Raw genomic sequence first — 72,089 nt, 5'->3', positions numbered from 1 at the left:
ACTCCTCGGATCCATCCTCGAAAGCATGCACGTCCTCGGGGAGTTGGAGAGCTTCAGCCAAAGTTTGGGCAATACGGCCGCCCTCGCCCTTGTCCCACATCCGAACACTGGCGGTTGAGGGCAAAGGCTTGCCGTCCAAGATGAACTTTGGCTTCCACGCTGGAGCCACTTGGGAGGAGGACGCGCCCCCTGTGCCAGCTTCGGTTTGGGGCTCGCGGATAACGATTGAACCTGCTGGCCGGGGAGGAGTGTGAACAGCGGCATCCCCCGGGACCGTGGAAGGTTGGTCGGTAACTTTCTGCTTCTTTTTGGCACGACCGGCCTGCGAGGGGGATGGGGGCTGAGGCAATTGACCCCGGCCCTGAGAAGGCGGGGGCTGATTGGATTGCCGAGCATCGGGCACGAACCGTTCTATTGACATCACCTTCCTCGATACCATCTCTCCGCTAGACCGGACAGCTTCAGCTAGCAGGGCAGCCGCTTCTATCGCTTGTTGTTGAGGCACAGCGGCTGGGTTCTCGGGAATGGGCTACTCTTGCGCTTGTTCTTCCTGCTGTATGGGTTCGTGGGCTAACTCCCTGAGGCGCCGGGATGCTTGCTCTGCGGATTCGTCTCACAAAAGGGCTAGCTCGTCCGCGCAAGTAAACCGCGGACCAAATTCTCTCGCTTCCCCGGTTGTAAGCTTCGGCGGCAAAAAGTTCACGTACCGGACGTCTATATACGATAGCAGGGGGCTGTCAACTATCAGTGCCTGCTTGAAAGGCTACCAGGTAGAATAAACAGGCTCCACTCCGAGGATCAAGTGAGAAGCCCGTAGTTGCCTGTCCCAATGCACGTATATCTCGGAACGGAGGACGAAGTTTAAATCCTTGGCGTGGACGGGTCTGAGATCCTGCACAAACACTTTGCTGTCTGCAAAAGAACAGGTGACATATTAGTCTCTTATAATGAAGATTGTACGGGGGGAAGAAAGCAATTGTACGAAGGGGATGGTACGAACCCACTTCACGCTTTGTAAGGGGGATATCCCCGGCAAACCAATTGCCGCGCACCCTAACGAATTCCCCGGCGGAGTTCCTGTTCGAATCAGGTAGGCATGATATCAGCCGTACCCGAGCATCTCTTGTCTTTAGGTAATAATTGGTGGCCTTGCTCCCACAGAGCCTATACATTTGGTTAATATCGTGGTGGTCTAACTGTAAGTTAAAGGTGTGGTTCAGCTTACTGACACAACTAACTACCCGGTAAAAATTGGGGGGAAGCTGGTCGGGGCACAGCCCATAGTAAGTGAGTGCGTTTATCAGGAGGGGATTTACGGGGAACCTGACCCCACCTTCTAAAATGGACATCAAAGGAAAGAAGGCTGTACCCCGTCCTCGGTGGAGTTCAATATCACTCTCATGGCAGTAGGCCACATCCACGTCGTTGGGAATGTTAAATTTACTCCTAAAGGTGGCTAAGGCAGCAGGGGATTCTAGGAGGTAAGAGTAACCCATATCTAACGCCTAAAAACTATGAAAGTGAACTCAAAGAAATAAAGCTGAAGGAACAGGAAAGGGAAGAAAAACTTACTTTGGGTTCTAAGGAGGAAAAGAATACTGAGCAGGCAAGCGCACAGAAATGTGGTCGGCAGAGAGTAAGCACTAGAGATCAGAGGCAAAGGAAAAATAGAATAGTGTTCAGAGGGGGACTATTTATAGAACCAGAAAGAGATGGGGAAAGAAGAAACGCCTAATCGAGCAATAAATGGGCACAGTGTACGAGCGACCCAGCGAATGCCAAGCGTAACTGATTCGCACGCCGCTTCGGTTCACGAACCGTCAGGTAATGATGACGACTGCACCTGGCGCCGCGAAACGGCGCGTCTTTTGAGATGAATATTAATGAGAAGAGACAGTCAGAAGTCCCAGGCTAGAAGATCCCCGAGGTCAAAAGGCCCAGGTAGCTCCTTGATTCTTCTCGGCGACCGAGTATGAATCAAGGGGGGGCTATTGTACGGCACCGAGATCCCAGGCCCACACAGACCCCGGGCCCAGCCTCATGCCGTCCTTGGGCACAAGCCCATACAGGCCCTGGGCCCAGTCCTATGCCGGCCTTAGGCACAGGCCCATCAAAAAGGTCCAGTTCTCCTGCTCCCTTCTTGAAGCTTCCTTGATGAACAAACAAGTGTAAAATATTGGGGTCCAAGTGGTGGTCGGTCAAAAGTTCCCGGTCATGTATATAAACCTTTCCCGGGAAGGTGCGATTTGCACAGGAAACTGAATTGCCGAACATAATCAGGCAAGATGGAACCAAGTTCCAAGATCATAAATGCCGCACCGCCCTCCCACCTGAACATCCACTTTAATCAGAAAACATTGGACCTTCAGTAGCACTAACGGTGGCTGTAATCATAACCTCCCCACTAACCTTGGCTATAAATAGAAGAAAGTTGGGAGAAGATGGGGGTTCAGAAAAATTTGGGAAAAAGAGTGAAGGAGTGAATATCAACTGGGCGTTGTTTTGAGTCTCTCTGCCGAGAACGACCCATAGTAGGAAATCTTCAAACCCACTACAAATAGATTGTGAGCCCAAAGTAATCCAAGGCCCATAGGTCTTATACTTGGTTCTTACAACTGTCATTTGCAAGTGGACTACCACGAAGCCCATTGTTCATAATTGAGTCTAAAGGGTCAACTCCTATGATATGATTGTGAATTATGCAACAAGCTAAGACTACATCCACTTGTGTTGGGAATGACCAAAAAGGTTCTGCATCTAACACACAGAAACGTTTCTTCAAAACCCCAAAACAACGCTCAATGCTAGTGCGTAAAGAAGAATGGCGAAGATTGAATAATTCTTTGTCATTTCTTGGTGGGTTATCACTAAACTCTTTCAAATGGTAACGAACACCACGATAAGGGGATATAATTCCTTTCCGAACTCCATAACCAGCATCACCAAGATAATATTTACCTACACGTTCAAAATCAGAAGGAAAAAAAATCACTCCAAAAGCTATTATCCATAATAAAATCACTTTCTATTCCTATAATACCTTCAGGAATTTTTAATCCTCTTGGCCTAGAGAGTGCATCATTTAAGACACGTGAATCATGGGCACTTCCTTCCCAACCAGCTAATACATAAGTGAATTTTAAGCCAAAGGTAGCAGCAGCGAGGATATTTTGTGTTGTTCCATCCTTTCTGCCGCGAAACCTTCCTTGTATTTGAATTGGAACAGATGCACGAACATGAGTTCCATCAATAGCTCCCACACAATTCTAATTACGACCAATATAAGTTACATTTATCTTATATCTTTATATGTATATAAAAAAAAAAAAGAGGAAAATAAAAGCCTATGGAATTTACCTTAAAATAGGAGTTAAACCTGCTGTTATTTCTTATCTCCAAGGGTGTATCTTTGTCAGGCTCTCTAATCATGTGTTTGTATAATTGCAAAATAGCTCTAAGGACATGCCTAAAGTATCGGTGCACTATCTCAACTGATCTATAAAACCTCCCACCAACAACTTGAAACCTCACATCATGTCCAATAGTGTGTAAAAAAATTAACACTTGTTCTTTAATGGACATATGAATGGTCTCTTGAAGTAGATTATTCTCACTCAAAATTTTGCATAGCGCATAAAAAGCAATAGGTCTCATCCTTATATGATGGAGACAACGCATATCACCTCTACAAAGAATATCATTCTTCTAGATCTCTTTCATATCAACGCATATCTCTTTCTAGACAACGCATATCCTTATATGATGGAGCAATAGGTCTCTTTCATACTCTCGATTAACATGAGGTTCTCTAGGCATAATTCTTCTAGATCTTAGTCCTTTCAAAAGAATAACACCCAAAGCAATAACAGATGTAGCTGCCCCCATTATGGCAGCAGGAAGTGATGGGTTATCCATCTATATTTCCCAAAAAAAAAAAAAAATGATGAGTATGAATTAAATGTGTACTTAAAGAAAGCATTCATATATATAGGTACATCGAGAAATCACTTCATAAAAAAAATGAACACTTTAAGTTTGATGAGACAAAACTATAAGGTAACAACATCATCACTCCATAAATACTAGAAACCAATGGCGGCTCTAGGAATTTTTTCTAGGGAGGTCATTGAGAAACTTAAATTAAACAGTCGTTTAATTTAGAAAAAAAAAAATTGAATATATTGAATTATTGAAAACAAAAACACACAAATACATAAAATTTTACAATTTTTTTCTATGAGTTTTTATATTTTAAAATCATCTCATTATAGTTCTATTATCAGTTCTCATTATCTATTGTCAATATAAGTATGACCATGTTATTTTGTTAAATTTGTATAATATTTTTGTTTTTATGCAATTGTGGTTATATATTTGTCATTTTTTTATAAAAATATTTTAAACTAAATAAAAAAAAAAAAAACTCAATTCCACTTACACTATATAACTATTAACTCACACAACCACACTCATCCTTTCATAAATAATACAATAAGTTGTTGTTTGATTGTGAGATAAACTGATATGGGATCAGAATGTGTAAGATTTAAAACAAAGTGTGCAAAAATAATTTTAAAAGTATTAATTTAGTAAAGCAATATTATATATATATATATACATTTTTTTTTTCAGGTCTGCCGCCCCTGCTAGTAGAAACAATAACTATTGAGTTTGTTATTAAAGGCTAAAAATTGGCAAGGTAATAGATGGTGAAGGAGGGACGTTTGCCCTTAAAAACAATCTATTTCTGGACCACGTTTTGACTAGCTTACAACAAAATCTTTAATAATTTTAATTCCCTACACATTGAGAGAGGATTCTAATATGACGTTAACATGAAAATATATATGGACAAAACCTCCTCTTCTATATCTCTATCATGGCTAGACACATAGGCCTGAATATATAGAAAAGATACGTGCCAAGAGCCAAATAGTCATTAAATCACAGGTTTATTTCTAACGTGATTTTTGATGTTTTTGTATACAAAACGTTTGACAATAATCACAGTGACATATAATTGAATAATGGCTACCATTGAAGATCTGGATAGTAAACCGTGTGAGCATAATTGAAATCAAGAACCTTACCGTGGGAATACTGCAAGGAACAATTGTTGACCGTGAGAGACAGATAGAGAGAGATCTGTGAAAACTGAAAAGAGGAGAGACCAGAGGGGGAGAGATAGTGAGAATATGAGAGGAGAGAAAAAGCAAAGAGAAGGGAGAAAACTGAGAGCTTACCGTGAGACTGTGAGACAGAGGCGCCAAAATTGTTGTTTCCCGCGGCTACAGAGGGTAAAGAAAAAAATAATATTTATAGGAGAGGTGATGCGTGAGAGAGAGATTGTTTTCCAAAAAAAAAAATTGGAAAACATCCCATAGAAAATAAGCCTTGTTTTTATTAGGGTTTTCCATTGATTAAAGATAGTTTTCTGTTGACTATTTTTTTTTTATGCTACCAAACACTGGAAAATGTGGAAAACTATCTATATAGATAGTTTTCCGGTGAAACAAACAGAGCGTACAATTATATTGACTAGTCAATAAAAAGATTAATTAAATTGTGAATTTTTTTTTTTTTTTAATCTTATTCATTGTTCATTTTAATTATGGTAGACAAGCATGTGCATGATAATTTCATGTAGATAATGTTGTCTTTATAATTAGGTTTAAATTATTGGATTTATCTAGTTGGATAATGCATTTATTGTAATTACTTATAATTTGAATCATAGAAGAACACATTTAAAGATAAATTCCAAGCATGCTTAAAAGGTTTAAGTATCTTTTAAAATGGTAAAGTTTGATGATGCCGAAAATACCACCAGTAAGTCACACGGTCCTCGCGCGCTCCAAATAACACCTGCACAGCAAAAAGAAAGGACCTAACAGAGAGCACCGATGTGGTACCGGCCAAATACCCTCCGAAGGTCAAGTCAGAACTATTCTCACTGCTCTAGAATGCTAGAGAGGGTAAATTATGCGTACCTTGGTTCGTGAGGGTGCTTGGTTTTAATAGTAGTAGGGCTTGACCCCTTTTCCTTGGAGTAGAAGTATTTTCCTTATAGGAGTCTCCTTGGGCGTATTTTGCAGGATCCTTTCCGTATAAGAATCCCTCTTAGGTTTAACAAAACGTGGAGGGCAAGTCATTTACTTATACACGCAAACGTGGTTAGCAAGCATTCTTTGACTAGTGTCGTCATCTTATATTATGCCTTCGGTCTTCATACCGTCAGCTTCAGGATGACCTTCAGCTTTATTATCCCGTCGGCCTGTGGTGCCTCTCCTTACAACTTTATCCGCTCAGTCATTGAACAGGGACTGACAACCCAGTAGATATCATTACTAATACACCATCGGTTTATCTTTCTTGACCAATTTCTTTTATCCTTATCAAAGTTAATAGATACTCTTAAGACATTGGTTTATGTGATAATTTTAGAAACTCTTTATAATAAAATAAAAAAAGTACCAACTAATTTTGTTGACAACTTATTATATTTCTCATAAAAATTGTATAAATTTTTTCCTAAAATAGTATATGTAGTGGGGTAAACATTGGGCCTTATTATAATAGGATAAATATTGGGCCAATTTCAAGTTGTGACCTAATCACAAGAAATAAATCCAACATGGACCGGCCCATTCTAACAATAGATACAGAAGCTTAGACTATTGATTAGGCCCAGTCTCCTTCCTAGCCTACTTCTAAAGTAATGTCTGAACTTCCAAGGTAAGTCCTAACCTAATTCCGAGGTAATGTCTGAACTACCGAGGTAAGTCCTAGCCTAGCTTCAAGGTAGTGTCCGAACTACCGAGGTAAGTACTAGAGAAGATCAACTTCACCAAGGAAGCTGTTTGAGATTTCCAGATACTTCCACAACAACCCCCGTATTAAATGAAGGTCACCTACCTGGCATCACTGCGTTTAATGCAGAGGGCCAAGCCTAAATAGTAAGAACGACCCCAAAAGTCTCCATTCATGATGAATAACAAAAAAAAAAAAAAAACCCAATAAGATCATAAGTTATCTAGGTGGATGCCTGAACAGTAAGAAGAAGCCCTAGAAAGCTCAATACATGATGAAAAACCAAGAAAGAAGAGTCCAATAAGATCAGAAGTTATCCGGGTGGATAAGGACAAAAACATAAAAAAGAAGGAGATGACTCATATAAAGGCAAACAAGAATATAAATTGTAATGAAAGATTCTTGTAATGAGAGTAGATTGAGAGTAGAATATAAATAAGAATATAAATTGTAATAAGAATACTAAGTCTGAAAGATTGAGAGTAGAAAATTGTAACGAAAGGAGGAAGATATAAATAAGAATTTTCTTTTTGAACATACTTGTGTGAAAATGAGATAAATTCTAGATTCTTGTTCAAACTTCCCATTGCGGATTGTTATAAGCTCATAATCTAAATTAATTGTGTTCTTAGCCAAGTCATTAAGCTTGGTTTAATTTCTTACTTTCACAGTATATTAACAAATATCCCAATAACAATTAATAACCAGGCCGACAGGCCCTTCTTAAAAAGGGAAAATATCAAAGTCAAATATATATATATATATATAATTAAAGTTAAAGTTGAGAGAAATTATAATTAGATTTTAAATTGGATTTCAATTGTTTTTTTAATTTTGCACCACATGTCCTATCTAAGTTTTTTGTTTTTTGTTTTTTTTTTTTTTTTTTTGTTAAAAAAATTGTTCTGATGAGTTAATGTGGTGCAAAAAATGAATAGTCTAATATAAATAACCCATTAAAAACCTAATAAACAAAAAAAAAAAAAGAGTAAACTTATGCGTGCATCCAAAATATAAATATATATAAAAGAAAGAGTAAATATCATGTATATATCTACGACTTATAAAATGTGTAATTCTTATACAAGGTATAATTTGATCTCATATATATGTAATTATAATTATGTTTAATTGGACTTGTACATATGCATGATATTATACTTTAAAAATATGAAAAGTTTGACCATAAGCACTTTAGTAAAAAATCAAAACTCATGTTTATATTTGACCTAAAAACAAAGTGTCAATCAGTATTTGTATCAGAAACAAGTGTCTTTATTTAGTATAACCCCCCCCCCCCCCCCAATTTTTAGAGTTTCATGGGAGATAAACTTCTTATTTCAGTACAACTTTCAGTACCTGAAAACAAGGGAACCCCCCATTTCTATAAAGAGGCAAGGTATGTGATATTGAAAAGATATTATTTTTCACATACTTAGGGAGCTGCATCTGTTACCTAGTTTCCACTTCCTTCCTCACACTACAAATTTTGATTATGCACATTTTCTATATATTTTAGCATACATACATCACACCGCACACACACCTAAATCACTTTAGTTCTTTAAAATCATCTTTTGCATTAAGCATCATCAGTCATCACCGAAAAGTGAAGATCTGTTCATCTTTACTGATAGGACCAACGAACCTTCTTGCCCAGATGATCTAATCAGACACCTTCGTCCACTTCGCCACGTCATGAACGAAGGTGGGCAAGCCATTAAATAAGGAATTTAGTATCTCGGACAGTTACAAGACAGGCTATCAGACCGTTGGAAACTCATCAAAACCTACGTTACTGAGTCCAGAGGTATTATAAAAAGGCACTATAGCCCCAATAAAGGCCATAACAGCTAGATGCAATGAAGATATATATAAACACCCCTTAAGACCAAAAGGGGTACACACCCCTCAAGCTTGCTTACCATTAGACAAAGAGAAAATGAGACCCTGAGGTCACACGTGAAGCGTTTCACCTGACAAATTTTAGAGGTGGACGAAGCGGATGACAAAGTACAACTGACGACCTTTAAAGCTGGATTGAAATCCAAGGAGTTTGTGGTAAATACTCCTAAAGATGCAGAAGTACATGAACGCCAAGGACGCTCTAGCAGTAATTGAAGAGGTAGAAAAGCCAAATGAGAGGGAAAGAAAGGAAAACGACCGGAGAGGACGAAAAAAAGAGTGAACAGATTGTCAGAATACTGACAAGAATAAACAGAAAGACAATAAAATCCCTCGAATGATAAAATTCACTTCTTTAGTTATGCCTGTTGATAAAATTTTGGCACAAATTAAAGATGAATATTACATCAAATGGATAAGGCCATTACACTCGTTGCCTAATGTACGTGGCAAGAAAAAATACTACCATTTCCACAAAGATTACTGCCACTAAACAGAAGATTGTAGAGACCTGAAAGAGCAAATAAAGGAACTCATACGAAAAGGGAAGTTGAAGAAATTTGTGAAGAAGGGAGACTCTGGCAGATCTAGGAACAATAACAAGGACAAGCATGAAGCTTCTCCAAGGGATGAAGACCACACATCCCATCGTCCGTAAAGCGCAATAGGGGAGATAAAGATGATCACAGAAGGGTCGTCCACAGGAGGATTGTTAAGATCCCTCAAGAAGTCACAATAGAGGTAGGTGAATAGCATCCATAGGGTACCACCCCTGAAGCAGAGACGGACGGACAGGGACATCATGTTCTTAGAAGAAGATGCTAGGGGAGTGAAGCAGTCGCACGACGACTCCCTAGTTATAATGCTTATGATAGAAGGGTTTAATATGAAGAGAGTCCTTGTGGACAACGGCAGCTCTGCAAACATCATCTACCTTTCTGCTTTTCAACAATTGAAGGTTAACCCCGAGAGACTGCGTCCTTTTAAGTCCCCTCTCGTCAACTTTAGTAGAGATAGGGTGTATCCTAAAGGCATAGTGACACTAACGGTCACAGTGGGGTCTTACCCGCGGCAATGGACTCGTCAGCTAGACTTCCTAGTGGTAGATTGTCCCTCTTCATATAATGTGATCATTGGGAGTCCTACACTCAATCGTTAGAAGGCAGCCACATCCACCTATTGTCTGAAGGTAAAACTCCAAACAAAAAATGGCGTAGGAGAAGTAAAAGGAGATCAGGTGCTGGCGAGGGAGTCCTACCACGCAGTGTTAGTTGCGAAGGAAAACCATACGTTGATGATTGAGAAGAAAGAAGAAGAGAAGGTGGAAGCCTTGGAAACTGTGGAGCTGGTAGATGGAGAGCTAATGAAGACTACAAGGGTAGGGACGACCCTGAGTACAGAAATGAGGAGGAAATTAGTCCAATTCCTCAATGAGAACCTGGACATCTTCGCATGGAGCCACAAGGATATGCCAGGGATATCCACAGAGATCATCCAACACAAGCTAAACGTAGATCTAAAAAAAAAAAAGCCCAATCAACAGAGACGACGAGTCTTTTCTCCAAAACAAAACCAGGCAATCATGGACGATATCAACAAACTGCTAGCAACAGACTTCATCTGGAAAGTCTATTACCCAGATTGGCTTGCCAACGTTGTCCTGGTAAAGAAGGCAAATGGGAAATGGAGGATGTGCGTGGACTTCACGAACCTATACAAAGCCTGCCCAAAAGACAGCTTTACCTTGCCAAGTATAGATTAGCTAGTGGATTCCACAACATGACAAAAGCTCCTCACTTTCATAGAAGCATTCTCAGGGTATAATCAGAAAAAAATGGTAGAAGAGGACCAACAGAAAACTGTCTTCATCACAAGCCAAGGGCTCTACTGCTACAAGGTGATGCCCTTTGGACTGAAAAATACAGGAGCAACCTACCAAAGATTAGTAAACAAAATGTTCAGCAAACAGATCAGGAGTAACATGGAAGTGTACGTGGATGACATGCTCGTTAAGAGCAAAGAAGAGTCTGCTCACTTGGATGACCTCCAAGAAATGTTCACCACTCTCAGGCAATACCAAATGAAATTGAACCCCAGCAAGTGCGCCTTTGGGGTAGCGTCAGGGAAATTCTTAGGGTTCATGGTGTCCCAAAGAGGGATAAAAGCAAAGTACAAGCCATACTAGAGATGACGTCACCCAAGATCGTGAAGGAAGTCTAGTAACTCACAAGAAGGATAGCAGCACTCAACAAGTTCGTCTCTAAAGTAACAGAAAAATTCCTACCCTTCTTCAAGATGTTGAAGCAGGCCTTCACTTGGATGGACGAGTGTAAGAAAGCTTTTTAGGAGCTCGAGCACTACTGAGCAATCCATCCCTCATGAGCCTGTCTAAGGAAGGATAAAACCTGTATTTATATTTAGCAGTGTCAGTTACAGTTGTGAGCGCAGTCTTGATTCGGGAAAAGGATAGAACATAGCGCCCAGTTTACTACGTTAGTTAAGCCTTCCAAGGGGCAAAAGCCAAATACTCACAGATCGAGAAGATTGCATTTGCCTTAATTGTAACTTCACGCAAGTTACGCCCCTACTTCCAGGCAAACCCTATCTTGGTGATGACGAACCAACCCATAAAGAAGTCTATGAACAAGCTCGAAGCTGCAGGAAGAATTATCCAGTGGGCGATTGAGCTTAGCCAGTTCAACATTGTGTATCACCCCAAAACAGCTATCAAGGCACATGCACTGGCAGACTTTATCACCGAAATCACAATCCTAGACGAGGATGGGGCATCGGATGAGGTAGAAAGATAGACGATCCAGACTGACGGTTCGTCAGCCCGAATGAAGGGTGGAGTAGGGGTCATTATCATCACCCCAGAATGAGAGATACTCAAATATGGAGTTCAGTTAACATTCCTGGCCACCAACAATGAAGTTGAGTACGAAGGAATCTAATGGGACTAAGGGTCGGGAAGGTGCTAGGAGTCAAAAACTTGCTCCTTCAGAGCGATTCAAAGCTAGTTGTGGGGCAGATAAAGAAGGAGTATGAAGCAAAGAAGGAAAGAATGCAAAAATACTTGAGACTGACGAAACTTTTGACATAGGAATTTGATTAGGTAAAGTTCACATAGGTCCCCAGAAGCCAGAATATGGTGGCAGACAAGCTAGCGAAGCAGGCGTCGTCATAAGAAGGACCAACGAATATAGACTTAAAGATGGAAGTCCATAAATGTCCCAGCATCGAAGAGGTCCTCACCTTCGCAATCTAGAATGAAAGCAGCTGGATGACCCCAATTCAGTCCTTCATTCAGGATGGACGGCTTCCATAGGACATCGAGAAGGCCAAGAAGGTTAGGAGAAGGGCAGCCAGGTTCACGATCCTAAACGATGCCCTATACAAAAGAGGCTCTCCATGCCTTACCAGAAGTGCATCAACGAAGAGGAACCCAAATATATTCTACAGGAGATCCATGAAGGAATTTGCGGAGACCACACAGGCCCAAGATCCCTGGTAAGTAAGGTTATCAACATAGGTTATTTCTTACCTACTTTGCAAAAGGATGCAAGGGAGTTCGTCAAAAGATGCGACAAATACCAAAGGTTTGGGAATGTCCAACACATCGTAGCAGAGAAACTGACGGCAATACCCTTCCCATGGTCGTTTGCCCAGTGGGGGATTGATATCATCGGCCCATTACCCTAAGGTAAGAGACAGGTAAAGTTTTTACTAGTTGCTATTGACTATTTCACAAAATGGATTGACGCAGAAGCACTATTAACCATCACGGAGGCAAAGATCCAGAACTTCGTGTGGTAGAATATAGTTTGCCGATTCAGGATACCACAAATGATCATATCAGATAACGGGCGGCAATTTGATAGTCAAGGTTCTAGGGACTTTTGCTTAAGGCTAGGGATCAAGAACCAATTCTCATCCCCTAGTCACCCCCAAGCCAATGGTCAGACGAAAGTGACAAATCGAACACTGCTCAAGATCATCAAAACTCGGTTGGACGATGCAAAGGGTGCGTGGCCGGAGGAGTTGCCCAATGTCCTACGAGCGTACAAGACTACAGCAAGAACCCCAACAGGAGAAACCCCTTTTAGGCTCACCTATGGCACTGAGGCTGTAATCCCAGTCGAAGTAGGAATCATCAGCATGAGATGAGAAGTCTTCCATGAAGGCAACAATGACGATTAACTAAGAGTCAACCTGGATTGCTTGGACAAATTCAGAGACGGAGCATCCCATAAGATGATGTAGTACCAGCAGAAGATGACCGAGTACTACAACAAGAGAGTGAAGCTCAGATGACTAAATATAGGAGACTTCGTCCTACGCAAAGTCGCACTTGCTACCAAGGACTCGACCAAAGGAAGCATGGCCCAACCAGGGAAGGACCCTACAAAGTCACCCATTATTCCAGGCAAGGCAGCTATCACCTGGAAACGTTGGACAAGAAGAAACTGCCACGGCCATGGAATATAGAGCATTTGAAGAGGTACCATCAATAAATGTAATAGACGATTATATTCATGTTTGAAATAGAGCAATAAAAGAACTATTCAGCCCCAACGTGGTGCGTGCAAATCTAGAAGCCTAAGAACAAAAAATTGGCTAAGTAACAAGATTCTGCCTAGACGGATGTAAATTTCTAACGAAGCCAAATGACAAATCCTTTAAATGGGTATAAGTCACCAAAAAAATTGGCTAAATAGTAAGATTCCACATAAACGGATGTAAATTACTGATGAAGCCAAATGACAAGATCCCTTAAATTGGTGTAAGTCACCAAAAAAATTGGCTAAGTAGTAAGATTTCGCCTAGACAGATGTAAATTACTGACAAAGCCAAATGACAAGATCCCTTAAATGGGTGTAAGTCACCTAACAAATTGGCTAAGTAATAAGATTTCGCCTAGACGGATGTGAATTACTAACGAAGTCAAATGACAAGATCCTTTAAATGAGTGTAAGTCACCTAAAAAATTGGCTAAGTAATAAGATTCCGTCTAGATGGATGTAAATTATTGACCAAGCCAAATGACAAAGGTCCCTTAAATGGGTATAAGTCACCAAAAAAATTGGCTAAGTAATAAGATTTTGCCTAGACAGATGTAAATTACTAACGAAGCCAAATGATAAGGTCCCTTAAATAGGTGTAAGTCACCTAAAAGATTAGCTAAGTAATAATATCCTGCCTAGACAAATGTAAATTATTGACGAAAGTCTCAATAGCCAGATGACGAGATTCTTTATAAGGGTATAATTCACCTAGAGATTGGCCAAGTGGTAAAATCCCACCTAGATAGGTGGAAATTACTGATAGACAAAAGCAAATACTGTGCACAATGAAGAACGAACAAACGAAGGCGTAAAAGTAAAACGGTAAACATAAATACTTTATGTCTGAATCAAAAGCCCAAAAAACACTGGGCAAGAAATATTGTTTTGGTGTTGGAATTAAAAGCCCAAAAAATATACTGGGCACTCAAAAAAAGAGAGGAAAAAACATAGATATCTCTAACAAGCATATTCAAGCGTTGGCTTCGTCACCATCAGCATTGGTAGGCTCTGGAACATCTCCTACGGGAGCAGAGGCAACAACCTGAGTAGCCTGGGTAGCTTTGTCCTCAGCCATCTCCTTGTCCACCACCTCCAGGTCCAAGCTCTCTAGGTCTACTACGGTGGGGTGCTTGACAAGGTACCGTCTCAGGAGCTTGAAACCTTTGTAATATCAGCTGAAGAGCACAATATTGTATTCATCAATTTGCTGGAAGGCCTCGACGGACTTGGCCGCGATGGTCTTCATTCTTTCCTTTGCGGCCATGAGTTGCTAGTCCTTCTCTAAAGTCAGCTGCCTCTCGGCCCTCAAGTCGACAGACAAGACCTTTGCCTTCTCCTTGACAGTGTTGGCCTCATCCATGGCTGAGATGAGGTCCTTCTTCGGTTTTAAGTTTTCTGCCTCCAAACCCTGCAACTTGGACCCCGCATAAGTGGCCTTTGCACCTGACTTAGGTATTCCGAGGTAATGTGAATGGTCTCCCCCAGAACTTGAAAAGAGAATCAACCTTTCAAAACCATGCAAAAGAAGAAAAAAGCAAAGGCAAATGGTACAAGTTTATTACCTAGACGAGTTTGTGGATGTGACAGCCCACAATCTCGTTGGATGGCATGCCAGAAAGAACCTGGAGGTCTTCGGTGGTGAAGGCGTCCTGTGCCCTCGTCATTGTAAGGCTTGCGTTGTCCCAAATACTTAACAACCTTAAATCAACCTTCTCTTTCCCCTTGTCGGCCAAACGCAGCTTCTTCGTCTAGGGGGTTATCTACTCCACCGAGGTGGTCGGGGAAGCAATCCTCGTCGCTTCTGGGACGGAGGTGGCCGGGGTGACGGGAGTCCCCTTCTCCACTACACGCACTACCTTCTTCCCAAGGTTGGAAAGAGGCTCGTTCTTCTTCGCCCTCATCTTGGCATACATTTTTTTATTAAACTTTGTCGTTATCTCTGCAAAAGAAAAACACTTTAAAAAAAGAAAAAGAGAATGAAGAAAATTCAAGACAACAATGAACCGAAAGAGCACTTACTCTTCTTTTCAATCTCGATGGCAAGAAGAACGTAGGCAGAAGGCTCTGGACCCAGGCAGTGAGAAGCCAATGTTCTTGGGTCGACTAGGTCATCGATCGTCTTTGCATACTCTATAACTAACTCTACATGACTCTTGTATCTGCTCTTGAGCTTAGTACGCTTTTTAATTGTGCAGACACAAGATAGAAAAGTTAGCAACGATAAAAATAGAAAGGGAAAAGAACAAAGAAGGAAAGGGGACTAGTAGAAGGACGACACACCTAGACTTGGGGCTCTCCAATGACGGAGCAACATAGGGACGTCCCCCTAAACTTCATTGGAAAGAGTCTCCCAATCATCCCTGGACACGAAGAAGAACCTGGATTTCCAATATCTGAAAGACGAGGGCAGATCGGTGACAATCCTAGCCTTCTTAACCTAGGGCACAAGCTCGTAGTACCTATACTCTTTGGACTCCTTCAGACGGTATAAATACGTGAATTTGTCTACCCTAATCATGTCTCCCTCTGTGACGGCCAGCCATATCTCCATACAGCTGATTACAATCCTCCACGAATTTGGCATAAGTTGCCCATAAGCGATATTAAAGTGACTTAGAAGCTCCATAATGAAGGGGTGGATAGGAAACCTAAGCCCGCACTGAAAAGCGGCCTCGTAGAAGCACACCTCCCTAGGCGAGAAATGATAAGCTCGTTCCTCTTTTTGAGGAAGACGAACCCTAACTCTCTCGTGAAACTGAAACCTATCCCTAAACCTAGAAAGGGTTTCAACGTCCAAGCCGTACACCACCTCTTCACCTCCTCAACGGCGTGGAAAGCCCTAACCTCCCTCAAGCCAGAGGCTACAGTATCCTCTCCCTCTCGACGGGATCGTCACTAGACGACAATCTCGCCTCGAGTTTGCTAGATCTTACCTCAGACATAGCTCTAAACTCATCCACAACTCCCTCAAACCAGTTTATTGAGTCACAGAGCAAAGGGAGTAGATTAGCCAATGCTAGACCTAAGCCACTACCCCCAAACATAAAACCTTCAACTAAAGGGCAAAAGGCGCGAGAAATTCCTAGAGAAGCCCCCAAACACGCAAAAAGAAACGAAACAGAGGGGCAAAGTGTCCTAATTTCAGAGCTACCAACCATGGAACCCTAAAAACGAAAGGAACAGAATCCTAAAAATCCAAAACAGAAAAGAAAAATTAGAAACCCATACAAATTACCTATTCTACAAAGAGTAAAGAAGGGGAAAAGATGTCGTACCTCAAAAAAAGCAGCCACAAAGAGGAAAAGTGCAAAAAATCACAGGGAGAGTAGCTCGGAGAAGAAGCACAAAGCATCAATGACAAAAGAAAGGGAAAGTGAAGAAGAAAGATAAAAGAAAGATAAAAGAAAGGAAGTTTAAAAACTAGGCATTAAAAACTGAAAATCAACGAGAAACTCAAGAGACACACATGTGGGGTATTAACTCCACCAGTCAGAACGCGCCATGTGGCCATGATGTGTATAGCGATGCCATTACGCATTAAATGCGGAATAGAACTCCAAGAGTCACATCTGAGCAAGAAACCTTTCACCTTCTGGTGATCGTCTTGACACGTAGCAACGACCACAGAACCTGGGGGGCAGCTGATAGGACCAACGAACCTTCTTGTCCAGACGATCTAATCAGACACTTCGTCCACTTCGCCATGTCATGGACAAAGGTGGGCAAGCCATTAAATAAGGGATTTAGTATCTCGGATAGTTACAAGACAGGCTGCCAAATTGTTGGAAGCTCATCAAAACCTACATTATTGAGCCCAGAGGCGTTACAAAAAGGTACTAAAACCCCAATAAAGGCCACAACAACTAGATGCAATGAAGATATATATAAACACCTCTCGGGACCAAAAGGGGTACACACCTTTTTTTTTACGATATACAAATACGTTGTAACTATGATATTTTTCTAAAAACTTTTATACGCTAACTTTATCATCGAAAATTCTGTGGCAGCCACCTCACCAATGACCATCTTAGGAGGGCTCTTTACGATGATTGCAGGTATAGGAACGAGGTTACTGACTCATCTGGATGAACTTACTTAGTTGACCATTTCCACATCATCAATTGCTATAATATATTTTTGGAATAAATAATAACGAGTGAATATTTCAGCAAGTTAGACCCTGGTACCAAATGAGAAAATTTGAAAAAAAGAAAAGATCTTGTGAAAAATGTGACTAAAGCAAATGTAGTCGTGATCATCCATACACAATAAATTGCCCCTTTCCATATACATAGGCGATTACTATTGTTATGTAACTATGAAAATGTTGTGCGACACGATTCTCTTAATGAGACATGTTAGACTTGGTAATGCATGATTTACATCATTTACTTAGCTTGGTTAGACCTTATCACTTGCTTAGCTCAACTACTAGCTCATTAAAAGACTCCAACTCAAAAACTTCAAAAGGCTTAGTCAAATTGCCTATAGAGTATAGACGAATCAACCTAAATATTAATTAGGACCCCATAATCACGCCAACGATTATAACTGTTTTTTTTTTTAGATCAAACGATTATAACTGTTATATACCACATTAATGGTCCTCCATAAGTAACAACACTGGTACACATTTGAAACGTCAAAAAAATAAAAATCTAGCTACTTAAGCATAAGAGGGTTAGTGATTTGTTTGCAAGTGACCATTATCGATGTTGTAATAAATCTATATAGAATTATAATCAAAAGTTATAAAATGATGGTCTATACATTTTTGTTTTTGATATTTCGATAGTTATATAATGGGCGATAATGGATTTACTAAACCCTAATTTTTTTTTATAGAAAATTTTAACTTATAGTGTCTGAAGGATTAAGGGCCCAAATTATATATTGGGTTTTGGGCCTTATCCGAGAGCGTGGGTGGTCCGAGGAAGAACGAATGGTAATGAACGATTTAGGCTCAGTATTTAATGAGCAAGATACAAATGGGAAGGTTGTCCGAGGAGAAATATCTCCTCGGATACGATAAGTACAGCTCAAATATGTATTCCAATGATCAGAGTGACCTTCCATGAAGCTCTAGTGATAGGGACATGCATCATAAACATACGAGAAGGAGGGGAACCCAAAAATATCTAAGGGAAAGCTGCTACCACCGCATTGAATGCATTACAGCTATTTTTCTGGCCGCATTTATGTGGAGAAGACCTCTGAACAATGTTGCCTTGACTACCACAACTCACAGAAAGCCAAAGAGGGTGTCTGATGGGACAGACCCTCAAATAAGGGCTCAGATGACCACCAAGTGTAGGATTAAGATGGTCCAAAGGGAGCTATATAATGTAAGAGACCCTTCATGAGGAAGGGATCGAAAAAATAGAAAGAAAACACTGTAGCTATCAAAATTATACTTGTATTCAGTCTAGTTGATTTATATAAAGACTTACCTCCTCGGACAGTGAATTGATTCAGATTAGTGCTTCTTGTTCTTGTTTGATCATTATTTAAATCCATACTAGCCATTGTCTAATTCATTAAGGTCTAGTTCTTTAACCCACTCTCTACAAATTTATTGTACTGAGCTCACTGGGCTAAGATCGCATACATCTTGGGCTTGGGTTACAAAACGTGTCCTTACAATTGGTGTTGTCAATGGGAAGAACTTGTGCAACAGCGAGTGCAACGGTCATCTATGGTAGGATCAGGTCCCCATCAACAAAAATCCATGGGTTCCCAACGACAAGATGACTTCCTTAACCTTGAACGCAAGCGAGATTGAGAAGGTAGTGTACACACCACACATACTAGTAAAAGTCACTCTCGAGTTGGGAGTCATGTCTCTTAAGAGCAGAACAATAGAGCCATGCAAAGGAAAATTGACCATCTAAAAAGGGAATTACGTCATGCACGACAAAGATGAACTCCCTCTCAGTCTGACTTCTCTTCTAATGATGAGAAGGATGGTAGTTACTGATGTAGATCAAGGACTCCTCCTAGTGAGTCTTTCTCATATGAAGAGGAATACCATCATGAACGTAGATACAAAAGCCCAACTCGCAGAGGACTAGGAAACGACGGTATGAGCAAAGCGTTGAACCAAATTTTCAAGTCACCTTTCACACGCAGGATTGAAGGAGCAACTCTTCCTCAGTGATTCCATCAGCTAACATTCACCATCTATAATGGATGAATGGACTCGGCAGAGTATGTGAGCCATTTTAGTCAAAGAATGGCTGTCCATTTTAAGGACGAAACCTTGATGTGCAAGGTGTTTCCATCCAATCTGGGACCTGTTATGATGAGATAGTTCGACGGCCTAAGGGCAAATTCCATAGATTCCTTCAAGGGGCTAACCTGTGCATTTGGTTGTTGTTTTATTTCATGTACCAGAGTCCCTCGACCCATTGAAATTCTGAGGAAACACAAGTTGTGCCTAAACACTTCCAAGTGCACATTTGGTGTAGGATTAGGCAAGTTCTTGGGCTACATGGTAACTCAAAGGGGAATTGAGGTCAATCCCGATCAAATCAAAACCATTAACAGTTTACAACCACCTCAGAATCCCAAATAGGTCTAGAAGCTTACTGGAATGACTGCTGCCTTGAACCGGTTTATTTATCAGTCAGCGGATAGGTGCAGACCCTTCTTCCTCTTGATAAATAAGTGGAAGAGATCTGAGTGGACCGAGGACTGTACTTTGGCTTTCCAGCAACTTAAAGAATATCTATCTCGGCCACCTATCATGTCCAGTCCTGAGGTAGATGAGGTCCTGTTTGCTTATATCGCTGTGGCCCCTCATGTTGTAAGTTTGGTGTTGATACGAGTTGATTGTGGCATACAACGACCAGTTTACTAAGTGAGCAAGTCATTACATGAGGCCGAGGTTCGTTATCTACCACTGGAGAAAGTTATCTTGGCGGTAGTGCATGGTACACGAAACCTTCCCCATTACTTCCAAACACATACAATTGTTGTCCTGACTCAACTTCCACTTAAGGCTATACTTTGAAATGCTGATTACATGGAGAGGATTGCTAAATGGGGCACAATTCTAAGGACTTTTGATATCAAGTACATGCCTCGTACCTTTGTCAAGGGCCAGGTCCTCGCGGACTTGGTAGCCAAGTTCACTGAACCCCCATTAAAAGAAGCAGTAACGACACAGAACATGGATGAAAAATCAGTTGGCACAATCTCCTTACAAGAACTTTTATTCTAGAAGATATATGTTAATGGTGCAGCAAATCAAAGGGGCTCCGGAGTGGGGCTAGTTCCGGTTTTTCCTGAACACATTATCATTGAAAAGTCACTAAGATTGGGCTTTTCGGCTCCAAATAATGAGGCTAAATATGAAGCTCTGCTAGAAGGAATGTCCATAGTTCAAAGAATGGGGGAAAAAGCAGTAAAAATGTTCTCGAACTTAAGATTGGTTATTGGCCAGGAGAAAGGCAAGTTAGAAGCAAAAGATGAGAGAATGCAAGGGTACTTAAGTCAAGTTAGGCCATTTGCAATCAATGTTTGAATCATTTAGCTTGCTGCACGTCCTTAGAAGTGGAAACACACATGTTAATTCCTTAGCAACGCTTGCAACCTCCTCGATGCAGAGCTTACCTCAAGTTATCCTTATAGAAGACTTGTGCAAACCCACGAAGGTAAGGGGAAAGGTGGTCCATGTTCACCAAGTCAGAGTAGGGCCTAGCTGGATGGATCTCATAATACTATTCTTGAGAGAGGACATCTTGCCAGAGGATAAATCAGAAGCTGACAAATTAAGGAGAAAGGCACTTTGTTTCTAGCTATCCGATGACCAAAAATTGTACAAGCGCTCTTTTTCTGGGCCATATCTACTTTGCATTCACCGTGAGGCATCAGAGCTACTCCTTGAAGAATTACATGAAGGGATTTATGGAAGTCATACAGGAGGCAGATCTTTGTCTCACAGAGCCATCACTCAGGGCTTTTGGTAGCCAAATATGTAGAAATAAGTGCAAGAATATGTGAGGAAGTGTGATTAATGCCAAAGATTCACACCAAATATACATTAACCAGGAGGAGTCCTTAACCCCTATCTAGCCCTTGGCCATTTGCTCAATGGGGCTTAGACATCGTTGGCCCTTTCCCTAAGGTAGCAAAGAACAAGAGATATTTGCTGGTCGGCACGGACTACTTTACCAAGTGGGTTGAAATTAAGCCTTTGGCAAATATCAGAGACGTGGATGCCCAGAAATTTGTTTGGAAAAACATTGTCACACGATTCGGGGTCCCTCGTACCCTCATCTTAGATGCCTTCAATTGACAGCAAATCTTTCAGGAGATACTGTTGTGATCTTGGAATTACAAACAAGTATTCCACTCCAGCTTATCCACAAGGAAATGGACAAGTTGAGGTTGTAAACAAAGTCATAGTAAATGGACTCAAGAAGAGGCTGGATGACGTGAAGGGAAAATGGGTAGAAGAGTTGTCACATGTCCTTTGGGTATAGAACTACACCTCGCAGGTCAACAAGAGAGACCCCCTTTTCAATGACTTATGGAGCCGAGGCTGTCATTCCTTTAGAAACAGGCTTCCCACATTAAGGACCAACTCATTCAATCCGAGCAGTAACAATGAGTTGCTAGAAAATAGCTTAGACTTTATTGAAGAAAGAAGAGAAAGTGTAATGATTCAATTGGCATACTACCAACACAAACTCAAGTAAGGTTATGATGCCAATGTAAAGCTGAGGCCATTAGTGCATGGTAACTTGGTATTGAGAAAAGTTCTAGGTACTGCAAAGAATCCAGCGTGAGGAAAGCTATGGCCCAGTTGGGAAGGACCATATCGCATCACCTCAGTGGCTGGTATAGGAGCATACTTTTTGGAAGACTTAGATGAGCATGTAATACCGCGCCTTTGGAATGTAAATAACATGAAAATGTATTATTATTAATAAAAGTTTCATTTGTCAATATGTTCATTTGTTGTATAAAGGCATTGTACCTCCTATTATTCATTCTTTATATAAGTGTTTAAACAAAACCTTAGTCATGCCTGACTCCTCAGACTAGATGTTTTAGGGAAATTAACACTCTATAATATCTTTATATAAGTATTTAAATAGAACCTTAGTCATGTCTAGCTCCTCGGACTAGATACTTTGGGGAAATTAACACTTTATGACATTTATCCATTCTTTATAAGTATTGAACAAAACCTAAGTCATGTCTGGTTCCTCAAATCACATGCTTTGGCCAAATTAATACTTATTGGCATATTTGTATAAGTGTTTAAACAGAATCTTAGTCATGCCTGACTCATTGGACCAAATGCTTTGGAGAAATTAACACTCTATGACATCTTTATATAAGTGTTTAAACAGAACCTTAGTCATGCCTGACTCCTCAGACCAGATGCTTTAGGGAAATCAACACTTTATGACATTTTTATATAAGTGTTTAAACAGAATCTTAGTTATGCTTGGCTCCTCGGACTAGATTGATAGTTTTTAGACCCCTTAAAACCAATTGATTGAACCTAGGTAATTAGTCAAGTTGTTACTTAGTCCAATTAAACAAGTCTAGGTTATCACAATAACAAAGATCAAATCATGCAAAGTAGCGGAAAATAAATAACACAAGATATGATCACCCAGGAAACCAAACCGGTAAAAACCTGGGGAGGATTTGACCTAGCTATCCTCAAGGTAAACTTGAATCCACTATCTTGAAAGAATCGAAATTCATACAATAAGACTTACAAGCCCCCACGCTCGACTTCTTATTGCTACTGTGGGGCCCAAACGATTTATGGGCCAGGCCCATCTACCCGAGGAGAATCCAAAGGCCCAAGCCAAGGAGGGCTATAGCCCAAGCTCGACAAGATAGCCTATGGATACCGCTGGGGAGAATCCGAAGGCCCAAGCCAAGGAGGGCTATGGTCCAAGCTTGACAAGATAGCCTTTGGATACCGCCGAGGGCAGTTCAGTTCTCGGCAGACCCAAAGTCCCCCCTGAAAGAGGGGTAAAAACGGTATAGGACTGAAACTTGGAAGAAAGATCTAAAATATCCAGGGAAAGCTGCCCTTACTGCCATTCAATGCTCTGAACCTGACAAAGCCGCATTCTTTGGCTTTTACAATCACCCCCAACGACTTTGAGTATGGGCTGATGGGACAAGTATCAATCTTGGAAAGGATGACCCTATATGTGGACGGAGGACAATGAACGCAGGAAAATATAAAAGGAAAAATAAGTAACCTAAAGAAGGGGCTGGGAAAAATGGCCAAAAACCAGAGCCTCCTAGCCCACCTCCAGGAGAAAGGCTCCATGGGTGAAGATAACCTAGGCACGCACGAATACCACGAAAAACCCACCATCTGGTGACCAAGGCCTAGCCTTTTAAACCCACGCTCTACAAATGATATTGTTTTGGGCGTTTTTATGTGCGAACCCCACACCGCTACGGTTCGTTACGAATCGCGTCCTTACAGCTACCAACCAGTAGAACTTACTGACACGACCACGTGCAAATTCCGAATCCATGGACTCCTTCTTTCTTGGATTCACCACCAGATACAAGAACACCTGCTTGTGTTTCTTTAAGCTTCAATGGCAGCAACTGAGTTGATCATCAAGGTGTAGATAAATCTCCTCCTTGAAAACTCTAAGTTTGTGTAAAGGAAAACTCCTCTAAATCTCACAAGAGATTTACACAAACAGCAATATGAGCAACACTAAAACGTGGCTAGGGTTTGCCTTTTATACTTAGGACAAATAAGAAACCCTAAAAACGTTTTAAAACAACTAGGGCTGAGTTGGAAAATTCTGCAGAAAAACATTCTGCCCGAGCTTCGATCGATCAAGCCTTAGCTTCGATCGATCGAGCCAGACCGAAATGCATTAATCTTTTCTGTATTCAGCTCGATTCCAATTTTACATAAACGCGCAACTTTGAGCAAGACTAAAACACATTTAAACACATTGTTTTGATCATGGTTTGCCAACAATACAAATTAGAGTTCTAAATACATAAAATTCTAAGTCTTTGGAACCTAACACAGATGTTTTAGGGAAATTAACACTCTATGACATCTTTATATAAGTGTTTAAACAAAACCTTATTCATGCCTGGCTCTTCGGACTAAATGTTTTGGAGAAATTAACACTCTATGACATCTATCCATTTTTTATAAGTATTGAACAGAACCTAAGTTATGTCAGACTCTTCTTTGATATCCATTTGTTAAGATAGACCAAATATTATAACCAACTCCTCAGATTGGTAGCTCTGAGTAAGTTAATGTCCCTGATTATTTATCTAAGTGTTGAGCAGTGTGAAGAATATCTCTCCCTTTTTATACTGTACAAAGTTTATTACTTATCCTTGCTAGATTCAGTTTTCATTGTCAGTACTTAGTCAAATCACTTACACTGGTAACATAACATTGTTGTTAGTTTCTGTTAGAGCTAGAGTGGCAACAGTTCAAGTTTATTTGCAATAACAGTAAGCTTGAAAGCATACAAAGTAAAGACACCAGAGGTGGAAAGAAAAGTCCATTCATTAATCAAAAGAGGGATACATTACAAGTGGTGGTAAAAGCCACAAGAAAAGAAAATGACAAAAAATAAAGAAAAATCCTACAACTACTTCTCTATTGGTTGAGGGCCTTCTTTGGATTCAACTGCTTTAAGCTTGGCATCCCCAACTTCAGACTTGGACTCATTTTCTTTAGCCTGGGAGACCACATCTTTAATCGTAAGGGCATCCTCGAGGTGAGTGTCTTTGGTTGAGGGCAAGGCATTCTTACCCTTACCTGCTCCCGTGGAGGCTTCAGCATCAACAGTAGGATCTTGAATACTGGAAACTTGCTCAGGAGGAGGGAGGGGTAAAGCTGTGGAAGGGAGGTCTGCTGGAGCTTCTCGAATATGTTTGGGAAAGAATAAGCTCTCAGCCTTCCCCAGCTCAGAATCAGCAGGGACCCCTGCATTATTAAACGCCTTCCTCCAAGTCTCGGTGCAATAATCCCTGCACACTTTGGCCACCTCTTCAGCTAATCTGTTCTCTGTATCCTCCACCCCACGTTCGTAGGATGCGCTCTCAGCAGCTTCAATAGCTTTTTTGGCCACCCGAGCTGCCTCTTTAGCTGCATCCTTGACTTTCTGCAGCTCGGCCCTGAGATCCAGAACTTGTTGTTTCTGGGTGGCCAACTCCAGTTCCATTGTATAGAGCAGCTTACGTTGATCCTCGGCTTGGGCCTCAACGTTTTTCAGACTAGCCAAGGTACTCGAATGTTCCCTTTGGGCGATGGTCAGTTTCTTGCCCTGCTCTTTGTGCTCTTATTTTAGTGCCCCAAGAGCCTTCTCAACCTCAAGACGGGAGTGGGCCTCAGCTTTAACCTCGTTACGGGCATTTCTGACCCACTCCTTGGCTACATAAATTTGCTGAGTAACCTGCATAGAAATAGTAAAGGGGGCCATAAAAGATATATACATATATGAATAAATGCGCATCTTAGTATTTAACCAAAAAAGGATGTTGATTGACTTATCATCGCGAGGTCCCTCTTCAATGACATGAAAAAGTTTGGTTGCCTAGTATGCCTGAGGCCTTCCATATCCCTGGGGAGGAGGAGAAGTTGCTCTAAGGCCTTGGCGAGGTGGGTGGTGTGCCCTCTTTGAGACTTCCAGATTGTGGCATCCCAAGGAATAGAAGCACCCTACATCTCTAGCCGAGGGGCCCATATGCACAACCCTCGACGCATTTCAGAACCACCGGATTCCTCACGGCTCTCCATGGAGGGAGCCCTTTTATCTCTAATGTTTTTGGGCTGTTTTGCCCCCTTATTGGGAGCCACCTTGCCCTCCTCCTCCTCTTGCACTTCTTGCACATTCCTTTTCCTCTTCAGATTTGGATTGGAGAGCAGTCCCACCGCGGTCATAGGGAAAGGAGGAGGGGGGAGACTCGGAGGAACTTGGGTCTCGAGGATTTCTTTCGATAACAACCCCTTGTTCCTATTGGCCAGTAGGCCCTTTAAGCTGGTCCTTAGCTTCAAGTCTATGCCTTCTTCTTCCTCTTCTAAACTTGTATCAACCCGACCAGTTATTAACCTTGGAGAGTGGGCAGTAGAAAATCTGTTAAAATGCCTCGGAGTCCGAGAGCTCTACTGGCTTTTTTGGCACTTCACCTTCCTCCCCAAGGTGGAATTGGTCGATCTCGGCCCCAAGGGACAAGTGTGTAGAAGCTGTCTCCTCTCTTGGAGCGGCTACTTCCTGACGCACACGTTGAATAGGCAGCTCAACAGGCGAAAGGTCTCTTCGAGCCAAAACCCCCGGCTTAGAGACGTCTATGCGTGCCAATCTAGAGTCACCAGCCCTTATTGCCTGGCCTACGTCTTGAAATGTGCGAGACAGAGGCTCGTAATCCAAAATTAAGTGAGCGACCCGTAGTTGTCCATCTTTGCTTATGAATATCTTGGATCTTAGCAATTTGTTGAGACTCGGTACGTTGACCAAACTGAGTCTTAGAGTTACGTGGTTTTTATCTGCAAAAACATCCGAGGAGGAAATTGTGGTTAGATCAACAAAAATAGTCATCTGAAAAGGCGAAATGTTAAGGTAGAGTTATAAAAAAGGGTATATAAGAAGACTAAAATCCTTGCTAAGGGACCTAATCCTAGGGTACCCCACCCAGTTTTCTTGCTTGAATTAGGCAATGAAGACCGTCGTGGCACTCCCTGGAGACAACTAGATAATCATCCTTCAAGCCCTTGATGGACTTAGGAAGACAAGATATCAATTTAACGACATCGGATCGAGACTTGAGGTAATATTCAGCGCTGGCAAAGGAGTGGCACTCTTACATGTGAACGACGTCGTGCCATGTGAGCCCTAAGTTCATCTGATCGTTCAAGGCATCTACACTCCCTAGGACTCTAGACAAATTGGGAGCGCACTGATGGGAACACAACCTACGATTGAGCAGGTAGTCTCTGGTTATCCTACCCATTGGAAGTGTCATTCCTCCCTCTATAAAGACGATCATTGGAATGACAACTTCATCCTCCTTTTTATCTGTAAGTATTCGGTCTTGGGGACAATATTGTAAGCCCACTTCTTGTGGGATATGGTATTTGGCGCTAAAACCCTCCATACCGGCCGGAGAGTCCACTAAGTGTTTGAATCTACCCATCTAAGCAAACGTGGATGACACGGAGAAAGTTTTCTAATAAGGAAGAAGGTTGAGGAGTTTGGCCGAGGAGAAAAAGAAAGTTTGAAGAAATAGATACTTACGAAAACAAGTGAGTGTATCAAATCTTGAACCTTTAGAAAAATCTTTTGGGAGTTTCTTAAGGAAAAGAGTTAAGGAAACTTAGGAGTGTAGAGAGTTTAGTGAGTTGGAGTGCTTGAAATCTCTGGAGAACTTGAAAATTCGTAAAGTAAAGGGAAAATGACTTCCCTCAAGGCTTTATATAGAGGGTGAAAATGAGTAGGAGTTATTCCGCTCAAAATTCCAAGAAAAAGATCAACTGTTGGATCTGCGCCTCACCGTTAGATCTGGGGAACAAAGTGCCGTTTGGAGCAATTAATGGCATCTTGCAGACTTCGAAGTGTCAGTGGCAATTATGGGGTGCGTAAAACGGCACTCCCACACGTGTAAATCAAAGGATCAAGTAGAATTAACTCAAAAAAATTCAAAACCCCAATTTTCTCCTCGGATGAAAGGAAAAAACTGGAGTTTTGAGGGGCTATTGTAGAATTTAAGGGCCCAAATTATATATTGGGTCTTGGGCCTTGTTCGAGAGCGTGGGTGGTCCGAGGAGGAACGAATGGTAATGAACGGTTCAGATTCAGTATTTAATGAGCAAAATACAAATGGGAAGGTTGTTCGAAGAGGAATATCTCCTCGGATACGATAAGTACAAATCAAATATGTATTCTAATGATCAGAGTGACCTTCCATGAAGTTCCAGTGATAGGGACGTGCATCATGAACATACGAGAAGGAGGGGAACCCAAAAATATCTAAGGGAAAACTACTATCATCGCATTGAATGCACTGCAGCTACTTTTCTGGTTGCATTTATGTGGAGAAGACCTCTGAACAGTGTTGCCTTGACTACCACAACTCACAGAAAGCTAAAGAGGGTGTTTGATGGGATAGATACTCAAATAAGGGTTCAGATAACCAACAAGTGTAGTAACAAGATGGTCCAAAGAGAGCTATATAATGTAAGAGACCCTCCATGAGGAAGGGATCAGAAAAATAGAAAGTGAATACTGTAGCTATCAAAATTATACTTGTATTCAGTCTAGTTGATTTATATAAAGACTTACCTCCTCGGACAGTGAATTGATTTAGATCAGTGCTTCTTGTTCTTGTTTGCTCATCATTTAAATCCACACTAACCGTTGTTCAATTCATTATAACCTAGTTCTTTGACCCGCTCTCTAGAAATTTATTGTACTAGGCTTGGGTTTGGGCTGCAAAACGTGTCCTTACAGTATCTATTTCTTATAATAGCTTTTTATCATTAAAAAGAAAAGAAAAGAAAAGAGTAAGCAATATTATTAGACGGTCACATGTTATGTTTTCTCTCACGATATGCGTGGTCCAATACAAATAATGAGGTTGGGTCGGCTTGGGCACTTTTATATATGAAGATGAAAGAAAAGATAAAAAAAGACGGGGGCCATTAATATTTAATATTGTTTTCGGCTTCTCCGACCTTCGCAGTCCACAGTTTCTCTCCACTTCCCAAACACTTCGTCAATTACAAGGAACAAACCGAACCGGACACGATGGACTCAATTCTTCTTCTCCCGGAACCTCCTCTAGCCCTCGCAAACCACCGCACCCCCGCCGTGTCTCTCCGTTCATTCAGCTACCAACTACCGTGTCCGGTACCACCGCGTCCCAGGCGGACACTTGTTTCGGGGCTCCGCAGCTCTTTCTCAGTCTCCGCTAGTGGCACCTTGACGGCCAATTCGGTACCCGTGCGTTGTTGTCTTCTCCGTTTATCTTTCTAAATTTGTGTGTTTATGTTTGTCAAATTTCGTACTGGCTTCTTTTTTTTTTTTTTTTTTTTGCATTAATTAACGACTCTTTGCCTTTTAGAAAGTGGATATTAATCTAAGCTAAGATCGATGTTTTTAATGTCGGAAGGGGATTGGCAATGTCTTTATCATTTGTTTTGTTTAACATTTCTATGACTCTGTGACCAAATTTTATGTTTGTTAATGTACTATAAGTTTTAGAGTTTTGAAATTTGAATTCTGGTTTAGAGCTATGGCAAAGGGTCTCTGCTTTGGTAACTTATTATTGGAATTCGAATTGGAGTATTGCAGAATTCGCTCTTATTCAATAGTTTGTTAACTGTAAGAAGGTGACGATAAAACTAGTAGAAGTTGCATTGAATTCTGATTCATATTGTTTAGATGTTAAAATTTTCTTTTGGGTCACATTTGTATACACTCTGTGTACAATAGTATCACCCCTTTTGCTTTCTTAATGAAATTATGTACTTGCCTTTCCAAAAAATATTTTTTGAAACAAATGTTGACAGGATTTTGTTAGCTATTGCGCAAATTATTGACAAGACTGATCATATGGTATATATAAATAAGTTCAGAAAATAGTTGATATATATTTAAGTCAGGGACGTGGATACTAACATGCTTTATTTAGTCATGTGATCTCTCTCACAGTTTGTGTGTGTGCGCGCACATGTGCGAGGGGAGGGGTGGTGGTGGTTTCCCCTCAGAATAATCTGAATTGTATTTGATTTTGTAAATCCATTTGCAGCCAATGATTTTCTTTCCAGGTTTGGGGTGTTGGAGTGGAATGCATCTTGTTTTGAATCCAGATTGATTTGTAGCAGACAAATGTTATTTTGTTTTCCTTTCCCTTAATTAATCGTGAAGTACTAAATCTATATATACACAAAAGAAGTAACAAATACTCAATCAAGATCCATTTAAGGAGTATAATTTCCTTTCCTATCCTTCCTTGGTATACTACCTGTGTTGTGTACTAAGAAGGATTGCTTGTTGCTCTTAAGTTTTCAGCAATAAAGTTTTATTGCTTATAAAAAAAAAAGGAGTATTATTTCCATATCTTATTGTTTGTCACACTGACTTCTTAACTTGCAGCCAAGAAATGGAGTATACACCGTTGGTGATTTTATGACAACAAAGGAAGATTTGCATGTGGTAAAGCCTACAACAACTGTGGATGAAGGTAGTTGTTATACTTGGGTTTCATCTCGGAATATGTTGTATAGTTTTGATTCCCTAATGCATCAGCCTTTCTGCCAACAGCACTGGAAGCTCTTGTGGAAAACAGAATCACTGGTTTTCCTGTCATTGATGACAACTGGAAATTGGTAAGATTTGCATTCGCTGCTTTGTGAGTCCCTCTGTTCTTTTATTGACGTGGCAGAAATTTGTTAGTACATTTCAGTCTTTGGATATAATCAGTTTCCTGATTCGTGGATTATATATGATTTAAAGTCCAATATCAGGCTTAACAACTTCTTACTAATTTGTAATAGTTTCATACATCACTATCTGTTAATTACTGAGAACATTATCAGTTATGTACCTGGATTAGGTATTGAAATTGTTCCCAGTGGACCCCAAATCTGAGGGTCAGTGGCCAGCTCATGTCTTTGAAAGTAACAATGAAATAGAGCTTGTGAACTACTGAAAATAATAGCTTAGCTTCATTGGGATTAGGGGCTTCATAGCCTTCATTTTAATTAGTTCAGCATAGTCACACAACTGCTGGCTGTACTGAAACAAATAACTCCATATTATTTTTTAAATCCTCTATTGCTTTTGTAGCTATAATCATGCATTTTCTTTTCTAGATGTTTTCACATCTTTCCATAGCTAATTTCAGTTTCTTCCTTGTTGGGCTCAATGGCGGCTTTAGGAATTTTTTTTAGGGTATTTAAGAAATTTAAATTATACAAAAAAAAAAAAAAAAAAAACCCGCAAATACTTGAAGTTTTACAATTTCCTTCTACTAACAAAATTAAAACGCAAAAAATAAGAATGTTGAGATGAGATTAATAAAATTAGAGTTTGAAGTGACGATGGAGAAGATAAAAATGGAGAGAGAGAGAGGGAAGCTGTGACTGCAAAGCCCAAGAGAGCAAGGCTGGCAGCGCTGCCGAGGAGAAGTCATAACCGCATTATCTCTCTTAATACCCTATTTAGGAAAAATGAAATTAGACATGAATTTTTTATGAATGGGTTGAACGAGTAACGAATCTGAATGATTAGGGGTTTTTATTTTGAATGAGCTTTTTGTTGAGTATTTTGTTCATTCGTTGTTGTTTAATGAGTTAAGAATTATGTTTGGGGGGCCAAGATTCTCTTTGTGAGTATTACTCTTATTTTTGTTGAACCCAATTTCTTCAGATTCTCAAGTCAGGATAGCTTAATATAAAAATAATTATGTATATACATTTTTTTCGCAAGTATAATTTGTTTTGGGCAAGTCAGGGTGTTCATGAACACCCTGACTTCTATTTAACGCCGCCATTGGGTCTTTTTTGCAAATTCACATTATATAAGTGACCTGAAGAGGTTCCATTGTGTTAGTACAATATATTGTGGGAATGATTATGCGAGGTTTTCTTTGGCTGCAGGTTGGGCTAGTTTCAGATTATGACCTCTTAGCATTGGACTCCATATCTGGTAAATTCAAAATTTCGAGCTACATCTTACCTTTTGAATGAACTCTGTACAGTCCTGAAACTGAAAATTTTGTGTGTACACCAATTTTTATTGATTTCTTACATGATGGAAAAGTTTCCAATATTCTAATTAGGTGGCACACGAAGCGACACTAGCATGTTTCCTGAAGTTGACAGCACTTGGAAAGTATGTGAGAAACTTTATTTCTCTAAAATAAACTCTCTTTTCATGATTATCCGTGTTTTTTACATTTATTTCATATGGTTTATGATTAGCATTCATAAAATCAATCTTTACATTGGGTAAAGATTAAAGGTTGATGGATATTAGCTTTGCAGAACTATTATTGTCTTTTGCATATCTTGATAGAGGCAATTAAAGACCAGGGAGTTTTGCCGTTTTGCTAAATGTTCCATAAGACGAGAATTCTCAAGAATTTGCATTTTGTTAAATAGAATCATGAGGGCATGAAAATTGGAAAAATAGTGGCAGAATTTAGGGGTAGAAGAAAAATTGACTTGCAGCACAGGCATTGCTAAATCAGATGACATTATCGACCTGATGGCAGTAAGGCCCCTGACCATGCAACCAGACCAGTAGAGAGTAACAGGGAACTCTGTAGGGTTGATTCTAGGGTTGGATTAGTTGAGACTCTGTTTTGGTCTTCTTTCCATCACTTTTTTCCTTCTAGACTTCTAGAAACAGGGGGTGGGGTGTTTCATTGATGTGGATCTGACCAAATGAATTTTGTGGTCTTAACCCCAAAGTTATAAAGAGGTTTTGTGTTGAGGACTTGAGGTTCTGTTTTGGTCTTCTTTCCATCACTTTTTTCCTTCTAGACTTCTAGAACAGGGGGTGGGGTGTTTCATTGATGTGGATCTGACCAAATGAATTTTGTGGTTTTAACCCCAAAGTTATAAAGAGGTTTTGTGTTGAGGACTTGAGGTTCTGTTTTGGTCTTCTTTCCATCACTTTTTTCCTGTAAACTTTTAGAAAAAGTGGGTGGAGTATTTCATTGATGTGGATCTGACCTGAATAAACAAAACATTTTGTAATTCAAATAGTGTCTTATATGTTACTATTTAGGTTTACTAATCCAAAAAAAATGTTGACTATTTAGGGTATCTATATGATCGCTGCTTTAATCATCTGCTAGCCTTTTCTAGCCATGTGCCACCTTATTTTTGGGTTTCCTAAAGTCTTTTGGGGGCGGTTGACTTGAATAAAGTCATTCCTCCTTACTATGGCTAGATCATGGGGTTTTCTTGTAGCACAAGTTCCATTTCAGACTATCTTTCCCTGAAGATTCAGTGAACGTTTAAAGCACTCTCTCTCTCTCTCTCTCTCTCTCTCTCTCTGCAAATTGACTAAAGCTCTTTCTGTGCCTAATTTGTCTAGTCCCTCTGCTGTAGTGAGTCCTCAAGTCGCTTGATTCTGTTAGATTATTTGCAGTGCTGTCAGTCATGAGAGTGATTAAGGAAACATGATAAATAGCTTTAAAGGGCTTTGTAGTGTAGAAGGAACCTGATAAAGAAACTCTGTAAGTTGAGAGCTGCATCTCATTATCAGAAGATAGGGTTGCAATGATAACATAATGTCTCAAGTCTGTGCTTTCCTGTGGTTTAGAGCAGTGTGGTGAAGCATCATGATCTAGTGACCTTGTTAAAGAAATGCATTAACACAATCAATGTACTGATAAGACCGGGAAGGCAGAATGTTTTGGTTGTGTATTATTTCTAATTGTTAGGATTACTTTGCTGTTATCCACCTTAAACTGTAGGTTCATTTGCAATGTCCACCTCAAACTACATTTTTTTTAATTGACAACCTAATTTGAGATTTGTTTGCAATGTCTACCTCATCATTCAATAGAGTCAAATTTAAACTAATATGTCAAAATTAACATATTGCTTCTCATTAATTTGTAATCAGCCCACTAGTTTGTTGATTTTAACACTGATTTTAGATGGAGTAATGGTTGCAAGTTTACCTTGAATTAAGATGTTGATTGTAGAACCATATACTAGGGTGGACAGCCTAATTGTTAACTAGCAAACAGAGAAACTTTACGGTCCTGAATGAGTTCCTTTTTGGCTTTTTCCTTCCCTCACCCCCCCCCCCCCAAAAAAAAAGGTTAGATTGTCCAACTGTGTAATTCTCCAATTGCATATGCTATTGCAGACTTTTAATGAGGTACAGAAATTGCTCAGTAAAACCAATGGGAAGGTGGTTGGTGATCTGATGACGCCGGCCCCAGTTGTTGTTCGTGAAACCTCTAATCTTGAGGATGCTGCTAGGTTATTTAATTCCTCTTCTTTTTCCAGTGTTCTTTCTATCCTCTTTTTCCCTCTGCTACTGCTTATTCCATGAGTTCCACATGCAATCCTGAGTACCTACAGCTAAAAGATGACATTTCTGAATTGGCATATTTAATGTAGGATATTACTTGAGACAAAATATCGTCGACTTCCAGTTGTAGATGCTGATGGTAAGCTGGTAAGTGACTTCCCATCTATTCTCTCTCTCTTTTTATTCGTTTTGCTTCTTCTGGTTCTTAATTAGTTATAAATTATAACTTGAAGGTTGGGATTATCACTAGAGGAAATGTTGTTAGAGCTGCCCTTCAAATAAAACGTGCTAGCGAAAAAGCATAATATCCAGACATTGCCATGTGGATTTGAGGCGGTCCAGATTGGCAACCAGGGAGCAATCAATTCCTGCAAGCGCTGAGAGTATAAAGAGAGAGAGGTCAGGGGATCTCAGCTTCTTTCTATGAACAATTTTGGCATATGTATGTATGAGACATCAATGTGAGTGTTCTTTGTAAAATTGAGTAGTATCCATGACCAAAGCCAGTTAGGTACCAATAATTCTCCTCAATCTCTCCATTAAGGAGAATTAGCTTAAAGATCGGTTTCATGTAACCGTTACGCAATACTATCTCCTCCATTCCAACCTTCTCCATCCAACAAAAAAAAGGGGGAAAATGAGAAAGAAACAACAAAAGAGAGGCTATTATAATGGAATGTTGTGAATCTGCTATGCTTTGGGTATAATAAAGGCGAACATCATTCTAGACCACCCATTGGTGGATGGCGTGGAATAATGCCATTAAATACTGAAGTTAATACCTGACTTTATGAAAGCTACTGTACTGGGTATTTAAACGGATAACCGATGCGCACTGGTAAGTCCTTGAAATGGAGTATTTTAAGAGTAATTATACAGTATGAGGGTTATGATTATTATTAAAGAAATGATATGTCTACAATATTTTTACAACAAATTCTAAGGGGCAGGTTGTTACTGGTTGTTATTGTTAGGGTAAAAAAGTAATCTTAGTGTTAGTTTCAAATTTGAATCAATAACAACTAATCACTTGTGATTTGTTGTAAAAATGTTGTAGACGTAGCATCTTTCTTATTATTATATATTTTATATGTGATAGAATTTCAATTTATAGCACCCATTCTATGATAATTGCTTTTTATTATCAGGTCAAGATACTAACCGGTTCTTAGTATAGATGGGATTTGGACTTTTAATCTCTAACTTAACGACAAAAGATTTTACTAGTTGACTTAATTGGAACCCACTTGTATGAGAGTATAATAACGTTTTACTTTTTTTATTTATTTATTTATTATCTCACATAATAGTAGATCCTATTAATTGAATCCACGGTCAGACCCATTATTAGTGCGACATTACTAAATGTCCTCAGAGTATTTTCGAGTATTGTATTGTATTGTATTGTATTGTATTTTTTTTTTTTTTTTTCTTTTGGAAGGTATGGTGGTTGAGTAGCTTGTAGAAGTGGTTTGATTTGGTCCTTAATTGCCGTTTCTTTTTTGAACCAAAAGGAGAAAAGGGGCGTAGGACATGAAGATGATGAGATTGTCCGCAGTCTTCGGCTGGGATGGTGTTTCAGCTCAACAGGCCGACCCATCTCGCCCTGAATGGGGACTAGCTTTCCCCAAGCTGTTCAAGATTCAAGAGTGAACTTTGTTTGATTTTTTGGTTTTTTTCTCCCCCACCCTTATGGGTTTGGGACGAGGTGGGTATTAGCTTCTTCAACTCGGGTATTAGCTCCTTCCAACTCAAACTCGACTCAAGTATTTTACCAATATTTTCAAAATATTTAATATATTATTTATATAATTAAAAGAAGGCTAAATAACATTCATCCTTTTAAATTTGTCAAAATTCAATTTAGTCCTTTTAAGTTTTAATTTTATTCAATTTAGTCATCGCATCAATCACTGCTAAAATTGCGCTGTCAATAACCCTTAAAACGTCATTTTTGGGTCTCGTTTTAGGACACTTAATGACAATTTTCTAATGAAAGTGGATAGGAGGATAGAATTGAACAAAATTAAAACATAAAAGACTAAATTGAATAAAAGAAAAATTCAATGACTGAATTGAATGAACTTTAGACAAAATTAGAGGGTGTAATTTGTAATTAACCTTAAAAAATGTAAATGATAAATATAACTTCACTTTATGTCTTTAATTTCCTTTCAGCAAACCCTGATTACCAAAGGGTCTCCCTCCTCTCCCTATTTCTAGTCAAACGACATTTGTTTGGCCCTCTCTATCTCTCCCCTTAGGCATGCCAAAGATAATTTTATTATCCTAAGACTTAATTCGACTGTATACACCCTTACAAGGAAGCATGAATGTGGTGTCCTAAATTCATTAAGGCATTGCCATTAATGGCGGTTCTTCCACCGAGCCACTTGAGCATTTGCTTAATATCCTCTAATATAAGAAGGCCTATATATATATATATATATATTTTGAGAATGATAAGAAGGCCTATATTTAGTCCTATGGTAGAATACAATAATTAATGCAATACTTTAAAATGTAAAACAAAATATATCTCATACCTATTTTGTTAAATTGGTTATTGTCTAGAAATAAATCCATAAAACTCTCACTTTTTTTTTTTTTTGGTCTTGTATTTTGTAGGGGTATTGGGCCCAGGAGCTCATTATCTATGTATATATTGGGCATGTGGTCCAATTCGAGGACATGAAGTCGTCCGATGAGGAGTAAACATTTCCAGGAGAGTCCGTGTTAGTAAATGAAGAAGTTAATTTTGGTCATAAGGGCCCAGGAGGGTGGGTCGAGGATGAATGTCTCCTCGGCAAACCAGAGCCGAGGGTCGAAGGGGTAGTCTGCTATTCCAGGAAATTTTGTTGATACGAATAAGCATTACAAAAACATAGGACAGAGGGGAGTCCTAAAATATCTAAGGAGAAAACTGCTACCATCGCATTGAATGCTTTGCAGCTAACCCTCTAGTCGCATTAATATGGAAGTGATACCTGAACAGTGGTTTTCAGCTTTACAGCTACTACACAAAGATTTCAAGAAGGTGCTGATAGGACAAGTATCAACACCAACCATCTGGCCTGCACGTGGAGGGTAAAGATGAAAAGGGAAAGAGAGTATAAAAGAAGAAGGAGGCAATGAGAGAGGGAGATCGAGAAACTAAGAGGAAAACACTGTAGCAATCAAAAACTGAATTCGTAATCAAACTTGAGAGATATATACATATGAGCTGATCTCCTCGGACTTTGCCGATGACGATTTTCTTTAGTTCAAATTAATCTATCTTTCTTTTATTGTCATCTGAATCCATTTTACTTGTTGTCCAACTCATTAAAACCCAATTTTCCAACCTATTCTCTATAAATTCATTGTATTGGGTTTTTTAGGCCTAAGTTTATCCATTACTTGAGCTAGGGACCCAAATTGTGACCTTACATATTTAATTGAGAGAAAAATCAAATAAATATTCAACGTTTTCTTAAACATGAAAATTTTCTTATATTATTTTAAATTTATTTTCAAAATTGAGATGTATTAAAAGAAAGTTAATCAATAAAAGAAAATACTTCAATTAATGTACTAAAATTTATATATATATATATTTAAAAAAAAAAAAAGATTAAAAGTGTTGTTGAAAAGATTAAAATCAAGTGCAATACCTTACATGATGTAATAGCTATCATGGGTTGAAATTGAGAGTTGAAAAAAACAACTTTCAATTTCAATCATTGAATAAAAAATATGATTAAAAAAAAGTAAAAATGATAAAAATATGTATTCGTGGGGACAGATGAATTGCACTGGCTGCAATACCAATCCAAATCCTTGTTCAAATATCCATTACAGACAAAAATGGGAGAAGAGAATTGGGAGCCAGATACTCCCCACAAACAAACCGGACACAATGGGCAACTGTCTAAGATAGAAGTAGGGCTGTCCAACCCACCCGGCCACCCGCCCAACCCGCCTAACTCGCCCGAGCTCGACCCGCCGCCACCCGATCCGACGTCTCCAGCGGTCGGACGCGGGTCCGAACTCTCTAACCCAACCCCACGCGGGTCGGTTGCCGGTTTTACATTTCAAAACCCATGACACCCGACCCGAACCGAAACAATCATCCTCTCCGGCGAATATTACAAATTTTGGACCAAATCCAGCGAGATACTTCGAGATCCGGTGACGTTCTGGTGTTCCTCAGCTCCGATCCGGCCATCCTTGGTCTTCCTTCGCTTAGATCCGGTGTTATTTGCTCAGATTCACTCAAATCCGGCAAGATCTACTCCCATTTTCGCTCCGATTTGCTCAAATTCGGTGGTATTGGGTTAGATCTGACTTAGATCTACACAAATCCAGCTATTCCTGGTTAGATTGGGCTCCGATTTACTCAAATCCGGCGATAATCCTTTAGATCCGGTCGGCTTCAACTCAGATTGACGAAGAGAGATCTTCTCCTCCGCTCGCCGTCGCTCATCATCATACTCGACCGACCCGACCGTTTGCTCCCTTGAGCCCGGCTGACTCGACCCGTGGTGGTCGGCGGTCGGTTGCGAGTCCGTTTTTGTTCCACCAGACTTGAGCCAGTCGAGTCCGGGTTGAGGCCAAAACCGACCCGGACTGACCCGTGGACAGCCCTAGATAGAAGTATGTTTTTTTGTTTTTTTGCTAAACCCAAACTCTCTATAATACTAATAAGTTATTAAGACGGTTTATAGCTTATTACAGGTATCGAACCCTCCCCAATAGTATTTGGATCATGACTTTCGTTTCAACAAAACTATTAAAATATCTCCGAAGTCCATACCATTTCACAGTTTCCAATGATGACATCAAAAAATGTACAATAATATATATGCCATGTCTAAAAAGCAGTTTAATCACCCGCTAATTGTGGACTAAAACCTTTGTCTTGTACTAGAAAACGCATAAAAATCGTCAACTATACATGGATAACAGCTAAAGCATAAGTCAAAAACTTTCCATCAGATCTGGGTGTAACCTCCTAAGTACTAGCTAGCTTTGCTAATTTTTTCTTTGTTTAGAGAGAAAGAGATATTTTGGGGGTGATTTGACCCACACGAGTTTTGCAAAAATTCTCAGGTACGAAAGAAAAGAGTGAAGACAACACCGACCAAGCTGTGCATCCATTGTCATCATCATCACAACCACACCACCCCCACAAGCCCCCCCAGCTATTTCTTTCTCTCTCTCTCTCTCTCTCAGAGCCGCAGGTGCCCCACAGCTCATAATCAGCGATAGTGCAAAACCAGAAAATACCTAACTCATAAAATCTTATCACTTTAGTAGTTATATGAAACTTTAGTGGTTAGCATAGCATGGCTCTTTGCGCCCAACTGCTGTGTGATGTATGTAGGCCACCGCTGTTCCCATTCTCCACTTGTTCTTTCTCTCTCTCTCTCTCTCTCTCTCTCTCTCTCACTCCTCTTCCATAATTAAACCAACCTTCTGTCTCAATTCAACCTCAATTTTCCCTTGCTAATTACTTTTCACACGGCATCCAAATAGCAAAAGAAAAATGAAAATTCCAACACCGAGAAATTAAACAAACATACAAACAATAGATACCTCAAAACTGTATAATTTAACTGATAATTCCTGATATCTCGCTTAAGAAGTTAAACAAAATGGCTGATATTTCTAATAAAGACGCGTTTAACAGTTTAGGTCAAATTCCGAGGCATCAAATTAAAAGAAAAGAAAAAAAAACTAAACAGTAATTAAAAAAAAAAAAAAAAAAAACCCCAAATCTACTGATAACTAGCTAATATAACATTTATAATTTTTACAATGCCAAAATTTCTTTGGTTGAATTGAAAAGAAAAAAAAAGCTAAAAAGAAAAAAACTAAAACTGAAGGTAAAGTACACAAAAAACAGGACAGAGAGAGAGAGCCGCATCATTTCAGCCGTCAGTGACATACCTCCCTAGCGCATGTTAGCGACAACCACCTTCAAATTCACGTACGAAGTACTGTACTAGAAAGAAACATAGGAAAAAAAAAAAAAAAAAAACCCCAAAAGCTAAGATATTTTTATTTTCAATCTAGTTCCTCTCCCACTCCCCATCTGAATTCTCCGGGTCAGGTACCTTATTCAAGTCCACGAACCCACCACATGTAGTCTTGAACTCCGTCTTAGCTGTCGAAGGACGATGTTGTTGTTGCTGATGTTGATGTTGGTGATGAGGATGAGGATGATGTAAAGCGGTTTCAACAGCATCGACTTGTGCGCCGACTTCGGTGGCTTTCTTTCTAATCGAAGCGGCGGACATGTCTTCGGCGCCGCCGCAGCCGGCTTCACCGGCTAAGAGCTCAGGGAAATTGAGGCGGGCCGATGGGCCTCTGAGATAGAACACCGCCGTGTCGTAAGCTCGAGCCGCCGCCACGGGGGAAGAGTAAGAGCCGAGCCAAATCCTCGAACGCTTATTGGGTTCTCTAATCTCAGCCACCCACTTCCCCCACTTCCTCATCCTTATCCCCTTGTACGGTCGCTCTCTCTCGCTCTCAAACCCTCTCTTCCTGTTCGCCTCTCTCTCTCCTCCACCTCTCTCCATCTCTCTCTCTCTCTCTCTCTCTCTAGAACTCTCTGCGAATTATAGAATTACCGACTCTGACTGCTGTGACTGTGAGACTGAAGGACTGGGTGAAGCTTCATGAAAATACAGGAACGGTGAGTTGGAGAAGCAAGGGCTTTTTTTTTAGAGAGAGAGGGAGGCTTTTGTTTCGTCCATGCTACTTGGCCACTAAACCTGTAATCTGGGTAAGACTCCACGTTGTTTTTATCTTTCTTTTATTTTCTTTCTTTTTATTTTCTTTTCAACTTTTTCTAAATTCAAATAGTTCAAACTTAAAACTAAAAAACAAATTCACCGACAAAATCTCTGTGATTTTTTTTTTTAGGCTTATGTTTCCCTATTTGTCATGACGTAAATCTAAGCTAGGCCGTGATAAATTAATGGACAATATGAAATGTGAGGTGGGCTTTTTTGTTTGGGCTAGCTCTTGCCAAATGTCTTAGAAAGGAATTTGGTTCGATTTCTATATCAGGTCAAAGTTATGTATAAAATTATTGCATTTCTGACATGGGTGTGAGTTTTTGTTTTCGGCCACCGTTTGCCCATAAAAGCAATTGGTTTAGATTTTTTTTATTTTTTATTTATATATATATATATATTTATTTATAGCAAAAGTAACAATATTATATTAATCATTATAATGATAATAATAATTTTTTTTTGATAAGAATATTATTTTCTAGGTGGCATCATTGGTGGTGTGATGTGTATTGTCTTTTGTGGGCAAGTGAAGTGGAATTCAGAGGTTGAGGGAAAGGAGTAGTAATAATATTATCTTGTTTTATTATTATTAAATTTTGAGGCTTTTATAAGTGTTTATATAAAATTATTATTATAATATTTTCGGAGCAAGCAAAGGGGTAGGTCGGTGGTCGGTGGATAGATACCGTTAGGAATTGACTTTCCCCCCACGCAATAACGATATGATGGATTACCATTTTTGTCCCTATGAAACTTTGTGTTCTTGTAATCAATTAAGGGAGAGATTTGACATTTCGCTTTTTTTGTGGGCCACTTTGTCTGCTTGGGTGCCTGCTTATCATTTTTAAGAGACGGCAATGTTATTTAGAGAATTGGTAAAATAATATTTTCACATTAAATTATAAGTAGTAAATTATTATTATTTTTAATTTGAATTTATAATTTAAATTATTTTTTTCTCATCAATAATAATTTGTCACTTAAAATTTTTTATAAAAATGTTATGAAATATTATGCATATAATATTTCTCAATTATTTATTCTTACGAAATTTTTTTTGAAACTCTTAAATAAATTTTTTATTTTTGATACATTTCTTTTGGCTTCGAAGAGAGGTTAAAGATTATTGCCATGTCTCTTCACCTAATGGTAAGTTCATAACTTATCATCATTGTGGAAAATAATAGGATTAATTATTTTCGGTGCTCTCACGTCTTTTGTTCAATGAAGCAGTCTATCCGTCTATGTTCTTAATAATAAGAAAATTTATTAATGACAAATGAGGGGTTTCTCAAGCTTAGGTCAAATCCCATTACATAATCTACTACTACCAATCGATGAATCAAAGCAAAATAATTGGACAAAACTGTAATTCTTTTTAATCCTCCACCACTTCTAGTTCTTTTTTCTTTTTCTTTTTCTTTTTATATAAAATAAATGGTTTCATGACATATTTTTAATTTTTTATTGTAAAGAAATATCTTAGGATGAACCTAACCAATCCATAGATTCCACAAATAACTTGTGTTAGCTACGGGATAAAGGAAAGGAAATGCATGGATCACATAAATTAAAAAAAAAAAAAAAAAAAAAAAAAAAAAAAAACCTCACATTTATGATGATTTATCTTTAATCTCTGTCTAGTTAGGAGCACGGCATAATTTTGAGACCCAACACTGTCATAATTATATATATTGATTATGATTTATGAGTTACTATAACCTTTTTTTTTGGGGGGGGGGGGAGAGAGAGAGAGAGAGAGAGAGAGAGAGAGAGAGAATGAGTTACTATAGCCTGATTTCTATTTATATGGTCTCATGGCTTCTTGGAAATCAAACAAATTTTGGTTCATTTGGCTAAAATATAGGAGTACTGGATTAATCATCATAACAAATTGGGCCAACACTGTCATAATTATATTAATTATGAGTTACTATAACCTATCATTTCTATTTATAGGGTCTAATGGCTTCTTGGAAATCTAACAATTTTTGGTTCATTTGGCTAAAATGTAGGAGTAGTGGATTAATCATCACAACAAATTGGCCTAGGGCAGAATCCACGTGTTATTTTCAGCTTTAAAAAAAAATTATAGAAAAAGAAGAATCCTTATGGGACATGAAAAAAATTCATAACTTTCTCAAATTATCTCAAATTAGCCTATCACCTTATATATGGGCCATTAAAAAAATTTAAAATTACATATTGTGGTGAGTCATGTATGAGTTTTTCTTTTTCTTTTTCTTTTTTAATTTTTTTTATGAGAGGATAGTCATGTGTGAGTTAATAAGGTGATTTGGGAAATTATGAATTTGTTGTATCCCTAACTTAATTGAAAAAGCATCCACTTGCTATAAAACGAAATAAAGTTTTTTTCCCTTTGTTTTTACCAAGAAACAAAATAAAATTTGAATGCTCCAGATAGCATGTGTTTATAGCAAATAACTAGTCTGTAAGTTTAATACAATACGATTTTTCTTCTTTTTGTTTAAATATAAAATTTGATAATTATAGTAACTCTTAATATATATTTTATTATGACAATATTTGTTATAGAAGTATGGAACTATATAGTCTATTGTTAGACATTTGTTATAATTGTGGTTGTATAGGAAACTATATACTCAATTAAAGAAAACATGATGCACCAAGATTCATATGAAGGGTTAAAATATAGAGTAGGATTTTAATTCAATTAAAAAATATATATTATAATAATGACATGTAAAATTGTGAAGTCGCCTACAATTATATGGAGCTAACCAAAATTTAAATAATTTCAAATATCTATCTATCTATATATATATATATAGATTATAGATTATAGATATATTGAGAATTTGATGCCAGAATTAGATATTGATGTATGACAATGAGTAGCATACAGACCTAAGAGCATTCCCATCTTGCTCTATTTTGTGTTCTTATCTATTTTACATGTTACCATGGTATTTAATGCTAAAAAGAAAAGAAAAAGAAAAAATCACATAAATTTGGTGTTTTATCACTGTTGAGAATTTTGCATTTTACTACAGTAACATAATTAACATCTAAAAATAAAGGTCTATTGTAGCCAGGGGCGGAGCTAAGATTTTTTGTTTCAAGGGGCCAAATTTTGTTACTAATCTAGTAGTCACAAGTCAAGATAAACCATCACACATGTGTTGTACATTACACCAACCAAGGCATGGGGGAATGTATATGTGGTTGGATCTAGACCCTACACGTGAAGTGGCCATGAGCAAAGGAAGATGAAGCATTGGCTACAAAATCCTATCCTTGGTTCGTGCCAAAGGCGTGACTGCCTTAGGAAGGAAGTAAGATATGCACCTGACATGGTACTCAAGCACTCACAAAAAGGGAGATAGTGACTTTCTAAGGTTAGCAGTTATGAGAATACCCCTTATTGATTAAATGCATGTTGGACCACTTTAGAGACACGTGTATTATTTACAGTACTTTTGATGTCCCTCTCATTGTCCAAGAGTTGTTTCCCAAGCAATGGCAAAGTCACCTAACCACAGGCCACAGTGCCACGTTGGTGCATTCTCTCTCCTTCAGTCACTAGATAATACCACAATCGTGAAAATGTCCAAAATAAGAAAATGATGACTTGACACCTGTCTTTGTATTTAGCCATATTCCTAAAATTATAAGAGGAACATGCAGCTAGATTTTTAGGGTAAGAACCCAAGTAGATCTTTTGAGAAGAGAGTAGAAAGTTAATAAGATAGGAAGATAGAAAATAAGGTCTCTCTTTTAAGGAAGAATACCCTTATTGTACAAGGATTACCTATTCTTTTCAAACCATGGTTTTTCATCAATTTCTTAGGGTTTTCCACATATATCTTGTGTCATTTTTATTCTTGCTATCACTTTCTTCTTCTCAAGCCTTTGTGATGTCAAACCTTGTACCTTTGTCGCTCATAAGTTTTTTCATGTAAATGTACTATTAAATAACTTATTTTATTCCTTATATAAGCTCAAATCTAACTTGCACGTACACATGCGTAAATGCACATACGCATATAAACATTAATATTTTGATACTAGAGTAGGTCATAATTTATATATATTATATATAAAGTTATCAACTTTCACACACACACACACACACACACACACACATAAATATAAATATATATATATATATATTTGCAAGATAATTTTTTAAATGAACTTATCATATTTCAAACTCCAATTAGTACACAAAAATTATTTAGTTTGATATCAAACATGTATAAAAAACGAATTTGATAAAATAAAAACTACCTTGTCTATATAACTACTAAACTGATTGACAAATTCTGTTGGTTGTAAAGAACATCATTAGACTAACTCGAATATTTGGAAGGACCAACTTCAATTTTTGTAGCTAAGTATTTAAGTTTTTTTAATACTTATACATAATAAAAAAGAATTTTTTAAAATTTTGAGGTCTCACAAGCCTAGCTATAGCTCCATTGACCATTGTAGCATTATTTATATATTAAATAGCTCCATTGACCTTTGTAGCATTATTTATATATTAAATACAATTATTTTAATCCAACAAAAAGAATATAGAATAAATCTTTGGCAATGCAATTTTTTTTTTTAAAATTTAAATTTTGGCATGTACGAATGTGAATGCTCGGCTATGGAAAGTTGGAAGCAAAAGAAAGAAATGCCTTTGTGATTTGCTATGGGACGTATCGTTCTTCTTCATTAAATGCATGCACATATTTCTGTGGACACTTCCGGTCGTATCTAGTAGACGAGAAGCACCAGAACCACATAAAATTAAACTGAAAAACATAGTGCTATTCACCTTGTCTGATGCATGTACGGGAAAAAGACAACAATTAAAGAGGGAAGAAAAGTAAGAATATGTTTAATTAAGAAAAGCAAGTCAAAATATTTGACAATGAGTTCTGATTATCTGTTTGTTCAAAGGGTAATAAATGGTAAGGAATGGGGCAATTTCTTCCACGCCTACTCATCACTTTATTTTATGATTTTTATTTTTTTATTTTTTGGGTTAACTTGATGGCCAAACTAGTTACAAGTCAATATAAATGGAGAAATGGCCATTTTCAAAATCAAATCAAATTTGGTGGACAAAAAATAAAACACCTCAAACTTGTGGTTGTTACCCATGCATGTAGGGCGGGGTTGGATCATTTAGAGCACTGACAATGAGGATTTAAAAAAACACTTATTTTACATCCTCAAAAACTACTTTATCTATTGTTGGAGCATTTTAATATTAAATCATTAAAATGAATAAATGTTACAACATAAATATAAAGATATGAGAGTGAATATGGAAGATGAGGAATTAGTGAAAATGTTTAATCCTACGTTGAAAAAGAGAAACTATTTTATTCTTTTTAATTGTGGTGATTAATGAGCTAACATGAATTGTCTCAGATATTGGGCTAGATACATGCGCAAGGGGGAGGTGAAGGGTGGAGGTTTTCTTTGTGTTATTTCCATTATCATTGTATTTGCACCAACATCTATTTTACCAAGTTATCCAACAATACACCCAACATCACAATTTTTATTTTTACATACAACCCAATAACATAATATAAACTACCTAATAAAAAAAATAAAAAGTAAGAAGGGAGAGAGAGTGTGAGAGGAAGAAAGAGTGTGTGAGAGATTAAAAAAGTAGTTTTTTCTTTACAACCTCATGAATAGTAAGGTTGCAAATATGCAACCTTAGAGCAACTACATCAATCCATCTATAGTCTTCTAAAATAGAAAAAAAAAAATACAAATTTTACACATTTTGAGCAAAAATACACCCACATCAATGGGTGTAAAAATGTGTAAAGATGTGTAAATATTTCTATGAGCTACAGTAACCGTGTGTATTTATACAGTTACTGTAGCTCGTGTATCTATTATTTTATTAATATTTTACTTTTAGTTTTATTTTTCTCTCTCCTCTTAGCAAACCGAGTCTCTCTCTATCATTTTCTCTGTTCTCTCTTGCTTCTCTTCTCCCTCATCGGTGACCAAGGCCTGGGAGAGCTTGGGCTTATTTGGATTTTTTGGTGGTGGTAAGGAGGTCTGGGCTGCCCTGCTTTTGCACCTTCGGTGAGACCCATTAGGCTCCACGGGCTCCTCGGCCATTTCAAGCCGATTTGTGAGACAGGTCTTGGATTTTCGTGCGAAGAAGGCGAAAGAAGTAAGAGTTCATGAATAGGAAGAGAGTTGGAGTTTCTTAGAGACAAAAAGGATGGTGATGGGGTCTTCTTGGTTGGTGGTGGTAAGGAGATTGCCGAGTAAGGTTTTGGTGGGTTTTGGAAGTTTCATTGAGATTCATTGATGGCTGTATTTGCAAAGGTAGAGGAACAATGGTGGCTGATTGATTTTCTATTGGGGTTGATCGGTGGGTTTGATCTGTTGGGCTCAGTGCTCAGGCCGGAGCACTGATTAGTGGGTTTTGAGAATAAATGAACAGTGTTAAAGAAATGAATATTTTATTGAATAAATATGTAGAATAGATAAACTAATGTGGGTGTTTTGTAAAAGTAAGTGTGTAAAATAGAAAAATTAGGTTTTTTCTTGCAAAATAGAAGGAAATTTTGCACTAACTGATGTGAATGCTCTAATGGTAGCTAGGATGGATATTTTTTGGGTTTACATACCTGGATGAAGCTTGCTTTTAAGAGTCTAGTTGCTAGAATAGCAACTGTGGTTGGGGGGGGGGGGGGGGGGTGGTTTACACCCCCAATGCTAGTGCTCTTAGCTAATAGGATCAGGGGAATTTGGGTCTCAACAATACTAACACAAGGTAAATCCCACCATGCCAGTTTAATAATACTAACTTAGAAACTCATACATAGATTCTATCACTATAATGTCCCACTTGGTGACAAGTCTAAGTAGGCTTGGCAAAACACCTCAAACTTGAGAAACCAAAATAAAAACAAATAAAAATTAGTATAATTTAGTCTATAAATTATGAAAAAAAAAAAAAAAAGTTGTGATGAAATTGATGTCACTAAAATTTGTTATGGAAAGTCGCCTTAGCTATACCTAATATACTAAATCAATCAAGAGCAAGGACATAATAATGGCTGAAATTGACAAATTTTTCTCTTTATCGTCCATATAGTTAACAAGAATTAACTTCGCCAGATGCCAGATGATCATGTCCTTTGATAATCCTAGTGACTATCAAAGGATTAAAAAATTAAAAAGAGTTTCAATTTTTTTCTTTTTCTTTTTTGGCTTTCCACTAGACGCATTGGCCTCTCAAATCTCAATCGATACAATCTATGACCTCAAAATTATCCCCTATCAAGATTCTATTCATATCTGAGTTAGTACATCTTTTATATATTCAGATTCAACATGAAATGGGCAATGAAAGAATTAAATAAAGAAAAAAAAAACATAAAAGCACGTGCAACAAAGGACAAGTTTCGCGACACACGTTTAAGGTCCGGTGGAATAAGTAAATCAATTGTTTTATGAATCACATTTTGTGCCATGATGAAGCATGCAATGGTTGTTTAATTACGACGTGAACAATGTACTATGGGAGAAGCCGCTATAGCTAGACCAAAATGAAGAAAACCTTTTTTAAGTTTTAAAAGCATTTTGACTTGTGCACAATTTGCATAGTTGCAAAAAAGGATAAGATCAACAATGATCAACATTGAACCTAATGATGAGACCACATGTCAATTAATTGATTATTAATGGAAAGAGTCGTGTGAGAGTACTGACTAGAAAGAAGTCATTGAATTGTGTGGAAATCTTGGGATCGAGGCCTTTAGACATTATTTTCAGGATGACCAGAGAGACACAGAGAGATAAACATGGCCGGCCAATGAAGGAGTTTAAAGTCAAATTTAGGTGAATACATAGACTTTAATTGTAGTCAACTCCTTGTCATATTGAAGTTAACTCTTAAAATTGTTCATATACATTGAATCCATGTTTTACAATAAGGTAGTAAAGCTAATACATATTCCAGGAACTTTCGTGGTTAACACATATATAGGGTATAGCTATAAAGATTTTAAGAGACTTGACTTTTTTTTTCTTAGTTTCTGTTATTTGTTGGTGGACTCGTGTTCCCTCATAAATAGAAAAAAAAAACAGTATTTTGTAGTTTAACACACAACACAAGTCACATCAAACACACGCAACTACTCTCCAAAAAAACCAACACTCGCTATTATTGGACCATGCGATGCATATAGTAATTTTCTATTCGTTTACTTCTCCAAAAAAAAAAAAAAATTTCTATTCGTTTAAATTCACACATGTCATTTAGCAATGAAGCAAATTTGCCCAGTGTAGTAACATGCGGCTCCAATCATCTTTTTTATTATATAATATATATATATATATATATAAGTTTTACTGATGTATGTTCTAAGGCATATATTAATATAAACTATTTTAAAAAAATAATAAAAAAATGTGACTATTTTTTTTTAATTATTTTAAATTTTCATAAAAAGTTTTATAAAATGAATGATTAATATAATCGAAGTTTTAATATATATATATATATATATTATAGGTCTATGTATTAGGTATTAAAAATGAAGTATCTTATGGATCTGTTGTACGTTACATCCCAATTAATATATTATTTATTTATATAATTAGGCTTTGCCTGTGCCACTATTTTCACAACCTCAAATGGTGACCTTTGATAAATCATATCTTAGGCCCCCCACTCATTTCATACATATAATTTCCTATTTCCCAAGGCTTTTGGTAAGGTGTGAGAAAATGATGAAGCCTTTAAATTTTTAAAAGACATAATGAGATCGATTACACATTTACACCTGAAAGTGACAGATGGTGGGATAAAAAATGTTAAGAGGTAACATTATTTTTACTTACTGATTGAAGAATAAATAAAAACCAATTTTCTCCACATTACCTTACTGTACAAGCATTTCCCTTCCTATTGAGCAAATTCCATCCATTACACATTGAAATGTTGAAAAAAGAAGAAGAAGGCAAAACGCTTGCTCCCGTTGCATAATTAGGTAAGCAATTGGATAGCAAATGCGTCTAGCATTTGTGTCCAAACTTGGGTCCTGTACACTGGTCACCAGACTTACAAACCTCTTTTCCAACAAAATTTTCATTAAAAATAAGTTTCGTGACATTATTCACACATTTAAAAATTATTTTGTTACAGTATTTTCAATTTTCAGTTTTCAACAATAAGCAGTATCCAAACAGACTCTAGATCGGGAAAAAAAGAGGAATTATTTCTATAACCCTTGCAAATATAACTTATATAGTTATAAGCCTGAATTTGGACTGTATTTCTCAGTTAATCTTGACCCGGCAAATGAATTATATATTGCAGAAATAAGACGTTCTGGCTTTCTTTTCATTCCTTATTTTTATTGCTATCCTCCATTACTTTTGTTGTATCGTTTGCAACACGCACAAACAAGGAAGCATCACACAAAGGGAATCTCCTTGACATGCTTCTATGTCTATCCATTATGAAAATGTCAAAATTAATGTCAAAAAGATGAAATATTTGATTCAATGAAGTGATGAACAGCAAATGAAAACGTGATAACAGCTATACTGAGAATGCACGCAACCTATCCTGGTTCCAAGTTACTATAAATGAGAATACAGTCAAGATAATTGCACAATTAAATGGCTAATTTGTCTCCTTGTCCTGTGCAATTTACTTTGACTTCTTACGCATTCCCATCCGTGATTTCGCATACCTGGAGCTCTTGTTAAGCAAAACCTTTGAAAACAAAACCAATAATTAGACAGAATAAAATGCATCAATTATAAAAAAGGATACTCTAGCCGCATGCCCTCGCCAGCTGGTGATGAGTAAAGAATTGTGCCTTGCAGATGATTCATAGCTCCAGTTGAACTGGGGGTATCCTTCAGATTTTGGTACACAAGCAAAGTCAGCATTGCAACATCCAATTATGCTGAGTACTAGACTTTTACACATATCGTACAAAAACATAAACAGAAACTAAAAAATTTTGAAGCACAAGACACATTGTGAAAGCAGTAAAGAAAATATCCAATGGAAATGCTCAGTCATTGATCTAATGAATGCATTCCGGATCCTACGTAAAGCAAAGTACCAACCTATTAAAGAAGCAAGAATCATTGCAACAACTGTTCCATGAAATAATTTAACTAACCACTAGTTTATTGCATGATAACAAGTTGACCAAACATTTCAAAATGGTAACATGCTGTTAGCACTTAGCAGTGACCAAAATAGATCAAACAACTGAGATGGCTCCACCATATTAGTAAGTGAACCACAGTAACAGGAACATAAATCTGGCTGTCCTCACATAATCTAACAAAGCAACCAAAAGGCCAAGAGCCTCACAGCTAGTTGGCACATCTAGCCCTCCCCTGTGGGAGGGCTGCAGTTTGATTCCTAATCAAACAATACATTTGGACATACAACAAGATACATATCTATCCATCTATGCGTGTGTGTGTATAACAATCTACTTTTCAGCTTTTCTCTCCCATCTCCATGTTCTTTTCTCCTCTCTCAGCTTCTCTCTTTTCATTCTTCTAATCCATAATTTCTCTTTCCTTCCTATCTTAAAAGAGCCTCTAGCACACACATGCCAATAAGCACATATGTGAGAGAGAGAGAGAGAGAGAGAGAGAGAGAGAGAGTGCAGATGTTTGCTATCCTCTTACTGCATGCATTTAATTAAGAAAATATAAATGCATTGCACAAAGAATCTGTAACAACTTAGCCTTTTATTTATCTATTGGATAGGTGACTTTTGGCCCCAAGGGGAGGTGAATAGGGAGATTAAAACAAATGAACTCCACTTCATGAGGGGTAGTCCCCAACCGATTGCACTACCCTTGGATGTCATTTGCTACTAATTAAAAAATGTCAGCTATTCACACATCTTTTTGTCTCAATCATATCTACTCAGCATGCAAAATAGCATATAGACTAAGTAATCTGAAAAAGAAAGGAAGAATATCAAGTTACCAGGCCTGCCATCATCAAAGAAACTCTACAATAATTCACATCAAAATTATACCTAACACCACAAAAGACGGTAATAAAGTACCTGAAAATCGACAAAGGCAACAGGAGCCCCATATGTGTTCTGCATCTTCAATTTTAGAAACCCTGGACATCTAATGCAAACAAAAAAAGAAAGAAATTAACACCCAAGTTATAAAGACTTTACAAATAGAAAATATACATGAAAATATAAATGGCAAGGGCCTTGTAGCTCAACTAGCGCTTCTTGATGTTTTCAATGGAGATGTCCAAGGTTTGACATTGAATTATCAAAAATAGAAATGCCTACAAACCTTGAAAATACTTGAATTAGCTCTTGCTCTGTACATGTTGGCCCCAAATTAGCCACAAAGAGTGTTGGACATGGGCTAGCATGTTGTGGAGCATGAGGTGCTGAAGTACCATTCTGTTGTGTAAGAGACATCACCAGAAATTTTAGAATTAGAGAATAGTTTAAGTGCACATCATATGCCATTAAGGTAGCGTTTGGGTTCGGCTGAAACGCAGTGCGTCTGCGTTTCAGCCGGTTTTTTTTTTTTTTAACCAGCGCCTATTGACTGTTCTTGGGATATGAACAGTGCAAATAGGCAAATAAACAGTTAATTCATTTATGAACAGTAACCGAAAAATCATTTTTTATTGTTTTTAGTTTTCAACAAAATAAGTGGTATCCAAACGCACCCTAAATTGAAATGAAACCAGCTATCCAGAAGTGGTGGTTCAAATAAATAATTTTTAAAGCAGCACAGTGAATTTGTTGCATAACAATCATTAATCACAACTCCAGGAAAACATGTAGTCAGTACTGAAGCAGCTTCAAGAGTAAATTTGATGGGTATGGAATAATTTCTAGAAGCATCTTTGACAGTATATATGAATGATTAGAAATCATGGATAAATGTAAGAAATCCTTTTTTCCATGTCAAGAACATTTTGTATATTTTCTTTTTATAATCATATGAAAATCATCACAAATAGTCACTTTATTGCATATAATGCAGGTTGTCAAAGCAATTCGTGTTCAGATCCAGAAGATGAAAAAATTCAAGAAAAAGGAAAAACAAGATAAACTCTGGTAAGAAAGAAGTGAAAAATTTTTACAAAAAAAAAGGAGGATTGGTAGTTTACAGGGTACACAATAGAGAGTAACCAATGGCTGTTATTATGTCTTCAGAAGTAAAAATAATGTAAGCAGTACAGCCAAATATAACTTGCAGTACAGCAGAATATAGCTTTAAAATGAAATGTGTTAAGAAGTAACCTTACCAAATTTGCAGCTGCTGTCTCATTTACGGCTCTGCCATCAAAATTTCCATGACTGAATGATGAAAGTATATAAATTATCAGATGAGGTCCAATAGATAAATAGAAGTGATAACTTAGAACACAGATTCTATATACTCCAACTTCTGGGAACAGGGCATTTAGTAAGTGATTTTACTGAGCCCTCAACCTTTCAGCTAGAAGTAACCATTTACAATTAAAAATGTGCTTATTATAGAGCTAGAAGTAATCACTCCCACATAATAAAGATGTGCTTAAGTAGTGCAGATGACCTTTGTGCAGATGGATAACCAATCGTGTTGTAAGCAGAATTACCCATTCCAGGCATGTGAATGCTGCCAAGACCTGCTAGTGCCCAAGCGTGCAAAACATGTGTCATGTGAGCTTTTCGAAGTATGTGTCCTTCATGTGACTAAGTAATTAATATGTACTCCAAGTAAGATGTCCCAAAAAAAGGCACCACAACTAATGAAAAAGCACGTTAATTGTACACACACACACAGACTATGGCATGAAGTATGCCAGAGAAGGATAAAACTTAAGTACAGTTCCTTACGTATTGTACCTTAGATTCCCCAATAAAACACAACCTTGTGGTTGCATTAACCAATGAATTACATGGTTGAATGTAATTGTCAATGGAAAAGAAAATACTGTTTTTTGTTGCATTGGTCAATATAACCATGTAATTGAATTCAATTGGGGAACCTAACGTAAAATACCTAAGAAATAGTAACTAAGTTTTGCCCGCCAGGAAAACTAGGAGAAGAGTGAAAAAAAAGGCTCCGTAAGGAGATTTCCATTATCTCTAAAAAAAAATTCAGTCAATAATCTTACCAGAATCAGGAGTGCCCCTCGAATATGCAGGCCCTCTAGCTTTTTTATCTGAGCCAAATCTTTCATCATCTGATTGGCATAATCAACAAAATCACAAAATTAAATTTCAAACCTGCTAAACTATAGATTACTAATAAAGATAAATCAAAGAAAATAATTCCAATGAGCAATAGACCTGTTCTTGCACGCTTGGATCTAGAATTAGATTTTGCTAGATCAATATATAGGGTTGATCCCTTCTCAAGATCAAACACCATCCCCTGCAAACAAGATTCAGAATTAAAAACAGTTGTTAATCTGTTTGTGTTATTATATCTAATGCACTAAAGTGCTAAAGCACCATATTGCTTTGCCACCACACCTAGATTGAAAAATCATCAGCAGAAAGCAATTCCAGAACACTTTTTTCTTTCCTTTTCTTTTCTTTTTTACTTAAATTACACACACACACACATAGTGGGACTTGAAGCCATGACCTAACCCTCCCTTTCATTATTACGGGAGTAGGAAATGCCATTTGAACTAGAGCTCATTGGCAAGAAGACAATTACAGGTTACTATAACTTGAAACATAGATGAAGAGTCCTACAAAAGATATACATATGGCAAACATGGTCATATATTGCTTACAGCCAAATGTAATAGAACTTAAGTATACTTATCAAAAAAAAGTAATAGAACTTAAGTATAGTTGTAATAACTATTGTTCATAACATACAAATTTGGTGTGCATGAATCCACATTATCCTCAGCATTCAGAATCCTGGGAATGTGATGTCTTGCAATTTGAATGCCTAAGATTGTAACTATTCCCATGTTTTGTTTGATTAGGAATCTAGTAAGATTCCTAGGGATATGAGTTCTTATGCTTGGTATATTCCTAAAAATTTTAAAGGAATTATATATTTTTCCCAAACTATCCATAGATTTGTAAACACAATATCAAGGCAATTCTTTATCTTCCTCCAAATAAATAATGACAAACAAAATATAAACTATAAATCATGATAAATTCATTAAAACTATAGTCCAACATAATTTATTTTATGGCAATTACAACATGATGTCCTGTTAATAAAAATAATTTTTAAAAAGAGCATTAAATCCATAACAAAACCACTTGGCAATGATTAGATTTGTAAACACTATAATCAGAATGGCCTTTACCCTTGTGAACTCCTTTCTTCCCCAACGTCCCTAATGAAGATCTGCATTAAATTTTTTTTTTTTTTTTTGTCTAGTTCCTTCCTAATTTTTTTCATCTTTTAATATTTGACCATGTACAATCTACTTATCTACAAGATAATTATAAGTCTCATATGGGATCATTTATGGCCTATCTATTCATTTGAATCCCATGGAGTAGGATCCATATACTCATGCAGTGCACACGTTAGTTAGATGGTCTAAATCTTCTTGTGGGATATATCCTCTTGAGCCATCCTCCCTAGATACGTTGCTAGGGAGAGTGAAGAGAGTTTTTTTTTTTTTTTCGAAGTTTTATTTCTATTGGTTAAAGGGAAGGGAGGAATCGGTAAAATTGTCAATTTATAAAAAATAAAATTTTTCTAGACATGGGAATGTGGATACCCACCTTTTTTAAGGGAATCCATGTTCCTACAAAAAGGGGATTGAGTGGAAATCAAGATACCTCGTGCATCTGATTACCTTGTGAGATTTGCGATCAAACGTGGGAATGTTAAGGAATCCTAAAACATTACCCCATACCAAATGCCTCCATAAGGTCAGTCATTGGCCAGATCTCCATAGGACATGCTTTCTGTTAGGAAACTTGCCTTTAGAGTTGGCCTTGAAGTTGCTATTAAGACGCAATACCTCATTAATCTTAATGTGTTTATATCAGAGATGAATATGACCAGTCAGCATCAATATGATATAACGAACTTGCCATTCATAATTAACAAATGTACCCATTAACAGTGCACTTCTGATTGATAATACTATACAAAATCCAACTCAAGCCATATCTCAGCTATTTAGGGTTATATACATATTCATCTTGTTGTAAACTCAATTTTATTTGTGCTTAATGTTTTGTATGTCTACATAGTGCTCTGTTTATTAACTTGAGTGGAAAACCAATTTTATTTTTCATAAACTCTTCAACATACATTTGTAACCATGAAATATGATTGACATCATTACTCTAACTCACAAAGATATCAAATGATGCTATAATTTCACAAGTTATTATATATACCAATTCCCAACTACTAAATGGAGAAGTGTATATGGTGAGGTATACTTACATTCATAGCATGCATAGCCACAATTGCAGACTGCTGATCTGTGAATACAGCAAAGGCGAATGACTGTCACCAATCCAAGACCATGTCAGAACAGATCATACAAAGAGAGCAATAAATTTAAAAAACACATGCATGATTTTTAGATACTAATGAAACAGGTATAGTATATCCCCACCAATAAAGAAATTTGAAAAATAATGTTCCATGAGCATGACAACTACAATTTATTTTTATCGATATTTTACATCTAAACATCATTAATAAGCCCTCACAGTCTCACAGAAATTTCTTTCTATCTTATCGAAAAGTTAAAAAATAATAAATAAATACATCACACATTTGAAAAGCAAACTCAATTCCTTCTCATTTTCCACTCACTTTATATCAACTGCCAACTTATATCAATCAAGCAGATTTCTCATATTAACTATTTCTAAGCCAGGGTTACTCTAACTTAGTTCATCTAGCAATTGAGCATGAAAATTAGCCTTACGCTCTGTTTTTTACGATGGAAAACCTTATGTAAAGATAGTTTTCCTTGTTTTCCAGTGTTTGGTAACATAAAAAAAAAAAAGATGAGTCAAAGGAAAACTATCTTTGGTCAACATAAAAAGTATATCTTATTTTTAGAGATTGTTTTCCATTAAATTTTTTTGGAAAACAACTCTATCTCGCAGCAAGCTAAATAAGGGAAGTTAGGAGGTTGTTTTTCAACTCATTTAAAGTTGCTACCAAACATTGGAAAATGAAATAGTTTTATAGAAAATGTTTCTTGAAAAATGACTCATTTTTCCAGAAAACATCATTGTTGAAACAATCAAAGCGTTAGTTTCACTTAGATTGAAAAATGACTAAATGAACTTCACAAGCAAACAAATACGCACCACTCAAGTTAGTTACCTATATAACTTTACTGTTCTAATAGAGTCCTTGCCTCTAGTAGAAAAAACCTATATAAGTTCCTAGCCTTAGTTTCACTCACTTAGATGAACCTGCTGTAATTTTTCTTGATCAGAATGTTCACCATCGTGAACATGATGCTCAATTTTTTTGAATAAAAGTTTTATTATCTATCAAAAAAAAGATTGAAAAATGATTAAATGAACTTCACAAGCAAACAAATACGCACCACTCAAGTTAGTTACCTATATAACCTTTTTTTTTTTTGACAACGTTGGGAACCTTTCTAAAGAAGAGTCCTTTGGACTCGCCTCTAGCAAGTAAAACCTATGGGCAACTAACCCGACCTGCCAAAACCAGTTGCCGGGTAATCCAGGACCCCTGACAGGCTAAGCAGTTTATAGCATAATGGGGAGAATTGTACAACACTGCAATGGCGAAAGGAAGTTTACAGTTTACAGTTCACCATTCAAGTTAGTTAACTATATAACTTGTAACAATAGAAGTAGAAGTTTCTTAGTATTTGCACAACACTATAACGGTTAAAGGAAACAACCTCATCATCTTTGTCCTCAACTCCAGTACAAAAGTTCAAAACTTTCTCTTATTTAATTTAGCTAATCAATTCATAAATAACAGTAACACAAAGTTCAAAACCTCAGCCACATTATCAGATTCCTTATAAGTAATCCCAATCTCCAATTTGAACACCAATTAGCAAAAAAGAGAAAACTCTGCTAAAGCAAAACAGAAACGAGCCCTAATTTTAGGAATTAGGGAAAACGAAAGAGAGAACCTGAGAGGTTTGTGTAGGGGTGCGAAGATGGGAGGACTCATAGCCGGGGAACTCGCGAAAGAGATTGTAGATTTCGCGAGGCTTGACGTCCTCCGGGAGCCCGGCGATGAATAGGGTTCGAACGGCGTCGTGCGAAGCCTGAGGGAGGAGAGTGGGGACGTAAAAGCCGAATGGGGCCTGAGCGTGAGCTAGATAGTGGTGCTGTGGAGGAGGATGAGGAGGAGGATGGTGTGAATTCGGCGGAGGAGGCGGAGGAGCTTGTGGTGGAGGCGGCTGGTAGTAAGGGTAGTGAGGAGGAGGAGGGTAGTAGGCGTCCATCCGGTGGTGATTCTGATTTCTGACTGGGGAGGAAAGCTCTAGGTTTTGGATCTTCCAACCTACGGTTTTTTTTTTTTGCACCTTTTTTAAAGGCCCATGAAACTACAGCAACCAAGTACCAACCCAACTTTCTTTTTATGGATTTTTTCTCATCTAGCATACTAGCACTTTATTTAAAGCTCCAAACTAAAACCAGAGCCACTTTCTCCAACTTAACTTACTATGTGATTTATAAGATAATGATAATTTATGCGCAATGCATGATAAAGATAATTGTCATTTTTCTATTAGTTGTTGGAATTTAAGGCTCCAAATATGTTCGAAGCCAAACATTTTTTGTAAAGTAAGAATGACAATTTTCTGTGAACTCGGCTACCCCAATGTGATGATGGGGCAGGATGCCCAGACCATTCGATTGAGGTTGGAATCGATTTTGGTTACTTTGCTCCGAGTGTATTTTCTAAAATACCTTTATATTTTTTGTAATTACAAAATTATTAACCATTAAGAACTTTGTATTTTTACTTTGTTTAAATGAAATGCTGGATACATTAGGACTTTATTGTTTATTTATATTATTGTTTTGTTAATCAATTTAGTTTGAAATTTGTGGTTTGTGTTAATGTTACATATTTAGCTTCTATTGAGTATTATTACTTTTATTTTATTTTATAATTCGATAGTTACAACGGGAACGAGAAATTAAAATCTTGAATGTTTCTATTAGAAACAATGAAACAAGACTCTTGTTTTATGAGTATTATTACTTATTTTTTAGGAAAATGAGTATTATTACTTAATAAAAGCTATTTCGGTTTATGTTAGTACATTTTTTTTTTTTGGAGAAATATGTTAGTACATTGAGAAGTTGTGTTTTTGTCTTGTTAAATAATTTGATGTGTGTTGGAAATTTAGACAATTGACAGCTGAATTTTACTGTATGTGCCAGGTGGACTTTGCTATGAACACTTGCCGATTTCAGCTTTGTATTGTGTAAATTTTAGCGGCAAACTTCAGTCCTTAGTGTCACCAAAGTGATCCGATGATATTCCACTTGATTTAGTAAATATGTTATAATCAACTGCATGCAAAATGCTATAAATAAGAGCATTGTTGTAAAAAAGGATAGATATAGCTTTCAAGAGAAAAACTACTCATTGTACTTTCGGCAATAAGAAAGTAAAGTGGATGACCACTAAAATACAAAAGTCCTATTACTCTTTAGTTTTATTTCTTTTAACTACTCTCTCCCTTTTTATTTTACTAGTCAGGGAAAAAAAAAAAAAAAAGTAATGATTAGCATCAATTTTAGATTTTATTTGTATCACAAAATAAAGATATAAATCATTTGATTTTTAAAATATATAGAGATTTACATTAATCAAAAGAGACATTAATTTTAAGAATTTTGATAATTATGTCATAAAAAGTTAATCTCATTCGTATAAGACTGTGATAGATCCCAGTCCAATATTTTATTATTTTATTTTGACCTATAACTTACACCTCAATAGTTGTGAATATATTGTAATAACAACAAAATGTCACGACATTTTTAGTTATGCTAGATCTCGGTATAATATTTTATTATTTTATTTTATTTTATTTTGACCCATAAGGAATTGACACATGCATCACAACATTTTCATAATATTTCTATATATACATTGTACTTAATTACAGTGTAAATTTATATTGTAGACACAAAAAATTGGCAAATTTTGTACACATTTACAAAATTTGTACACTATTTACCATTTTTTGTGCAAATGTGTATAATATTAACCACTTTTGTATATTTACAATGTAGACTTGCATTGCAAGTATAAAGTAAACATATAAAGATCTTAAAAATAAAAAATAAAAAAACAAAAAAAACAAAAATAAAGCTCAAACCAACTGGCATACTTGAAAGGAAAAAAAAGAAAAAGTGCACCTCACTAATTGAATAAACCAAAAAAATACTATTCATGAGTCTTTGGCTCTTTTTATATAGTTAATAGATATGCCAGCTGTCAGCTTACATGAATATTTAAAAGGAAAAAAAAAACCTTTAGGCACTATAGAAATTAATGTTAAAATATTGTGGACTTAGCATTTTTTTTTATTTTATCTATAAGAAATTGAGATCTCAACAATTGTGAAAATATTGTGATAACAATAAGTGTTGTAACATTTTCTTAAAACATTTATTTTTAGTTGTGGTTGGTCACAATCTCATATTTTATTATTTTATTTCGACTTTTAAGAAATTGACACGTCAATAATTGTGAAAATATTGTGAAATTTGTTTTGTCAGTATAACAATATATATATACCGGCTTACATAAATATTAAAAAAATATAAAAAAAACTTTAGTAACTGTAGCTACCATGCCAGTTGAATAAACCAAAAGCATTGCACAATAAGTATTGTAACATTTTCTCAAAACATTTATTTTTAGTTGTGATTGGTCACAGTCTCATATTTTATTATTTTATTTCGACTTGTAAGAAATTGACACGTCAATAATTGTGAAATTTGTTGTGTCAGTATAACAATATATATTAGCTTACATAAATATTTAAAAGAAAAAAAAAACGGATTACTAAAGAAAAAAAATGTAGCTACTGTAGCTACAGTGCCACTTGGCATTGTAGTTACTATTCAAAACTTGAAAAAAAAAAAAAAAAAAAGGTTTCTCACGAAACCAAAGCACTGTAGTTACAGTGCTTTAGCGCATTCGCCAACGTCAATAATTGTGAAAATATTGTGAAATTTGTTATGTCAGTATAGCAATATATATACTAGCTTACATAAATATTTAAAAAGAAAAAAAAAACAAAATCAAAAACAAAAACCAATTACTGAAGAAAAAAAAAAAAAAACTATAGTTATTGTAGCTACAGTGCCATTTGGCACCATAGTTACTGTTCAAAATGTGGGAAAAAAAAAGTGGCTCACGAAACCAAAGCACTGTAACTACAGTGATTTAGCGCATTTGCGTTTTATATATATATATATATATATAACATCGTTAAATTTATTATTTAGATTAGTGCTAAATATTTGTTTTATATTTGTGAGAACCACCACACGGCGGGTTAAGTGAATCTCATGGTGATGACTCAATTGACAATACTTTACCCACTAGATCAAGTGTTTTATATTTTGTAGTCTTCACCTGTTTAACTAAGGTGGAAAAAACGTGGAAATTGAAAAAGTAAATGAAGAGGCTGTTTGGATCCACGTTTTTCTCTACGTTTCACGTTTGGGTTTAATATTTGCTAGGACCCACGCTACACAGTAGCCAAAATAAACACTGAGATGAGAAACGCAGGAATGAGCTGAAACGCAGGAATGAAAATACGAGACGCACTGTTTCATCAAAACCCAAACGCGATGAACACAAGCCAGCAAAATTCATTGCACAAGCACATCTGGTCTGATCAAAACGGTGATTCATTGCACAAGCACAGAACATGATGAACCCAGAACATGATTCATTGCACAAGCCCAGCAAACCCATTCTTCGCGTTCTTCATCGATCAAACCCAGAACATGATAAAGGACCGCAAACCCATCAAAACAGTGAAACCAAAGCCGTATGAATCAAACCCATGTGAAAAAAAAAATCAATAGTCATTAAATGGATCAAGCCATCAACTGGAGCAACTGATCAAATGGATCTACACACTGCCGATCAACCCATGATTCATCTTCTTGAAACCCAGCAAACCCATCAACTGAGAAGATCAAAACAGTGAAACCAAAACTGTAAACCCATGTGAAAAAAAAAAATCAAACCCATCAAACGATCAAACCCAGCAAACGGAACTGATCAACCCATCCACCAAGCAAACGCAAATCAAACCCATTAAAACAACCCGCAACCGATCAACCCATCCACCACCACCGAAGGAACCCGATCTTCGCCGATGTTGGACTGGGTTGTCTTCCTCGTCTCTTCACCGGTGTCGGATCGATATAGGTCTTCCTTGTGGATTTCTCTGTTGGGCGTGGAACTCTCCGATGGCATAGGTGTTAGCTAGTGCGGTAAGGAGTGAATAGAAGAAGGAAAGGGGAAAAAAAATTAGAGTAAAACTTTGATATTTATTTGCTACAGTAATTTCAGCTGAGCTACAGTACCGTATCACCAAAATAATAATCCACGTTTTGTCACTTATTTGTTACAGTGTTTTCACTTTTTAGTTTCAGCAAAATAAGTTATATCCAAACAGACTCGAAATACATATTTATTCCATTGAAAGAAAAAGTAGGTTACATGATAATAGAATGAAAATTGAAAATTACAAGACTATTTTCTCCTAGTTACAACCTTAAAAAAAATAAATAGCCTTTGTTCATAGTAGCATTCTAAAATGTAAAATTGCCAGGAAAGCATAGTCTTGACCTATTGATTTAAGATTGAAGGCTAAGTTATAAGATGGAAAGATGTTAAACACCCATCTCGCCCGATGTTAGTTGGTCTTCTAGACAAAAAATAGTATTTTCATGTCATGCACCACACACTTCAATCAAAATATACTATAGCATTTAAAAAAAAAAAAAAAACCATAAAATAGGAACATAAAAACTGAAAATGTAAACAAAGAAATTAGTCACTGGAAGTGAGATGATGAAGTTAGCATTCAAGAATGCTACTATTGTGTATCCTTGGAGCAGTGATCACTCTACAAGTATAAGTGCTTGTAAGGCGTGAAGCGCAAAGGATTTAAGTCTCTAAGATAGAGTTTCGCACATATAAACATAGATTAAACTAGAGTAAAATCAGTGGTGGTTCTAGGAATTTTTTCCAAAGTGTTCCTCAAGAAGCATAAATTACACAATCTAATAAAAAGAAAAATTTATATACTGACAACAACAATAAAAAAAAAAACACGCAAATATATAAAGTTTTATAACATAAAGCTTGTGGAGTTCAGTTGTGGTTGTTGTTAGTATTGCTAAGATAGTGATGTCTGGGGAGAGTAAGTGAGTTTCTTATTTCCTTTTAGCCTTTGGGTTTGATTTAGTTTTAGTTTAAATTGTTTAATGACTTATGAATCTGCAAGGCACTGAGGTTTTTTTATTTTTTTTATTTGTTGAATTAAAAACATAATCGTGTTGGTGTTGGAATAGTGGTAGTCTTAGTCTGAGATGAGATTGATCTTGTACTGGGCTTTTTTATTGGCATTTGGTTTGGGCCTTGTTAGTGGTTTTATTATAATTTTTTTTTCCAGATTTTCGTTCAATTTTGGGGGGGGGGGTGTTTCCACGGTTTTATAAACCAGTATAATGAAAGAACCGAAACAAGGACTGGTTACTGGTTTTTTAGTTGGACCGAGATTCGACTGAAGGTCGAATCGGTGACGTTATAAATAATATAATTAATAAAATTTTAAATTATATAAATAAACATATAATAAGTTTATTACTAATAATATGATAGCAAAATGTAAAAACATAATATTTAGTGACATTTTTCATGTAAATTTAATCAAATTTTCTTAAAATGGACAATCACATGTTTAATTACAATCATAAAAATAAAAAGTTTATTTTTTTATATATATATATAATGAATTAATTGATGTTATATAAAAATTAAGTAACTTTTTAAGTTTATTCACTTAATTAACTAAAACTACTATTTTTTTCTAATCAAAATTATCAGAAAAAGAAAAAAGAAAAGTTGTTGTACAATGAAAAAAACTAAATTTACGTGACTTTGACCAATTAGTTGTATAATATATATTATAATGTTTTTGAGGAAAAGTAATCGTACAATAACAGTATGTTAGGTAAAGCAAAAACTAAAAGCAAAGCTGTAGTATAGGCTTAAAAGAACATAAAAGCATATGGTTCTTTTTGCTTGAAAGACCATAATATATTGTTAAGTTGCTCAAATTATGGACCAAAATTTAATTTTATTGGCATAAAAAAAAATTCAAGGTGTTCCCAAACTTTTTTTAAAGGTAGATAAATATAAAATTTTAAATTATTATGTATAATTTTTTTTTTTTTAAGGTCAGGGTGGTCCAAGGACCACCCTGGCCATAAGGTGGCGCCGCCCCTGAGTAGAATTCTATCTTATTTAAAAAAAAAAAAAAAAAAAAAAAAAGTATTCAAGGATGCCCAATATACATTTTTCAACAAATCATACCCTGGCTATAAGGTGGCGCCGCCCCTGAGTAGAATTCTATCTTATTAAAAAAAAAAGCATTCAAGGATGCCTAGTATACATTTTTCAACAAATCATCAGACATGTGAGTCATTTGCCTGCATATTGAATTTTGATATCACGTTATCATTCAGGTAATCATGCAATTAATCGTATCATGGCAAATTTGGTTTCTTCTCATGAGCAGGTTATCATTCAAAACGTTAAAATTTAGATTACATAATCTCTTTATTTCATATCATCATATGGAATGGTTCAAAATCAAATTTCTTTCATGTTTATCATAAATCACAAGCATGATATACATTAGTTTTTTATTATGCAAATCATGTTAACATGTTAAAATCCTAATCTAAATGACATATGAATATGATCATCGTTTCATTTGCCCATATCATAAAATGAAATCATGTTAAGCCATAAAATCTAAAACTATGAAGCAAACTTAGGAGAATTGAAAATAGTTATATTTATGGTTTTAAAAATCGAAACAGTCAAAGAATCGGGAAAATGTTCGGTACCTGTTTTTCCCAATTCTTGACTGGTTTTTTCCAAACCAATTCTAAGTCTGATTCTCAATTCAACCGGTTGAACCGGCCGGTCCAAAATGATTTTTAAAACAGTGGTTGTATACTTTTATTTGCATGCACTCCTCTAGCAATAATGAAATTGATGGACGAATCCTAAGTCAGTCCGATCTATATTGTGGTTGGCATTATTGCATGTGTTTGGCTGTTGTTTTTTTCATTGCACCATTTGTTAGCTTAATACAATTCTAACTGATTCATAAAAAATAAAAAAATAAATCCATGTCATTCCCAAATGTACCAAAAAGAAGTAAATGGGCCCATTACTAATCTTAAGAAATTTATTTTTTTTCCAATTCTGATTTTTTTGATTGGCAAAATGGCCAAGGGCATGGGCTTAAAAAATGATTGAAACACGGGTTTATATTTTACAGGAGGAGGGAATTTTGGACTTCATATAATATATATTGATTTATAAATTTACAAAAGGGTAATCTGAAAGTCAATACACGGTAGTGCTTGTGTAGTCCTGTGCTCCATAAACTGATAGAGACTTTGGCTCCGTTTGGTATGACAACTAAAATATATGTTTTCAATTTGAAAAAATCTGAGAGAAATCTAAATAGAATTGAGAGAATTTCATTGATCAGAAAAAATGATTACAAGTAGAGTAAATGATAAAATACATAATGCTCTGTTTATATACACAATGAACATAACTAACTTCCAAGGATGGCGCCAAAATCAGTTATTGAAACTTCTAGAGTTATACACGTGTCAACTGTGATTAACTGCTTTCTAAAATCTTGGGACCCAAATCTTCAGTGCTCTTGAATGAAGAATTCATGATGTGATATTGCTTCAATGACTTCCAAGACTTCAGTGCTAATCAGGTTAGGTGTTGATGCACGCTGTGTGGCTTGATCACTGCACTGCTTATCAGCAAGTGCTGCACTTCCTACAACTCTTGTGGCTTGGCTAGTGCTCTTCACCTCAGCAGCAACTGCATTACCTATCACACTTGTAGCTTGTCTCGTGTTACTTTGCCTTGTAGTATGCCTTGCAATTTTAACACTCCCCCTCAAGAGCACAGCTCTTGCCTTTTGACTTGGCTTAGGTGGGGAAGGATATTTCACTACATGAGCAAAAATATTGATGACACCCAATCTAGTGATCAACCTCAAATAGTTTTCAACCCCTAATGCTTTTGTAAATACATCTGCCAACTGATTTTTGGTTGAGACATAGAAGGTTTTAAGTGTACCATCAATGATTCTATTTCTCACGACATGGCAATCAGCTTCTATGTGCTTGAACCTTTCATGGAACACTGGGTTTGCTGCTATGTGAAGTGCTGCCTGGTTATCACAGTACAACAACACAGGTCTGTCATGTTTAACATGCAAATCTTGCAACAAATGTAAGATCCAAGTTGTTGAGGGCCATTTGTGGAAGCCCAAGCAGACAGAAAAGCCCAATAATGAGGGCTACAAAGAATTGACAAGATAAATAGCAAAAAACCCATTAGGTCCAAGCGGCAGGAATAATGGATCACAGGCCCAACAAATAAATAAATGGGTCTTGAAGAGGCAAGCGGGCTCAAAGAAGTCAGTAAAGAAAGAAATAGCATCCCATGGGCAGTGAATGAGGTAGAAAAGTGAGAAAGGGCCACCACAGGCCCAAGACAATGTAAACTAAGAGAGTAAGGGGTTTATGGCAGGCCCATGAACCCCAAAGATAAGAATAAGGTTATTGGGCCGGGGAAGCCCAATGAAGTTAGTAAAAAGCCCATGGGAGTGTGGAATTAGCAAACGGGCCGAGGAAGCCCAAAGAAAGCAATTGGGCCGTGGATGCCCAAAGGGACATAGGAGCCCATGAGTAAAAGTAAAACAGTGCCCATAACAGGCCACTGAGAAAAGGGATGAACGGCTGGCCCAAAAAGAGGTCCAGCAGAATTAAATTATTACGACAGGAATAACAGTTCAACGTAGCAGGTAATAAAGAAAATCAAAAGTGGGCCAAAGAAATGTAAGGTCCATCATCATACGAAACCCAGCTCCTGAATGGAGCGGGAAACCAAAGAAAAGCCCACATAAAGGGTCAGGAAACGCAGACGGAGAGTCTCCAGATCATGGCAGATGCATGAGCAGTAGGCAGACTCTTGGACATATCTGAAAGGGAAGCACGCGCAAGGCCCAAGCACCACCAGCCTGTACCTAGCCAATATAGGACATGGTGGGGCCATGGGCCAGAGGTAAGAGGTAAAGGGGGTATGGTTTGGTGGTGGGGAGAGGGGAAAAGATCTATTTGCGGCTCCTGCCCAAGCCCTTTTGGGAGGTACGTCTTGCTGGGATGACAGACTACCCAAAAGAGACAAGTTTGAGGGGGAACCGTTGGGTGCATGCCTTGAGAGTGGAGAGAGAAAGCATTTATACCGTGGCAGGAAAGAAGTGTTATGGTAGGGGGAGAACTGAAACCTGCCTCTGTCTGGCAAGAGTGAGTGGTACACACCTCTGGTGGTCGGCAAGTACGCCCAGACCAGACAGAGGCGGTTAAGGGGCAAAATGGTAAAACCTTGGTAACGGCAGGCACTATAAAAAGGCTCTTGCCGTGCCTTGTAAAAAGGATCGAAAAACAGAGTATTTTTATTAAGGGAAAAGAAAAACAGAGTAAGAAGAAAAGAAAACAGAGAAGAAAAGAAAGAAAACTAAGGAAAAAGGAGAGTTAGTTCAATGGGCATGCACCAATAGATCAGTTTCCCTCTCTCCCCCTTCAAATCTTACTTTCTTTCCAAAAATGTAAACAAGGACTCTTTCCTTTTGGGCAATAACCATTCAGGTCCGACTCCCTCAAAGCCATTAATTCCCATGACAGGATCTCTTTCCTGGGGGATTATTTGCATTGAGAAGAGGCGTTCTCCCCTCTTTGGCTTTGTTCCGGCAGACTAAATTTAAAACTTGATTTATGCCCATTTGTTTAGCTCGTATTATTTTCTTTACTTTCTCTATGATTGACATTATCATGACTGTAATCATGTTTTATAAGTAGAGATTATATAGCCATTTGTTTAAATAGACAAGAATATTCTGTTTTTATTATTATTATTATATCTGCCTGCCGTAACTCGTCTGCAACAGTTCCGCTTGCCGTAAGTTTACTCCTAGCAGACAAGGCATAAGTTTGTGCACAAACCGGCCCAAGTTGAGTTACAATTGGACCAACCCCGACTCCCTTACTCAGAAATATTCGGACCCATCACCGTAGGAGGCAGCCCAGCCCATTACCGCAGGAGGCAGCCCAAGCCCAATACACCATACACAGAAAAGGCCCCTACACAAGTCAACTAACATGTAGTTTTTAAACAATATTATATGCATTTTTATACTCTTTTTTTTTCACTCACACGTATTTTCACACAATGTTTTCAAACAACAAAACATATGTTTTTAAGTACATGTACCAAACACCCCTTCATTTCTTGGCCCAGGGGAGGACATATACAGCTATGTATGCCAAAGATACTTTCTCCCTAGAATCGGGATTCCCAAGCACAGGACGCACATGTATCATGCCCAGTCTCTCTCAATAATTTTTTTTTATAAAAAAAATTTTTTGGTGACTAATGGTTTTTTTTTTTGTTTTGTTTTGTTGTTGTTGTTGTTGAGGAAGTGGTGACTAATGGTTAATCAGTGATACTAGACTCCATCACTCAGCTTTCAATGTTGTTTTTCTTTCCCTAGAACTCCAAGTTCCAAAACCGTAGCTTGTGATTCCTTATCTCATTGGAAATGGAAGGACATAAAGAATCAGTAGCTCACAAATACATCTCCTAAATTTATGAGTTGCACATGCTTCGAATTATGAATATAATTTATGTGAAACAAAGAGAACTGCCCTTAGTTCAACTGCCCTTAGTTCCCATACTCCACACATCACAGCCGAGATTCTTTCTTGCTTTTAAAAACAGGAAGAAAGCTCGTCCTTCGTCTCCTACCCCTACTCCTACTCCTACTACTCGTAGAGAACCATTTATCTGCTGAGAAAATCACCATGAACTCTCGAGCTGATCAGCTAAAAGTTTTTTTCCTTCCATTCCTGGTCTCAGGCCACATGATTCCCATGGTAGACCTGGCCAGGCTATTTGCCATGCATGGTGTCAACGTTACTATTATTACCACCCCAGCCAACGCCCTCCTCTTCCAGAAAGCCATTGACCGTGATGCCAATTCCGGCCTCCAAATCAAAACTCATATCCTTGAATTCCCTTCTGCCCAAGTCGGCCTCCCTGAAGGAATCGAGAACTTCAACACGATCACTTCCCATGGCATGAGCCATAAACTCTATCACGCATTGTCATTGCTCCAAAAACCAATTGAGCAACTATTTCAGGAAATGACACCAGACTGCATTATCACTGACATGTTCTATCCATGGACTGTCGATTCTGCGGCTAAACTTGGGATCCCAAGGCTAGTATTTCACACTGCAGGCTACTTCTCACAATGTGCTGCAAGTAGCATCAAACAGTATGCACCTCATCTGAGTGTAAACTCTAATGCCGACACATTTTTACTACCTGATTTGCCAGACACAATAGAGATGACAACGTTGCAACTTCCACGCTGGGTTAGAACCCAAGACGGATATGCTCAATTGATGGATAGAATCAGAGAGTCTGAGAGACAAAGCTATGGAGCAGTGGTGAATAGTTTCCACGAGCTCGAGAGTGCTTATGAAGAGCATTATGCAAGTATAACGGGAATTAAGGCATGGAGTGTAGGACCCGTTTCTTTGTGTGTGAACAGAGATGCAGCAGACAAGGTTGAGAGGGGTAACAAAGTGGCTCCCAAAGAAAATGAATGGCTAAATTGGCTAAATTCCAAAGAATGCAGCTCCGTTCTTTATGTAAGTTTTGGAAGCCTGAACAAGTTCTCAACAGCTCAGCTTATTGAACTGGCTCATGGTCTTGATGCTTCTAGTCACCAATTCATCTGGGTAGTTAGGCAGAAGGACAAGGATCAAGATGAAGGGTGGCTTGAGGACTTTGAGAAGCATATTAAAGAAAGTAATAGGGGCTTGATAATACGGGACTGGGCACCACAACTACTGATTTTGGAACACCAAGCTATTGGCGGGTTAGTGACCCATTGTGGCTGGAATTCAATTCTCGAGGGTGTGACTGCTGGTCTGCCAATGATCACATGGCCCCTTTATGCAGAGCAATTTTACAACGAAAAATTTGTGACACAAGTAATAAAAATTGGAGTTTCCGTGGGTGTGACAGAATGGAGACAATGGGATGAAGAGGCCAGGGAAGTGGTTAAGAGGGAGGAGATCGAAAAGGCAGTAATCTTTTTGATGGGCAGCGGAGTTCAAGCTGCAGCGATGAAGAACCAAGCCAGGGAGCTCGGAAATGCAGCAAGGAGGGCCATACAAAGTAGTGGATCATCTCAGTCCAACTTAACGAGCATGATCAAGGAGCTAACATCATTAAAATGTGGTAGGAGCTGAGATGAATGGTGGAAAGAATATCCAGCTTATTGTGCAGTTTAATTCTTAGCTTTTAGAAGGCTTTGAACTTTTCCAAAAAAATAAGACCTGGAAGTCATTTGCACTATTTTAGCATTAATAAAATCTATATAATTTATCAATATGAAGATTGGCTTCTTCCAAGTTTACATGTGATTTTTATTTCTTTGTTTGAGACATGAATAGTCCACAGCCTTTTTACCATTATTAATTGGTAAAACAGTGCATCAGACTGCCAATGCTGCAATATCTCAAAATGGAAGTTAAATAACATGGTAGAAATCCTATGTTCAACAGTATTCAGCGAACAACAATAAAAAAGGGGCAAAAATAAAATAAAATCCACACGGGGAGAACAACAATAAAAAAGGGGCAAAATAAAATAAAATCCACACGGGGAGAACCACAATAAAAAAGGGGCAAAAATAAAATAAAATCCACAAGGGGAGACACAGCGCGCAAGCTGATATCACACTGCAAATCCCTATTCACACAGCAGGAATATCCCCAAAATACTAAAAAGAGCTCATTGGTCCACCAGGGCACACTGTTAAATATGATAAAAAGTGATGCAAATCTAGATAGAGAGAAGGAACATTTCAGCGCAATCTCTTAGAATTGCTAAATCCCAGCAATATATTAGAATAGCATTTTTAGCATCAAACATGAGGTGGTAACTCACAGTTACCATAATACAGTCTCTGAAACATAGGTTTAACCTTACACAATAGGTGGGTATTGCTTGGCCTGCTGTCGAACTCTTTTCTTGTACTCCGCAGCATCCTGTTGAGAGTTGTGTTCTCTTATATAAGAATATATACTTGGGAAAGAAAAGATTAAAACAGAAAGTGCAACCCCTATAATGTGTTACTTCTATAATGGATTCAATTCTCTGCACTTAAACACAACTGTCCTATATTTGGCAACAACATAAGTCATGGGAACAGGGTCGGTAGTAAGAAGTGTTCCCCGGTTCACCATATCAGCCAGTCATATCATATCTCATCAGGCAAGGACGACTATGCATCTAGACAATACAGATATACATCATTACTACACCTGCTTTGCCTCTCTGAAAGAAATGCATGGTCCCTTTTGTATCCTGTTGAGATAGTATGACTGGACCTGATGAAGCACAGAGGCTCATTGAAAATAAAATGGTATTTTCAAAAGAGAAATTCAGAAAGTACTTCGGGCCATATATACCTGGATGAAGAGGTGATATCCTTCTGTCTGGGCAGGATCAGAAGGATTTGGCTGATCAAGCAAGTCCTGAATTCCCACAAGAATTTGTTTCACGGTTATGGCTGGTCTCCACCCCTACATATACCA

At 37.5% G+C, this 72,089-nt stretch overlaps 5 protein-coding genes across 7 annotated transcripts in view; 2 read left to right on the top strand and 3 right to left on the bottom strand.

Moving 5' to 3' along the window:
* The first annotated feature begins 28,893 nt into the window (after positions 1–28,893).
* On the top strand, positions 28,894–35,047 carry LOC115994979 (CBS domain-containing protein CBSX1, chloroplastic). Of its 2 annotated transcripts, none has more exons than XM_031119355.1 (8): positions 28,894–29,257; positions 30,413–30,500; positions 30,581–30,645; positions 31,918–31,966; positions 32,100–32,152; positions 34,148–34,263; positions 34,405–34,462; positions 34,549–35,047. In XM_031119355.1, the coding sequence occupies exons 1-8, from the start codon at positions 29,063–29,065 to the stop codon at positions 34,618–34,620; spliced, it is 696 nt and encodes a 231-aa protein (XP_030975215.1). In that variant the 5' UTR covers positions 28,894–29,062; the 3' UTR covers positions 34,621–35,047. The 2 variants fall into 2 exon arrangements, with proteins under 2 accessions (XP_030975215.1, XP_030975217.1); XM_031119357.1 differs by having other exon boundaries at positions 28,914–29,251.
* A 5,028-nt stretch (positions 35,048–40,075) lies between these two features.
* Positions 40,076–41,111, bottom strand: LOC115995033 (ethylene-responsive transcription factor ERF011-like). The gene has a single exon (XM_031119441.1). The coding sequence runs from the start codon at positions 40,876–40,878 to the stop codon at positions 40,369–40,371; it is 510 nt and encodes a 169-aa protein (XP_030975301.1). The 5' UTR covers positions 40,879–41,111; the 3' UTR covers positions 40,076–40,368.
* A 9,436-nt stretch (positions 41,112–50,547) lies between these two features.
* LOC115995419 (protein couch potato) lies at positions 50,548–58,690 on the bottom strand. 2 transcript variants are annotated; one of them, XM_031119975.1, is made up of 10 exons: positions 58,220–58,690; positions 56,524–56,586; positions 54,429–54,513; positions 54,254–54,322; positions 53,689–53,764; positions 53,399–53,450; positions 52,426–52,538; positions 52,176–52,245; positions 50,906–50,991; positions 50,548–50,822 (listed from the first exon to the last, which is right to left on the bottom strand). In XM_031119975.1, exons 1-10 carry the CDS (start codon positions 58,535–58,537, stop codon positions 50,780–50,782), a joined length of 975 nt encoding a protein of 324 aa, XP_030975835.1. In that variant the 5' UTR covers positions 58,538–58,690; the 3' UTR covers positions 50,548–50,779. The 2 variants fall into 2 exon arrangements, with proteins under 2 accessions (XP_030975835.1, XP_030975836.1); XM_031119976.1 differs by having other exon boundaries at positions 53,689–53,761; positions 58,220–58,688.
* Positions 58,691–69,278: 10,588 nt separating this feature from the next.
* Positions 69,279–70,739, top strand: LOC115950285 (soyasapogenol B glucuronide galactosyltransferase-like). Its single transcript, XM_031067507.1, has one exon. It carries the CDS (start codon positions 69,279–69,281, stop codon positions 70,737–70,739), a length of 1,461 nt encoding a protein of 486 aa, XP_030923367.1.
* A 423-nt stretch (positions 70,740–71,162) lies between these two features.
* Positions 71,163–72,089, bottom strand: part of LOC115994425 (SUMO-conjugating enzyme SCE1) — a 4,440-nt gene continuing 3,513 nt past the window's right edge. Inside the window, exons 4-5 of the mRNA XM_031118573.1 lie at positions 71,964–72,077; positions 71,163–71,540 (exon numbers count right to left, since the gene is read on the bottom strand). Coding sequence (XP_030974433.1) covers positions 71,478–71,540; positions 71,964–72,077 — 177 coding nt within the window. The 3' untranslated portion in view covers positions 71,163–71,477. The remainder of the gene's footprint in view (positions 71,541–71,963; positions 72,078–72,089) is intronic.

Source organism: Quercus lobata, chromosome 6 (genome assembly GCF_001633185.2).
Source record: "Quercus lobata isolate SW786 chromosome 6, ValleyOak3.0 Primary Assembly, whole genome shotgun sequence".
NCBI classification, from domain to species: Eukaryota; Viridiplantae; Streptophyta; class Magnoliopsida; order Fagales; family Fagaceae; genus Quercus; species Quercus lobata.
This window is presented reverse-complemented; position numbering and strand designations above follow the sequence as displayed.

What these genes read in the sequence shown, in the direction of transcription:
- LOC115994979 (XM_031119355.1), top strand. Translation starts at nt 29,063, where the DNA reads ATGGACTCAATTCTTCTTCTCCCGGAACCTCCTCTAGCCCTCGCAAAC. An exon ending in TACAACAACTGTGGATGAAG is followed by an intron (nt 30,501 to 30,580) that starts GTAGTTGTTATA and finishes TTCTGCCAACAG; the next exon opens with CACTGGAAGCTCTTGTGGAA. An exon ending in AGCATTGGACTCCATATCTG is followed by an intron (nt 31,967 to 32,099) that starts GTAAATTCAAAA and finishes TATTCTAATTAG; the next exon opens with GTGGCACACGAAGCGACACT.
- LOC115995033 (XM_031119441.1), bottom strand. Translation starts at nt 40,878, where the DNA reads ATGGAGAGAGGTGGAGGAGAGAGAGAGGCGAACAGGAAGAGAGGGTTT.
- LOC115995419 (XM_031119975.1), bottom strand. Translation starts at nt 58,537, where the DNA reads ATGGACGCCTACTACCCTCCTCCTCCTCACTACCCTTACTACCAGCCG. An exon ending in AGACAGCAGCTGCAAATTTG is followed by an intron (nt 52,539 to 53,398) that starts GTAAGGTTACTT and finishes CTTACACAACAG; the next exon opens with AATGGTACTTCAGCACCTCA. An exon ending in GGCGAGGGCATGCGGCTAGA is followed by an intron (nt 50,823 to 50,905) that starts GTATCCTTTTTT and finishes CAAGAGCTCCAG; the next exon opens with GTATGCGAAATCACGGATGG.
- LOC115950285 (XM_031067507.1), top strand. Translation starts at nt 69,279, where the DNA reads ATGAACTCTCGAGCTGATCAGCTAAAAGTTTTTTTCCTTCCATTCCTG.